Raw genomic sequence first — 72,089 nt, forward strand, 5'->3', positions numbered from 1 at the left:
CCAAGGAATTGACAAGTACCTGAAGTGGATTTTCTATCAACCTTGTCTCCGGCATATTCCAAATTGGAGTAGCCAACAAGATCAAAAGACGACCTCTTAGGACACCAAATGCCAAAATTTGGTGTATGGATTAGGTATCTCACTATCCTTTTCACAACCTTAAGATGACACTCTTTAGGAGCAGCTTGATATCGTGCACACATGCACACACTTAGCATAATATCGGGACGAGAGGCACATAGATATAACAATGAACCAATCATAGAGCGATAAACCTTTTGATCAACCGGTTCACCATCTTTGGTCAAATCAAGATGTCCACTAGTAGGCATGGGTGTAGTCATACCTTTGCATTCTTGCATATTGAACTTCTTGAATAAGTCCTTAGTGTACTTCGTTTGAGAGACAAAGGTACCTTCCTTAGTTTGCTTGATTTGCAAACCGAGAAAGAATTTGAGTTCACTCATCATAGACATCTCAAACTTCTCCGACATTAGCTTTCCAAACTTCTCACTAAAATGAGGGTTAGTTGAACCAAATATGATATCATCAACATAAATTTGGCACACAGATAGTTCTCCATTAACCCTTTTAGTAAAAAGAGTAGAATCAATTTTACCAATTTGAAAGCCTTTTTCAATAAGGAACTTGGTCAAGCATTTATACCATGCTCTAGGAGCTTGTTTAAGACCATAAAGGGCTTTGTGAAGTTTGTAAACATGATTAGGTTTCTTAGGATTGACGAAGCCGGGAGGTTGCTTAACATAAACTTCCTCCTCAATTTTGCCATTTAGAAAATCACTTTTAATGTCCATTTGGTACAAGGTGATATCATGGTGATTAGCATAAGCAAGTAAGATGTGAATGGACTCAAGTCTAGCAACGGGAGCATATGTCTCACCATAGTCCATACCTTCAACTTGTGTGTAGCCTTGGGCGACGAGACATGCTTTGTTGCGAACCACTTGTCCATCTTCACCTTGCTTGTTGCGAAACACCCATTTGGTACCAATGATGTTGTGGTTGTTGTCGGGCTTCTCGACCAATGTCCACACTTGATTTCTCTCAAAGTTGTGTAGCTCTTCATGCATAGCGTTTATCTAGTCTGGATCCTCCAATGCTTCTTCAACCTTCATAGGTTCAATGCTAGAGATGAATGAGTAATGTTCACAAAAGTTAGCTAAACGAGTTTTAGAGCGAGTGATTCTCCCGGTTTGGATATCATTGTAGATTTGCTCGACAGGATGATCCTTAGCAATTCTTGCTCGAACTCGTGAAAGCTTTGGCTTGGGTCGGGGTGGAACATCCTCTTCATCTTGTGCTTCTTCTTGGCCTTATTTATTGTTGACGTTGTCGTTCTCTTGTCGTGGTGGAGAAGGAGGTTGTTGATGTTCATCTTGGTGCGCTTCCTCGTTTTCTTCATCTTGGCGTGTCCCACTTGTGGATGCTTCCGTATCAACTCTTGGTTCACCTTGTCGTGAGGTAGAAGCTTCCACTTGGACGGATGAGGTACTATCCTTCACTTCCGTTGGACGAATCTTGCCAATGGACAAGTCTTGAATTGCTTCTGAAGGGTCTTTGTCTCCTACATCAATTGGCAATTGCTCTACTTGCGAGCCGTTAGATTCATCAAACTTCACATCTACCATCTTTTCAACCTTTCGGGTGAAATTGTTGTAGACACGGTAAGTGTGAGAGTTTGAGCCATAACCAAGTAGGAAACCTTCATGAGAGTTAGGAGCAAATTTAGAACGACGATGCTTTGCCATAAGACCAAAATGCCGCGAAGATTTGCCATAAGACCAAAATGCCTCGTTGCATCATCAAGATCATAGTCACTATCATCATCTTCATCATAGTATCCATGTTCAACATCATCTTGTGATTGATCAATTCCTAGAGAGGGTAATTCATTAGATAAATGATCATCACAATGGTTACCTTTATGAATTCTAATAGCTTCATATATGATATCGCTAATGATTCCAACATTTCCTTTAGCACTGATGAGATTGGTAAGCTCAAATAGACAATCACCAAAGCTAGGATCACTAGAGTTCATCTTACTCAAGGCAATAGACTTATGGAGAATTTTGTCTAAATTTTTCAAGGAATAATCTGGAAATCGTTCCTCAAGAAATCTCCATATGGTGTAGGCACACTTGAGAGTAGGCAAACATCTAATCAAGTTTCTAGGCAAGCCTCTAATGATGAGCTCAACAGTTCTAAGATTGCAAATCATGTTAATATCTTCATCTAGGGTATGGTGCAAAGGATCAACATGAGGTGCACAAGGGCTAGTAATGTACTTGTTCAAATGATATTCATTGAAAATCTCAAGCATTTCATTTTTCCACTCATAAAAATACTCTCCATCAAGAATAGGCACTCTATGTCTAAGACTCCCCAAAGTAGACACATCCATCTTCCTCCAATGGTGTTTAAACCAAGGCAATGGAGACCAAAGCTCTGATACCAATTGAAAGGATCGAGAAGAGGTGTCTAGAGGGGGGGTGATTAGACACTAAGTGCCAAAAGTTGCAGTTTTTAATATTCTTAAGTTTAAGTGGAGTTTAAGCACAAGTTTAACAAACAAAATACATATCAAGCAAGCATGCAATGAGTATATGAGCAGCGGAAAGTAAAGCATGCAACTTGCAAGAATGAAAAGAGAAAGGTTTGGAGTATTCAAACGCAATTGGAGACATGGATGTTTTTGTCGTGGTTCCGATTGGTGGTGCTATCAGACACCCCAGGCTTTACACTTTATGCTTCCGGCTCGTATGTTGTGTGGAATTGTGAGCGGATAACAATTTCACACAGGAAACAGCTATGACCATGATTACGCCAAGCTATTTAGGTGAGACTATAGAATACTCAAGCTTGCATGCCTGCAGGTCGACTCTAGAGGATCTTCACGAAGTAGGCGATCATCTTGCCCTCACAAACTCCTTGGTTCAACTTCACAATCTTGTTGGAGGCTCCCAAGTGACACCTAGCCAATCTAGGACACACCACTCTCCAAGAAGTAACAAATGGTGTGTTGATGATGAACTCCTTGCTCTTGTGCTTCAAATGATAGTCTCCCCAACACTCAACTCTCTTTCACAGGATTTGGATTTGGTGGAAAGAAGATTTGAGTGGAAAGCAACTTGGGAAGGCTAGAGATCAATATTCATATGGTTGGAATGGAATATCTTGACCTCAACACAAGTGTAGGTGGTTCTCTCTCAGAAAATGTGTATTGGAAGTGTAGGTATGTTCTGATGGCTCTCTCCACGAATGAAGAGTGGGTGGAGGGGTATATATAGCCTCCACACAAAATCTAACCATTACACACAATTTGCAAAACTCGGTGGGACCGAATGGTTAAACTCGGTCGGACCGATTCAGCAAACCTAATGACTGTTAGGATTTTCGGTGGGACTGAGATGCAACTCGGTAGGACCGATATGGTTAGGGTTCGGGCATAACGTAATCTTGGTGTGACCGATTACACAAACTCGGTGGGACCGATTTTGGTAATAAGCTAACCAGAGAGTTGGTCAGGCAAACTCGGTGTGACCGATTACACAAACTCGGTGGGACTGATTTTGGTAATAAGCTAACCAGAGGGTTTGCATTGTAATCTTGGTAGTACCGATTTCTCAAACTCGGTGAGACCGATTTTGGTAATGGACATTCACGGAGATATTACAATCCCATCTCGGTGAGACCGAGATCCCTATCGGTGAAACCGATTTGCTAGGGTTTGTGGCAGTGGCTATGACATCTGAAACTCGGTGGCGCTGGATAGATAGAATCGGTGAGGCCGAGTTTGACTTTTGGTTTAGGTCATATGTGGATGTGGGAAGGTAGTTGAGGGTTTTGGAGCATATCACTAAGCACTTTGAGCAAGCAAGCCATTAAGCAACACCTCATCCCCTCTTGATAGTATTGGCTTTTCCTATAGACTCAATGTGATCTTGGATCACTAAAATAGAAAATGTAGAGTCTTGATCTTGAATCTTGAGCCAATCCTTTGTCCTTAGCATCCTGAAGGGGTTCCACATCCTCTAGTCCATGCCACTCCATTGTTGAACTTATCTGAAACATACTAGGTAAAAGTGTTAGTCCAACAAGAGATATGTTGACATTAATTACCAAAACCACCCAGGGAGCACATGTGCTTTCAGCCTTGCTTCCCCTACTATCACTGGGAAAGGACACCGCAAGATTGAACCCAAAGCTAAGCACTTCTCCCATTGCAAGAAAGATCAATCTAGTAGGCCAAACCAAACTAATAATTCGAAGAGACTTGCAAAGATAACCAATCATACATAAAATAATTCAGAGAAGATTTAAATATTGTTCATAGATAGACTTGATCATAAACCCACAATTCATCGGTCTCAACAAACACACCGTAAAAAGAAGATTACATCGAATAGTTCTCCACAAGAGAGGGGGAGAACATTGTATTGAGATCCAAAAAGAGAGAAGAAGCCATCTAGATACTAACTATGGACCCGAAGGTCTGAGGTAAACTACTCACACTTCATCGGAGAGGCTATGGTGTTGATGTAGAAGCCCTCCGTGATCGATGCCCTCTCCGGTGGAGCTCCGGAACAGGCCCCAAGATGGGATCTCGTGGATACAGAAAGTTATAGCGGTGGAATTAGGGTTTTGGCTCCGTATCTGATCGTTTGGGGGTACATGGATATATATAGGAGGAAGGAGTACGTCGGTGGAGCAACAGGGGGCCCACGAGGGTGGAGGGCGCGCCTGGGGTAGGCAGGCGCGCCCCCTACCTCGTGGCCTCCTCTCTTCTTTCTTGACGTAGGGTCCAAGTCTCCAGGGTCTTGTTCATTCAGAAAATCACGTTCCTGAAGGTTTCATTCCGTTTGGACTCCGTTTGATATTCCTTTTCTTCGAAACCCTAAAACAGCCAAAAAACAGCAATTCTGGGCTGGGCTTCCGGTTAATAGGTTAGTCTCAAAAATAATCTAAAAGTGGATAATAAAGCCCAGTAATGTCCAAAACAGTAGATAATATAGCATGGAGCAATCAAAAATTATAGATACGTTGGAGACGTATCAGATTACTGTACCACTTTGGTGTGCAACGTACTCTGGTTGACCTACGAGGTTTGGTAGTAACTTGATCTGAAGTTTCATGATCATCATCATTAACTTCCTTACTTATTGGTGTAGGCATCATTGGAACCGATTTCTGTGATGAACTACTTTCCAATTCGAGAGAAGGCACAACTACCTCATCAAGTTCTTCTTTCCTCCCACTCACTTCTTTCGAGAGAAACTCCCTCTCTAGAAAGGATCCATTCTTAGCAACAAAGATCTTGCCCTCGGATTTGTGATAGAAGGTGTACCCAATAGTTTCTTTGGGCATCCTATGAAGACGTACTTCTTCGATTTGGGTTCGAGCTTATCAGGCTGAAGCTTTTTCACATAAGAATTGCAACTCCACTCTTTAAGAAACGATAGCTTAGGTTTCTTGCCAAACCTTTAGTTCATATGGTGTCGTCTCAACGGATTTAGACGATGCCCTATTTAATGAGAATGCTGCTGTCTCTAATGCATAACCCCAAAACGATAGTGGTAAATTGGTAAGAGACATCATAGATCGCACCATATCTAATAAAGTACGGTTATGACGTTCGGATACACCATCACGCTGTGGTGTTCCAGCTGGCGTGAGTTGCGAAACTATTACGCATTGTTTCAAATGAAGACCAAACTCGTAACTCAAATATACGCCTCCTTGATTAGATCGTAGAAACTTTATTTCCTTGCTACGATGATTCTCCACTTCACTCTAAAATTCTTTGAACTTTCAGACTTATGTTTCATTAAGTAGATATACTCATATCTGCTCAAATCATTTGTGAAGGTCAGAAAATAACGATACCCACCGCGAGCCTCAACACTCATCGGACCGCATACATCAGTATGTATTATTTCCGATAAGTCAGTGGCTCGCTCCATTGTTCCGGAGAACGGAATTTTAGTCATCTTGCCCATGAGGCATGGTTTGCAAGCATCAAGTGATTCATAATCAAGTGATTCCAAAACCCATCAACATGGAGTTTCTTTATGCGCTTTACACCAATATGACCTAAACGGCAGTGCCACAAATAAGTTGCACTATCATTATTAACTTTGCATATTTTGGCATCAATATTATGAATATGTGTATCACTACGATCGATATTCAATAAACCATTTATATTAAGTGTATGACCATAGAAGGTTTTATTCATGTAAACAGAACAACAATTATTCTTTGACTTAAGTGAATAACCATATTGCAATAAACATGATCCAATCATATTCATGCTCAACGCAAATACCAAATACCATTTTATTTTAGGTTCAACACTAATACCAAAGGTAAAAGGAGTGTGCGATGGTGATCTTATCAACCTTGGAATCATTTCCAACACACGTCGTCACCTTGCCCTTAACTAGTCTCTGTTCATTTTGCAACTCCTGTTTTGAGTTACTAATCATAACAACTTCACCGGTATCAAATACCTTGGGGTTACTATGAACACTAGTAAAGTACACATCAATAACATGTATATCAAACATACTTTTGTTCACTTTGCCATCCTTCTTATCTGCCAAGTATTTGGGGTAGTTCCGCTTCTAGTGACCATTCCCTTTGCAGTAGAAGCACTCAGTTTCAGGCTTAGGTCTAGCTTTGGGCTTCTTCACGGGAGTGGCAACTTGCTTGCCATTCTTCTTGAAGTTCCCTTTCTTACCCTTGCCCTTTTACTTAAAACTAGTGGTCTTGTCAACCATCAACACTTGATGCTTTTTCTTGATTTCTACCTTCGCCGATTTCAGCATCGCGAAGAGCTTGGGAATCGTTTCTGTTATCCCTCGCATATTATAGTTCATCACGAAGTTCTAGTAACTTGGTGATAGTGACTAGAGAACTCTGTCAACCACTATCTTATCTGGAAGATTAAATCCCACTTGATTCAAGTGATTGTAGTACTCAAACATTCTGAGCACATGCTCACTAGCTGAGCTATTCTCCTCCTTCTGATAGGCAAAGTACTTGTCAGAGGTCTCATACCTCTTAACACGGACATGAGTCTGAAATACCAATTTCAGCTCTTGGAACATATCATATGCTTCGTGGCGTTCAAAATGTTTTTGATGTCCCGGTTCTATGCCGTAAAGTATGGTGCACTAAAATATCAATTACTCATCGTATCGAGCTTGTCAAACGTTCATAATGTCTGCATCAGCTCCTGCAACAGGCCTGTCACCTAGCGGTGCATCAAGGACATAATTCTTTTGTGCAGCAATGAGGATAATCCTCAGATCACGGATCCAGTCCACATCATTGCTAGTATCATCTTTCAACTTAGTTTTCTCTAGGAACATATCAAAAATAAAACAAGGGAGCTATACGCGAGCTATATTGATCTACTACATAGATGTGCAAATACTATCATGACTAAGTTCATGATAAATTAAGTTCAATTAATCATATTACTCAAGAACTCCCACTTAGATAGACATACCTCTAGTCATCTAAATGATCACGTGATCCATATCAACTGAACCATGTCCGATCATCATGTGAGATGGAGTAGTTTTCAATGGTGAACATCTCTATGTTGATCATATCTAATATATGATTCACGTTCGACCTTTCGGTCTTAGTGTCCCGAGGCCATATCTGCATATGCTAGGCTCGTCAACTTTAACCCGAGTATTCTGCATGTGCAAAACTGGCTTGCACCCGTTGTATGTGAACATAGAGATTATCGCACCCGATCATCACGTGGTGTCTCGGCACGACGAACTGTTGCAACGGTGCATACTCAGGGAGAACACTTGTACCTTGAAATTTAGTGAGGGATCATCTTATAATGCTACTGCCGTACTAAGGAAAATAAGATGCATAAAAGATAAACATCACATGCAATCTAAATATGTGACATGATATGACCATCATCATCTTGTGCCTTTGATCTCCATATCCAAAGCACCGTCATGATCTCCATCGTCACCGGCTTGACACCTTGATCTCCATCGTAGCGTCGTTGTTGTCTCGCCAACTATTGCTTCTACTACTATCGCTACCGCATAGTGATAAAGTAAAGCAATTACATGTCGATTGCATTTCATACATTAAAGCGACAACCATAAGGCTCCTGCCAGTTGCCGATAACTTTTACAAAACATGATAATCTCATACAACAACTTATATCACATCATGTCTTGACCATATCACATCACAACATGCCATGCGAAAACAAGTTAGACGTCCTCTACTTTGTTGTTGCAAGTTTTATGTGGCTGCTACGGGCTTCTAGCAAGAACCGTTCTTACCTATGCATCAAAACCACAACGATTTTTCGTCAAGTGTACTATTTTAACCTTCAACAAGGACCGGCCGTAGTCAAATTTGATTCAACTAAAGTTAGAGAAATAGACACCCGCCAGCCACCTATGTGTAAAAACACATCGGTAGAACCGGTCTTGTCGGGTATATACCCCGCGGTGTAACCCGGCCGGACTTGGCGATTTACTGGCGACCCGCACTGACCAGACGGTTTACAAGCAACCTGCCTAAACATTATGACTCACTGGTAACCCGGCTGGCAGGACAGACAGATTACAAGGCCCAAGGCCCAGAAGGCTGGTTTATGTTAATGGTGGGCCAGTTTAAGAGGAAAGGCATGAGGAACATTTACCTTACAAGGAGTTAAGACCCGGACTTGTATGCGGTTTGTATTAGAAGATAGACTAGTCCTAAGCCTAATAGGACTCCACATGTAACCCGCCCCTCTAACTTATATAAGGAGGGGCAGGGCTCCCAAAGAGGGACAAGCAAGGAGAAATAATCTTAAGGATTAGACATAACTAGGAGAGCCGGTTTACGGTGACTCCCTGATGATGATAATGAGACCTAGCCACAAACAGTATGTAGGGTTGTTACCGGATGATGTTTCTCGGGGCCCAAAGCTGTCTAAATCTTTGTCTTGCGTGTTGCGTCTCTCGATTCCACTCAACCCCTCTCATGCTACCACATAGATGCGTTGGCCTCACGGCAAAGTCCTCACACTAGGACATCTGCCGTGACAATTCCATGACAGTTGACGCCCACCATGAGGCTTGCGTACGGTGGCAATGAGTTCTTGGAGTGATCTTTCTCAGGGATCAAGAAGTTCACAATTTTTTAGATGAAGAAGAACCGGTTGGGAAGTATCTACATCGTCTCCAAGACGAACAGTCAAAACGGCGCGTTCAATATCTGAAGATTAAAAGAAATCAGGGCTGACTGAGCGCAAGCGCCGTAAATCGCTGAGATTGAGGGGAAATTTTTTCCGCCGAAGCCAAACTACTGTGGCAGTCTGCCAAAGCTGTTAGCGGTTTCCATTGCAGGATTGGTGGCCGTGTCCGATTGCTACTGTGTATTTAGGCAATGATCCAATCGGCTAGGCTGTTGCTACTCAGAATAGAGAAGTCCCAAGCTACGAGTCCTGAAGGGTTAATGGTTGCTCCTATTATTTTAAGCGTGAAGGCCAAATCAATGCTAAGATATTCCCAATAGTACGCAATGAAGATTAATACTGTTGAGTACTATTGAATTACAGTTTTGCTAAAGCACATCTAGATGTGCCATAAGTATTGCACATCTAAGTCCTATGTCATTGATCTTACGTTGAGATTCGTGTGGATATTTTTTTCTCTTTATGCTTGATTCACTCACTTAGATGTGCAATAACTAGAGCACATCTAGATGTGCCCTAGACAAACCCATTGAATAAGTTTTCCAATTGACTAGTTGGTCAAGCGGTTTTGCTCAACGACCCGGACACGGATGGTCCACAGGCTTGGGCCTCTCATGCGACCGGTCTCGTTGACTGACTGCCCTCTGCTATCGCGGGATCACGCTTCCAAACCGCCAGCGCTACAGCGAGCCGCCGTTCCCGCGGCCCTGCTTCTGCTGTGAGCCACCGGCGTGACTCATGCTCATCCGCCCGGCTCACTTGCACCACCGCTGTCCCTCGTGCTGATGAATGCCTCCTGCTGCTCCAGTGTCACGGCGCCATCCGAGCGCCTCCGCCCTTGTTGCTGCTTTGAGCCGCCTTCGCTTGGGTGCCCCTGCAGCCAAACCTCGTCAGGGAGCTTGAGTCGCCGCTCTCGTCTGCCAAAGCTAGCATGGTCTGCAAAAAGTCCTCCGGTCTGCCGTGGCCGCCGCATTAAACGGCCGTTTCAGACCGGCCTGACCTCCGTACTGAGCTCCGCCTTTTCCACTGCAGCGCACCTGGATCGCCCTCTCGTCCGGCAAGATAGCGTGCCAGCCCCGAACCTCCTCTCACATCCGTGAGCCACCAGCGCCTGCTGCCTCCACGGCCGAGACCCGCCCGTGGCCTTTAAGTCGCTAGCTTGAGCCGTTGCGCTAACCCGTCATGGTTTTTCCTCGCCATTACTGGGTCTATCCTTGTCCTCGAGCCAGGTGCCTCACTTTGCGCTACCCTCGAGCTACAGCAACCGCGACCATATCCGGCCCTGCGCCGTCTCCCGCGTCGCACCACTCCAAGTTGTCATAACCCGCCGCCCGCGCTTACTGAGCCGCGACGATCCGTTTTGAGCCGGGTTCGCCTCTGCTGCAGACAAAGGAGACTGGAGTATATTTTTTTGAGCAAATTAGTCAGTTTAAAGGACGAGCTCAGATCAGTAATGGGGATTTTGAAGGAATGAAAGAAGAATTTTGTAAGCAGTCCTCCTTAATCAGTGAGGCAGAAATTGAAGTGTCAAGAGGAGATTGTACATCTTAATGCCTTGCAAGTCAAGATGGCAACGGGGCCCCGAAACCCGCGTCCCCGCGGGTTTTTACCCTATTAGGGGACGGGGATGGGCGTCTTTTCATCCCCGCGGGGCTGTTGTTGGGCACATTATACAACCCGACACGTTTCGTGGGTTTGCACCCGTTTCGGTAGTCCCCGAACGCGAAACTCGGCAAACCCGACAAAATACATTTTTTACCAACCAGTGCTCTTGCGCGGCCCAACCCAAAACTACCGAGCCCCCCACCCCCTAGTGTCGAAGGCCAAACAACCAGTATCGCCCGCTCCTTTCCCCCTCGCTCGAGCCCTCATATCTCTCTCCCACATAATACCTAACCCTAAACCTAGGACCCCAGGCGCCGCCTCGCTCGATCCCATCTCGCAAGATCCGCCGACCACGATCTGCGCCGGCGAGCCTCCTCCCTCCACGTCTTCTCCCCTGCCGCCGGTCTGATCTGGAGAAAGGGCGTCGCCACCGGTGACGAACTCAATGGTGGCCTCTTCACGTCCCAAGTGGGGTTGTTTTTGTTGAAATTTGCTTTAGTTATGCTGCTGAAATGTGCTTATTTTGCTGTTGAAATGTTATTCTTTGTCGCCACTATGTTTGTTTAAATATTTTGATTTTCTCGTGGGTTCCCCGAAACCCGATGTGTTTAGGGAACGGGCGGAAAACTAGCCCCGTGCACGGTGATTGGGATAGAGACGGGTTTGCGATTTTCTCGTGGGGATGGGTTTGGGAAGGAAAAACCCGATGGGTTTCGTCCCCGTTGCCATCTGGACTTGCAAGACAAATCTTGAGTAGTACGTGATGGTTTGTGATCACCAAAAGATGAGGTTGAAACATGGAGGATATATCTGCCGACTACAAGAGAGATGCGAGCATAAAATATGGGTTTGCCAAAGGAGACTCATTCACCTCATGTGAGGATTAAAAGAAAGGAGAAGAAGAGGGTCACCCCACGTGAAGCATCAGACTATATAATAGCAGTATTAGTCAATCAAGAAACAGTTGGTACGTGCAGACAAACGAGCATGGTACTACTTGCTATTTGCACAGCCAATGAAAAAAACCAGGTGCAATCCTTTCTATATATTTTATTAGTACATGTTAAATTGTTTGAGAAAAATTACTCTAGTCTGTGTTGTTTTTTTCGCAGGACCATTATTTGTTGCAAAGGCGTCGCAAGGGGCGTGCGCCAATATTATTTTTGCACTAATGCTTATCCGTGCCATGTTGCTGGACGGATATGCGAGCAAGTCACCGCCCCACTACATCCACACATGTGGCTAACTCGCCCGTCTGGGCATCTTACCGCGCGTATGATTAACTCACCCATCCGCGCCAGCTTACAACTCCGCGACCGACTCTCTCGTCCGCACTGGCTTATAATGCCACAGCCTACTCTCATGTCCGCACCAGCTTACAACGCCGCGATTGACTCAGCCATCCGCACCGGTTTACAACGCCGTGGCTGGTTCATCTGTCCGAGACACCTCTAATATTGTGGACGTCTTTACTGTCTGTCTACATCGACAAACCAGGGCCGCACCTATCTGCATGAACGGTTTATTAAGTATGAGCAAGTCACTGCTTGGGTAGCCCCGTTTTCTTTCAACAAATTGGAGGCAAATTATCATCAGCCGCCGTCTGCACTGGGTGGCTCAACGGGTAGGCGCACAAGTCACTGCCACTATAGTTTGGATAACTTCAAATAGCCAGTTGGAAGGAACCATTGGCCGAGTTGCTGACACGGCTCATATGGGATCATTTATAACCCACCACGGTCACCTCAACCTTCTGTGGATTCACATCGTGCTATCAACACCAATGATATACAACTTATTCCGGTTTCTATCACGGTCAAATATGGAGAATCTCAAGCCAACTCCTCGAGTCACCTTGAGACTCCGGGGCTACAATGATATGACTCAGCAAATGTTGTCATTTTTTCAGTGAATTCAAGAACCCCAGGACGTTGGAGGGAAAGATAACCCGGTCCCAGAGGCTACTACCATATTGACGAAAATTTAAAGGCCGTCAGAAAATTTCCGGTTCAAGGGAAATCTGTTTTCCCACAAGGCTCTAAGGCTCTCAATTCTGGTTTAGGAATTTTTGATTCAAAAAGAATTAATCTCTCGCAAATTCAAGATTAAAGGCCGTCAGACAATTTCCGGCTGAAAATGAAGATTCCGGTTTAAGATCCAGTACAAGGGAAAGATGTCTCCCATAAAGCTCTAATGCTCTCAATATCCTGTTCAAAATCCCGGTTCAAGAAGAATTTATCTTTTTGCAAAAAGTTAAAGGTTGCCGAAGAGGACCTGCTGCCATGATGCGCGGTTCAAACATGGGTATCCTGCCTTATTGGCTTATCATATTATTGATCACGTGGGGGCTTCTGTTTATAAAGCGGAGTCCTATTTACCCATTGATCTGGATTATAAAGCCATATATAAAAATCACTTGGGGGATTGGTCATATTCGAACCATAGCTACACCTCTTGATAGGCGTAAGGCCACCAGAGAAATCACTTGGGGGCTTGGTCGTGATTGAACCATAGCTACACCTCTTGATCGGTGTAAGGCCACCAGGGAAATTACTTAGGGGCCAAAGAGAGTGTTGCAAAAGCACAACTCAACCATAGGCACCCACTGAGCACAACCCAAAATATTGCTTGGGGGCTCTTTGCTTCTCAAAGAACAAAGAGTCTACACTTGTAATAGGCTATCAAGCTAGGCTTGGAAGCCAGTTGTATTCACATAAAACCCTGGGCTATCCTGCCTTTTTAAGTAAGCCACTCCATCCAGGTAAACCTGGTATGACCCGCCGAAAGTTTGACAAGTCAATGTCATAGACCCTGAACTTTTCAAAGTTAGAACGACGATTGGTTAATGATTGAGGTCCATCTTAAAAGGCTTTGTAAAATGGTTTCACTCAGTGGCCTGGCAGGATTTTTTTTCAAAACTATGACCTTTTTTATAGCTAATTCTGAAACTATAGTACCCATTGCCAAAATATCAAAAATATGACCCTGTCGGCCTTGTGGTGGCCGAAGTGGTAGTTTTCGGCCGGAACTAGGCCAAAAAGGACTTTTCGTCCAGCATTAGGCCGAAATGAACCTCAGTTGGGCCGAAGAGGTGTCGTCGGGGTGGGGTGGGCCGAAAATAGTAGCTTCGGCCAGGCCTAGACCAAAATGGGCTGTTTTCGGCCAGCTCGCAGCCGAAAACCTTTTCGGCCAGGCCTAGACCGAAAAGGTCTGGATAAGGCCGATCCCGTCGTCGCCTTCCTCCTCTTGCTGGCCTCTGTTCTTTCTCGTTCCTCTCGTTCTTCTCTGTAGAGCTCGCGTCTCCTCCCTGATCTCCTCCAATTTGCACTCATTTACACAACCAAGGCACATAATAGATAGATCATAGCATTCTCCACCGGCCTATGGTTTTTTTTCGTTATGGGTTAGTTTTTTGTGCGCTTGGGGGAGGAGCCATGGTGGGGTGGAGGAGGTCCGGTTGGGAAGGAGGTGGTGGTGAGGAGGAGCAGCAGCTGTGGAGGAGGAGGTGGTGAGGAGGAGTAGCAGCTTGTGGGGTGACCGGAGTTAAACCTCCGGCCGTCGAGTGGGCGGCGCTGCCGTTGTCCGGTGGCCGGTGCCGGTGACCGGAAGAGACGCACGCTTCGAAGGTATAACCATGGCGTCACAAATTTTCTCTAAATTGTATAGTTTATTATTTAGAGTTAATATGTGTGTGGTGGCATTTTAGCGCGTAGTTAGTGTAGCAGGTAATATTAGTGTTCGTTGTGATTAATGAGAAGATGACAATGTCTGACAGGTGAAAATGTCTGAATCAGTAAATTTGAATGTTTACTACAGCGCTGGTAACGTTCGATATAATGAGTTGGGAGTTGATCTTAGCGAGTTTAAAAATGGCGTCATGACACTAGCAGACCCGGACAGACTGGACATTAGACAATTGAAGTACTGGTTGACAACTAGTTTCGGGCTGGATCCTGAAGTATGTTCCGTCAGTATTCACGCATTGTGGACCAAATCTTGTAAAAATGTCAAGTTGGAGTTGATGCCAGTAGATAGGAGCCAACATTGGTTGTCCCTATTAAGACGCTGCCGAGACCGAAGAATCCACCCATATGGACTTGTGCAACCTATACCGAAGGAGGAGAATGCCGTACAACTCCACAGGGGGTATGAACCCGGCCAAGGGAGTGAAGTGGCTAACGAGATTGTTTTATCCGGGTCACAGCCACAAGATGTGGATGCTAGCCAACCCGACAAAGAGTCAGACTACGTGCCACACAATGTTTGTGGTCCTGATACTGGGCAGAGTAGCCAGTCGATAATATTAGCTGGTTCTGGTTTTGCTGATGGGGATGAGGAAGGGGATGAAATGCAGAGGGTGATGGAGGAAGAGGACGAGGATGGATTGGTGGAGGAACTGGATTCTGAAAATTCTGAGGATGAAGTGGAGGTACCGATTCCTTCTGCATGGGAGCAGGACATATCCACCGGCCTTACGGTGAACGATGGCCATGAGACTCCATGCCAGTATAATCTGAACCAAGTACAGATAGGGGCTATGTTTGATACAAAGAAAAAATTGAAGTATGCGGTGATAAAGTGGGCTATGTCTACGCAGAGGGTTTTCCGGACACACATATCAAGTCCAACAAACTATACCGTGAAATGTGTTGAAACAAGTTGTCCTGGGAAGGTGCACGGGCACGTGCCGAAGTATGACATCCACTGGGTTGTCACCATTGTCGTCCCACATAATTGTGTGAGGAAGAACCTGCTGGTGAAGCATCCGAACCTGACTTCAAGTCTCATTGCGCAACTCATGTATACTGAGTTAGTAGAGAAGAAAGATATGGAAGCAAAACACATCCAGACAGCAATGAAGGTCAGATGGAATTATGTCATTCCTTATGGGAAGGCTTGGAGGGCTAAGCAGAAGGCTATGGAGGAAAGGTTTGGGATGTTCTTCGACTCATATGATAATGTTGTCCGTCTCCTGGGCATACTGAAGGAGAGGAATCCCGGCACTTATGTGAACGTACAACACATGAGGTTGCTGAGTATACCAGATTTCAAGGTGTTGAAACGAGTGTTCTTCTCTTTTGCTATGTGCATCAAAGCTTTCCGGCATTGTCCTCCTGTTATATTTGTGGATGGTACATTCCTGACCGGTCAGTATAGAGGGAAAATCCTGACTGCTATTGGTGTGGACAGGAACAATCAAATCATCCCACTTGCCATGGCATTTGTGGAGGGTGAGAACTTTCTCAGCTGGGTATGGTTCTTCCGCCAAGTGAAAATTGCCATTGTGAAGGACCGACCAAACGTGTGTGTCATTCATGACATACATGCTGGTATATTGAAGGCCGTGAAGACACTTCGTAATCCAGCAGATGACGAACCAACACCTTGGAGGGACTTGCAGAGCCGGTGGTGCATGCGCCATCTTGGGGCTAATTTTTTCTCACAGTTCAAGAACAAGCGGTTGATGAACTTGTTCAAAAAATTATGCAAGCAGAGCCAGCAGCAGAAATACGAATTTATTTGGTCAAAACTAGATGAGTTTACTAAGAAGCAGGTCCGTGCAAGGAAGAAAATGGAAGAAGATCAGGTTAAATTAGCAGCACTCGTCGCGGAGCTAGAGGAGCCATTTGGTCTTTGTGACTTGCCAGCAATTGACCCTCCTAATACTAAGAGAAAGAAGGGAAGGGCAATAAAGAATTTTTCTGAGTGGATAGAGAAAGAGCCTCCAATGAATTGGTCTTTGCTGCATGACACACATGGAGCTAGGTATGGCCACATGACAACCAATCTTGCAGAGGTGTATAACTTTGTGCTGAGAGGGAATAGAGCATTGCCACTCACAGCTATTGTGGAGGCTGTATTCCATGGCACTTTGAGATATTTCAGAGAAAGGCACGAGTTAGCAAAGAAGCATATTGAAGATAATCAGAACACACCTTATTGTAGCCGTGTCATGGAATACATGGCAAAGAAGATAGAGAAAGCAAAGAAGCACAGTGTCAGACTCATAGGGAATCAAGAAAGGAGGTATGAGGTTCAGCTTCCTACCGATGGTTTTGGTTCTGGAAATGAGGTGAAGACACACGAGGTAAAAATTGGAACGGAATTTTATCCAACGTGTGAGTGTACATGCAACAAACCGAAGTTGCTGCACCTACCTTGCTCTCATGTGTTGGCTGCCTGTGGCCAGATTCAGTTGGATGCTATATCCTTCGTGTCCCCATACTATTTAAAAGAGGCAGTGCTCAACACTTGGATAGGCAAGATGACAGGGTTTAGAGTCGTCGGCAATTTCAACAAGGTAAACAACGGTGAGAGAGTATACATCCCGCATCCAGACCTTCGGCGAACAAGTAGGGGCAGACGAAAGGCCCGTCGCATCCGGAACGATATGGACCAGTCTGAAGCTGGCGGAGCAACCCGACAATGTTTGTTATGCGCGGCTTATGGGCATAGGATGAAATATTGTCCCGACCTGAACAGAGATGGTGCTTCCGCATCGACGAGTGCTTCCACATCGACGGCTGCAACAACAGGAGCAAGAGGCGGACGTGGTCGTGGCAGTCGAGGCCAAAGGGGCGGACGAGGAAGAAATAACTCACAAGCTATATAATGTGCCATAGTGGGTTTTAATATGTAATATGTCAGGACTATGTTTTAATTTGTAATATGTGAGGACTATGTTTTAATTTGTAATATGTCAGGACTATGTTCTAATATGTAATATGTCAGGACTATGTTTTAATTCGTAATATGTCAGGACTATGTTACAATTTGTAATATGTCATACTATGTTTTATTTGCACCTAAGATTTGTTGTTTGAATTGCAGATATGTCTTTGTATCCGTTGCTTAATGGTAACATCGATAGAAAGCACCGGGGCGCCCTTACGGAAGTGGGCAACAACTTAGACGTGTTGGTCACTCGTACCCCAAAGACTAACTGGCTGATACACGATTCATGGGTTGATAGGTATGTGTGCATATAATGGAGACCATATAATGACTTACTATGTTTGACATACTTTTCATAACCGCTAACAATCTCTTTATTTTGTAGGTTAAGTTGGGCTGGACTTCTACCCTTGGCACGGCTGGTTGAGGGTACATTGGATGAGTGGATTGATGGTCCGGACTTAGATGAGGCAGGTGAACCATTGCAGTTACACAAGAGGCAAGTGAGACGTTTCTCTTACGACAAGTCACTCCTTACCTGCTTAGTAGATAGATGGAGACTAGAAACACATACGTTTCACTTTCCTTGGGGAGAGATGGCGCCTACTTTACAGGATGTGTCTTACTTGTTGGGATTACCTCTGGCCGGTGCTGCCATAGGTCCCTTAGAGGCAGAATCTGGGTGGCAAGCAGCGATGCAGACCCGTTTTTTGGCTGCAGTCCCGACTGCTAGGGCTATAGACAACGATCCTCATGGACCTCTTTTTAGATGGTTGAGCCAGTTTCAGGTAACCATCACGGCCACTTAAACAAATGTTGTTTTTTAGTTGTCCGATGTTCATACAATTATTACGTTTCTATGTAGATTGTCTCGTTAGGACATCCCGACGTTCAGTTGTCGGAGGCTCAGATTGACCGGTCCCTAGAGGCATATATTCTTTGGCTGTTCGGCAAGACAACGTTTACGGAGAACCACGTGACCACTGTCGATGCACGACTCATCGGTATTGCACGAGAGATAGCTGAAGCACGTTGCCCTGCGGATATTCTACAGAGGATTTTTGGTTCTGCTGTGTTAGCGGCTACGTACAGAGGCCTGTGCAAAGCTTGCTTGTTGAAGTCTAGAAAATCTAGTCTTGTTGGATGTCCATTATTGTTGCAGCTTTGGTCATACGAGAGGTTCCCTATTGGACGACCCTATGTCTACATTGATAAACCTTTTGGTTTGGAGGACTTAGCTGGGACTTATGTGCCTGCTATCGGCGACTTACCTACTATGGGATCTGTTTGGACACGGCGAGAGGTACTTTTATATTAAATAACAATTAATTCAATTATTTCTTGCCATTCAATAGTATTACTAATGCTTATTTGTTGTCATGCACAGAGACAGTTTGCGCATACTCAGGTTAGGGGATGCTACCCGTCCTTCATGGCGCAGTTTGATAGTTTGCACGAGGATCAAGTTATTTGGGAGCCATACTCGCCTCAGGCTATATCATCGAGGTACCCAGTTGGGATTTCTGGATTGTGCACTAGAGATCGGCACTTTTGGATGACCAAGGCCAAGTTGGTGTTCGACGTGACGGTTGAGGAGATGTCTCTTCATAGGGTGATGAGACAGTTCGGTCTATATCAACAGCCTGAGATTCCAGTTATTCCACACTTGCCAGACCACGTGCACAAGTAAGTACTAATACTATTTTAGTTGGCAGCTCTGCATTCATAATATACCTAATCATGTATCGCGCATGTCAATCTCAGGGACAGTCGCCTAGGAGGAAACAAGTCCATGTCTTATTGGCTTGAGAGCATTACCCCTTACGTTGACGAATGGACTACCGCTGCGACAAATATCTGGGGTGAGGTTCGACCCTTTAACTGGGAAATATTCGGGTTGTATCTGCAGTGTTACCGGCATACAACGAGGATCTACTTGGTTCCATCAGCTACTCCTGATCAGATCGAAGCCCCTCTCACCAGCGATATGTACCCAACTGCCTCTGTTGTGGGAACCAGACACCACGCGGTAAATGCCTTGGTTCTCATATGTTAAGTCTTTTGTTAATCTGGACATATTCGCTTGGTTGTCTATTCGTGGTGTCTATCATACAACGAGCATATAATTGGTTCATTCTTTGTGTACAGGGTGACTTGACACTACAGGCGCGAGAGGAGGTTTCCGCTTTAATGCGGCGCTTTCAGAGGGGAGAAACTATCCCACCGTGAGAGGGCGTCTCATGGTTGAGGCGTCTTGATGACAAGCTACGCGGGATTTACGCAGCTGTTACGTGTAGACGGACTTCGGATGTTGCACTTCCTCCTCCAGCACATCGTCCGCCACGTCCCTCTGTACAACATTCAGAACCACGACCGTCTGTGCACCGTTCAGAACCACGACCCTCTGTGCACCGTGCAGAACCTCATCCTTCACAGCCAGGGAGATCTTCCTGGCATGAGCCACCTCCTTCACAGCCAGGGAGATCTTCCTGGCATGAGCCACCTCCTTCACAGCCAGGGAGCTCTTCCTGGCATGAGCCACCTCCTTCACAGCCAGGGAGCTCTTCCTGGCATGAGCCACCTCCTTCACAGCCAGCGAGCTCTTCCTGGCATGAGCCACCTCCTTCACAGCCAGCGAGCTCTTCCTGGCATGAGCCACCTCCTTCACAGCCAGGGAGCTCTTCCTGGCATCAGCAGATGAATCTAGGTAACACTACTCACTACATTCTTTTGAACAATGTAGTAATCGTTCTTGCATTCTCAGCAGTCACTGATGCTTACTGGTGGTGCTTCGTTCATGCATTTGTATCAATTTTACTTTACCGCAGGCGGCAACCATTCGCAACCGTTCATGCATTCAGAGCAGTCACCGATCCTTAGTGGTGGTGCTTCGTACTTTGAGGGCGACCGCGAGGATGATGACCAAGCTACAAACATTTATGGCTTCTCACAGACAGTGTTTCACACTCCACCACCACCACCGACGCAGGAGACACAGACCGTGACAGACGAGGTTAACTATGGTTGTGGTTATCGCGAGCCTCGTCCACCACCTCAGCGCTTATCGCCTTCCGGTCCTCGCCCGAGGAAGACCCAGACTCGTCGTCGTCCCCCGCAGTGATATGCTTATCTATCTATGTATGACTCATTATCTATGTTAGTTTCAGACTATTTGCACTTGCTTCTATGTGATCAGGAGACATATATTTTTTTATGTATGCGAGAGACATATTACTATTAATTCGCATTCTTATTTCAGTTACATTTCCAAATAGACTACAACTGATAATTAAGATACAAGTACATCTGAATTAAACGGTGCGGCTGAACTTGTGCAATACATCTTACATACTACAAAATGAAATTCAGATAGAACATAATGCCCTACAATAATACGATACAAACTAATAATGCAAATACATCTGAATAAAACGGTACAACTGGAATACATCTTACATACTACATGAAGTCATCATCGTCATCCTCTGTTGATGCAGCCCTCTTGCCCTTCGACGATGCGCTCCTCTTGCCCTTCGTCGATGCAGAACTCTTGCCCTTGGTCAATACAGAACTCTTGCCCTTCGCGGATGCAGAACTCTTTCCTTTGGACGATGCAGAACTCTTGCCCTTCGACGATGCAGAACCCGGCAGCGGCGGCATGAAGATATCATCATCGTCCTCGCTCTCCTCAGTCCATAAAAATGGATGCTTTTCTGCAGTCCTTCTGAAAGTTTCACACTTCGGCTCCACCACCTTCTTCCACCTTTCATGCAACCTAAGAAGTTCTTGACGTACCTCCTCATAGGTCCTTTCAGGCCACCCAGACCTACATAATTGGTGAGCCAACTCATTCATTATGGTGTCACTACCAGTGAGTTCGTCCCATGGAACTATCCTATTGTACATCCTGAAATCGGTAGCTAGACTCAGCAGAGTGCTGCTCATCTCAGGGTGAAAACTACGATCGAATGGATAATGGGACATCTCGACTACACTACACTGGAATGCTTATCCACCTCCGCCTGAAGCGGGTTTTATAGATACAGAGGAGAAAATGGCGGGAAAGAATAACTGCGGTATGGCGGGAAAGGGTTGGCGGGAAGGGATTGGCGGGAAAATAAGGCGGGAAGGGATTGGCGGGAAAATAAGGCGGGAACGGATTGGCGGGAAAATAAGGCGGGAAGGGATTGGCGGGGAGGGGTTGGCGAGAGACGGGTGGCGGAAACATATGGCGGGAAGGGGTGGGCGGGAAACGGGTGGCGACAAAATACATTTCAGCATGAGCCATGCAACTTCGGCCTAGGGTTGACCAAAAAGTGACTTTTCGGCCTAGACTAGACCAAAAAGTCTATTTCGGCCTAGAGTTGACCAAAAAGTACCTTTTCGGCCAGGGGATGGCCGAAAAGTACTACTTCGGCCAAAGAATGGCCGATGGGCTACTAGTTTTGGCTTTTTTGCATTACGTCCTATAGTTTCCAAAATTGCTACAAAAAATAACATAGTTTTGAAAAAAAACCGCCTGGCAGCCCATGAAAAGCCTTGATTTTGGGCCTGGCAGCCCATGAAAAGCCTCGCATGTTATTTTTATGCTTTTATTTGCCAAGTTTTTTCTCCTTTAATGAGGTTTATAATATCTTATGATAAACCGGCGTTTATTGACCCGGCTTGGCTTTCGACTACAAGTTGTCAGTACATGATCAGTTATAATCCGGCGTTTATTGACCCGGTCTGGTTTCGACTACAAGTCGCCAGTGTTATATATGGATAATCCGGTGTTTATTACAACCCGGTACGGTTTTACTATAAACCGACAAGACATGGGAGGAGTTATCAGTACTCAAGATTTGGGTTATCACCCTTACTACAAAAAGTTGCTAAACCAACGATGTGATTCAATGTCACAGATATGATATATTTCATATTTGATTATTCTTAAGAGCAGCCTTGGTTATAAACCCGGGTTATATGTCGGGCATTATGACCCGTCCGGTGGTAAACCGCTGGGGCACTTTAAACTTGTTGTATGCAGAAACAGGTTGAATAAAGCATGATTATAAATCATCGGCGTTTATTAACCCGGCTTGTCTTTCAACTACAAGTTGTCAGTACATGATCAAGTTATAATCCGGCGCTTATTAACCCGGTCTGGCTTTCGACTATAAGTCGCCGGTATATATTTGGATTGCGCCATTGGAATCATGCGCTCATAAATCATTGGATTATATTATTTAAATCTTCAAATAGCCAACATGGCTGGATTTTATTATGGTTATCAGAAACCAGTATTATGATTAAGGTTGTCAAAGTAGCTTTAGTGCAATGGCTATTATATTATCAATGGATATGATTTATTATACAATTGAAGGAATCCCAAGTCACTGCAGGATTATGACCCGACACTTGGGGGCTACATCATTCAAGTTGAGATTACATAAAATATGCAAGTCTCATGTCGCTGAAAGCATGCACCATGGCACTTGGGGGCTAATGCAAAGACATTTTACTTGCCTCATTGAAGACCTGACTCATCACATCGTAATGAGCCGACCCTTGGGGGCTACTAATTGCTCCTGTCAAAAATTCAAGGTACACAAATCTTAATCTGTTATATTGAAGGGTCCACTTCTCAATTGGTAAAGCACAAAGCTCTTAACCTTATGGACACGGGTTCAAGCCCCATGATGGGGCTTATATCATATGATTTTCTTTTTCCAAGAAGTATATATACACTCCCAGCTCACTATTATCTTACTGAGCCGGCCCTTGGGGGCTACACGTTGCTGCTCAAGTTTACATGATAATATTTACAAAGTCCCTGCTCATTATTGCATAATGACGTGGCCCTTGGGGGCTACACTGGTTGAAATTTTTATGAGCATAAGGCAACTAAAAGTCCCAGGTTGCTGCAAGCATGACAACCCGACACTTGGGAGCTACAGGTAATATGGATATACGGGAGAAAAATCTTCAAATTCTCAGTTTTGAATAAACCAGATTGACCCGGTGTCTGCAACAATCATAACCTGGCGTCATCCATAATCATGAACCGGCGTTGGCAACAATCATGAACCGGCGTTGGCAACAATCATGACCCAGAATTATCAGTTTTTATAACCCGCCAATTTTGGAAATCATAGCTTGGCAAGTTCTACATTTTCAAGCTGGCTGAATATCTGTTGAATATTTGAAGACCAATATTTTTTTCAAGTCAGAGCATTGAAGGCCTATCCAAATGGATTCTTTATTTACAATATTTATTCTACAAGAAAATTGATTATGAAGCTGGTCTATTGACCCGGATTATCTAGAAGAAGTAAATGACAAGGTTTAAGGATGTTCAGGTGCCGGTTTACAAGAATTCTTAATCCGGAGCACAACCTGTCAAATTTGTTCTTGTCTTTATTTTGCAGCGTAAGTTTACCATGTATAAATCCAAGCTAAACTTGGGGGCTAATGTCGGGCATATACCCCGCGGTGTAACCCGGCCGGAAGTATAACCCAGCCGGACTTGGCGATTCACTAGTGACCCGCACTGACCAGACGGTTTACAGGCAACCTGCCTGAGCATTATGACTCACTAGTAACCCTGCTGGTGGGACAGATGGATGATATGGCCCAAGGCCCAGAAGGTCGGTTTATGTTAATGGTGGGCCAGTTAAGAGGAAAGGCATGAGGAACATTTACCTTACAAGGAGTTAAGACCTGGACTTGTATCTGGTTTGTATTAGAAAGTAGACTAGTCCTAATCCTAATAGGACTCCACATGTAACCCGCCCCTCTAACTTATATAAGGAGGGGAAGGGCTCCCCAAAGAGGGACAAGCAAGGAGAAATAATCTTAAGGATTAGACATAACTAGGAGGGCCGGTTTACGGTGACTCCCTCATGATGATAATGAGACCTAGCCACAAACAGCATGTAGGGTTGCTACCGGATGATGTTTCCCGGGGCCCGAAGCTGTCAAGATCTTTGTCTTGCGTGTTCCGTCTCTCGATTCCGCTCAACCCCTCTCAAGCTACCACATAGATGCGCTGGCCTCATGACAAAGTCCTCACACTAGGACATCTGCCGTGACAATTCCACGACATGTCTCATGAACATGGTCATGTCATGTTGGTCCGGGTCACTTCATCCAACAATACCACCGAATAAAATAAGACGTTGGTGGTAAGCAGTATGACTATTATCGCCCAGAACTCTTTGTGTTTTACTCGTGCATATCATCTACGCATAGACCTAGCTCGGATGCCACTGTTGGGTAACGTAGCATGCAATTTCAAAAAAATTCCTACGAACACGCAAGATCTATCTAGGAGATGCATAGCAATGAGAGGGGGAGAGTGTGTCCACGTACCCTCATAGACCGAAAGCGGAAGCATCAGGTTAACGCGGTTGATGTAGTCGAACGTCTTCACGATCCAACCTATCTAGTATCAAATGTACGACACCTCCGAGTTCAGCACACGTTCAGCTCGATGACGTCCCTCAAATTCTTGATCCAGCAGAGGGTCGAGGGAGAGTTCCGTCAGCACGACGATGTGGTGATGGTGATGGTGATGTGATCCGCGCAGGGCTTCGCCTAAGCACTATGACGCTATGACCGAAGGAGTAAACTGTGGAGGGGGCACCGCACACGGCTAAGAGAAAAATTGATGTGCCTTTGGGGTGCCCCCCGCCCCCGTATATAAGGGAGCGCGCCATGTGGGGGTGGCCGACCACGAGGGGCGCGCCATGGGGGGAGTCCTACTAGGACTCCTAGTCATAGTAGTATTCGCCCCCCTTTTCCTTTCTTCACCGGAGGGAGAAGGAAGGAGTGGGAGTAGGAGAAGGAAAGGGGGTGGCTCCCCCTTCCCTAAACCAATTTGGCCTCCTCCCTTGTGGGGGGGGGGCGCACCAGCCCCTTGTGTGCTGGTTAGCCTCCCTCATATGGCCCATATGGCCCATATCTTCCACCGGGGGGGGGGGGTTCCGGTAACCCCTCCGGTACTCCGGTATGTACCCGATACACTCCCAAACCCTTCTGGTGTCCGAATACTACGTTCCAATATATCAATATTTACCTCCCGACCATTTCGGGACTCCTCATCATGTCCGTGATGTCATCCGGGAGGCCGAACAAAGTTCGATCACCAAAACACATAACTCATAATACAAATCGTCATCGAACTTTAAGCATGCGGACCCTACGGGTTCGAGAACTATTTAGACATGACTGAGACACATCTCCGATCAATAACCAATAGTGGAACCTAGATGCTCATATTGGTTGCCACATATTCTACGAAGATATTTATCGGTCAAACCGCAAAACAACATACGTTATTCCCTTTGTCATCGGTATGTTACTTGCCCGAGATTCGATCGTCGGTATCATCATACCTAGTTCAATCTCGTTACCGGCAAGTCTCTTTACTCGTTCTGTAAGCATAATTCCACAACCAACTCATTAGTCGCATTGCTTGCAAGGCTTATGGTGATGTGCATTACCGAGAGGGCCCGGAGATACCTCTCCGATACTCGGAGTGACAAATCCTAATCTTGATCTATGCCAACCCAACAAAGACCTTCGGAGACACCTGTAGAGCATCTTTTTAATCACCCAGTTATGTTGTGAAGTTTGATAGCACACAAGGAGTTTGTCCGGTATTCAGGAGTTGCATAATCTCATAGTCAGAGGAATATGTATAAGTCATGAAGAAAGCAATAGCAATAAAACTCAACGATCATTATGGTAAGCTTACGGATGGGTCTTGTCCATCACATCATTCTCCTAATGAAGTGATCCCATTCATCAAATGACAACACATGTCTATGGTTAGGAAACTTAACCATCTTTGATTAACGAGCTAGTGAAGTAGAGGCATACTAGGGACACTTTGTTTTGTCTATGTATTCACACATGTATCAAGTTTCCGGTTAATACAATTCTAGCATGAATAATAAACATTTATCATGATATAAGGAAATATAAATAACAACTTTATTATTGCCTCCAGGGCATATTTCCTTCAGTCTCCCACTTGCACTAGAGTCAATAATTTAGTTCAAATTGCCATGTGATTTAACACCAATAGTTCACATCACCGTGTGATTAACACCCATAGTTCACATCGCTTTGTGACCAACACCCAAAGGGTTTACAAGAGTCAGTAATCTAGTTCACATCGCCATGTGATTAACGCCCAAAGAGTACTAAGGTGTGATCATGTTTTCCTTGTAAGAGAGATTTAGTCAATGGGTCTGTCACATTCAAATCCAGATGTATTTTTTAAATTTCTATGTCTACAATGCTCTGCATGGAGCTGCTCTAGCTAATTGCTCCCACTTTCAATATGTATCCAGATTAAGACTCAGAGTCATCTCGATCGATGTAAAATCTTGCATCGACGTAACTCTTTACGATGAACTATTTATCACTTCCATAACTGAGAAATATTTCTTTAGTCCTCTAATGATAATTTCGATCGCTGTCCAGTGATCTATTCCTAGATCACTATTTTACTCCCTTGCCAAACTGATGGCAAGGTATATCATAGGTCTGGTACACAGCATGGCATACTTTATAGAACCTATGGCTGAGGCATAGGGAATGACTTCCATTCTCTCTCTGTCTTCCGAAGTGGTCGAGCTTTGAATCTTACTCAACTTTACACCTTGCAACATAGGCAAGAACCCTTTCTTTGACTGATCTATTTTGAACTTCTTCAAAATCTTGTCAACATATGTGCTTTGTGAAGGTCTTATTAAGCGTCTCGATCTATCCCTATAGATCTTGATGCCCAATATATAAGTAGCTTCACCAAGGTCATTTATTGAAAAATTCTTATTCAAGTATCCTTGTATGCTACCCAGAAATTCTATATCATTTCTGATGTCTACTACACAACCTTCTTCTTGTAGACGTTGTTGGGCCTCCAAGTGCAGAGGTTTGTAGGACAGTAGCAAATTTCCCTCAAGTGGATGACCTAAGGTTTATCAATCCGTAGGAGGCGTAGGATGAAGATGGTCTCTCTCAAGCAACCCTACAACCAAATAACAAAAAGTCTCTTATGTCCCCAACACACCCAATACAATGGTAAATTGTATAGGTGCACTAGTTCGGCGAAGAGATGGTGATACAAGTGCAATATAGATAGTAGATAATAGTTTTTGTAATCTGAAATAATAAAAACAGCAAGGTAGCAAGTGATAAACGTGAGCGTAAACAGTATTGCAATGTGTGGAAACAAGGCCTAGGGTTCATACTTTCGCTAGTGTAAGCTCCCTCAACAATACTAACATGATTGGATCACATAATTATCCCTCAACATGCAACGAAGAGTCACTCCAAAGTCACTAATAGTGGAGAACGAACGAAGAGATTATGGTAGGGTACGAAACCACCTCAAAGTTATTCTTTCAAATCAATCCATTGGGCCATTCCTATAATTGTCACTAACAGACCTAGAGTTCGTACTAGAATAACACCTTAAGGCACAAATCAACCAAAACCCTAATGTCACCTAGATACTCTAATGTCACCTCAAGTATCCGTGGGTATGATTATACGATATGCATCACACAATCTCAGATTCATCTATTCAACCAACACAAAGGACCTCAAAGAGTGCCCCAAAGTTCTACCGGAGAATCACGACGAAAACGTGTGCCAACCCCTATGCATAGGTTCCCAATGTCACGAAACCCGCAAGTTGGTCACCAAAACATACATCAAGTTGCACGTGGTATCCCATTGTCACCACAGATATCCACGGCAGGACATACATCAAGTGTTCTCAAGTCTTTAAAGACTCAATCCGATAAGATTACTTCAAGGGGAAAACTCAATTCATTACAAGAGAGAAGAGGGGGAGGAGAAACATAAGATCCAACTATAATAGCAAAGCTCGCGATACATCAAGATCGTGCCAAATCAAGAACACGAGAGAGAGAGAGAGATCAAACACATAGCTACTGGTACATACCCTCAGCCCCGAGGGAGAACTACTCCCTCCTTGTCATGGAGAGCGCCGGGATGATGAAGATTTCCACCGGTGAGGGTTCCCCCCTCCGGCAGGGTGCCGAAACAGGGTCCCGATTGACTTTTGGTGGCTACAGAGGCTTCTGGCGGCGGAACTCCCGATCTAATCTCCGTTAAGGAAGTTTTAGGTCACATAGGTATATATGGGTGCAGGAGGTACGTGAGGGGAGCCACGAGGGTCCGATGAGACAGGGGGGCGCGCCCTACGGGGGTGCCCCCCACCCTCGTGAGCACCTCGTTCCTTCCTTGATGTGGGGTCCAAGTCCATCAGGTGTGTTTCCTTCCAAAAATAACTTCTCCAGTTGATTTTGTTCCATTTCGACTCCATCTGATATTCCTTTTCTTCAAAACACTGAAATAGGCATAAAATAGCAAATCTGGGCTGGGCCTCCGGTTAATAGGCTAGTCCCAAAAAGAATATAAAAGTGGATAATAAAGCCCAATATTTCCCAAAACAGCAGATAATATAGCATGGAGCAATCAAAAATTATAGATACGTTGGAGACGTATCAAGCATCCCCAAGCTTAATTCCTGCTCGTCGTCGAGTAGGTAAATGATAAAAAAGATAATTTTTGATGTGGAATGCTAGTTGGCATAATTTCAATGTAATTCTTCTTAATTGTGGCATGAATATTCAGATCCATAAGATTCAAGACAAAAGTTTATTATTGACATAAAAACAATAATACTTCAAGCATACTAACTAAGCAATCATGTCTTCTCAAAATAACATGGCCAAAGAAAGCTAACCCTACAAAATCATATAGTCTGGCTATGCTCCATCTTCACCACACAAAATATTTAAATCATGCACAAACCCAATGACAAGCCAAGCAATTGTTTCATACTTTTGATGTTCTCCAACTTTTTCAATCTTCACGCAATACATGAGCATGAGCCATGGACATAGCACTATAGGTGGAATAGAATGGTGGTTGTGGAGAAGACAAAAAAGGGAGAAGATAGTCTCACATCAACTAGGCGTATCAACGGGCTATGGAGATGCCCATCAATAGATATCAATGTGAGTGAGTAGGGATTGCCATGCAATGGATGCACTAGAGCTATAAATGTATGAAAGCTCAACAAAAGAAACTAGTGGGTGTGCATCCAACTTGCTTGCTCATGAAGACCTAGGGCATTTTGAGGAAGCCCATCATTGGAATATACAAGCCAAGTTCTATAATAAAAGATTCCCACTAGTATATGAAAGTGACAACATATGAGACTCTTTATATCATGGTGCTACTTTGAAGCACAAGTGTGGAAAAAATGATAGTAGCATTGCCCCTTTTTATTTTATTACTTTCTTTTATTTGGCCTTTTTTTGGCCTCTTTTTTTTATTTGGCCTTTTTTGGGGCAATGCTCTATTGAATGATGATCATCACACTTCTATTTATTTACAACTCAATGATACAACTCGATACTAGAACAAAGTATGACTCTATATGGATGCCTCCGGCGGTGTACCAGGATATGCAATGAATCAAGAGTGGCATGTATGAAAGAATTATGAACGGTGGCTTTGCCACGAATACTATGTCAACTGCATGATCATGCTAAGCAATATGACAATGATGAATGTGTCATGAAGAACGGTACGGTGGAAAGTTGCATGGAAATATATCTCGGAATGGCTATGGAAATGCCATAATAGGTAGGTATGGTGGCTGTTTTGAGGAAGGTATATGGTGGGTTTATGGTACCGGCAAAAGTTGCGCGGTACTAGAGAGGCTAGCAAAGGTGGAAGGGTGAGAGTGCGTATAATCCATGGACTCAACATTAGTCATAAAGAACTCACATACTTATTGCAAAAATCTATTAGTTATCGAAACAAAGTACTACGCGCATGCTCCTAGGGGGATAGATTGGTAGGAAAAGACCATCGCTCTTCCCCGACCGCCACTCATAAGGAGGACAATCAATAAACACTCCATTCTCCGACTTCGTTACATAACGGTTCACCATACGTGCATGCTACGGGAATCACAAACTTCAACACAAGTATCTCTCAAATTCATAACCACTCAACTAGCATGACTCTAATATCACCATCTCCATATCTCAACACAATCATCAAGCATCAAACTTCTCTTAGTATTCAACACACTCATAAGAGAATTTTTATTATTCTTGAATACCTAGCATATTAGGATTTTAAGAAAATTACCATGCTATTTAAGACTCTCAAAATAATCAAAGTGAAGCATGAGAGTTCATCTATTTCTTCAAAATAAAACTACCACCATGCTCTAAAAGATATAAGTGAAGCACTAGAGCAAATGACAAACTACTCCGAAAGATATAAGTGAAGATCAATGAGTAGTCGAATAATTATGCAACTATGTGAAGACTCTCTAACATTTAATAATTTCAGATCTTGGTACTCTATTAAAACAACAAGAAAAGCAAAATAAAAAGACATCTAAGAATAGCAAACATCATGTGAAGAAGCAAAAACTTAGGATCAACCGATACTAACCAATAGTTCTTGAAGAAGAAGAGTGGGATGCCAACCTGGGCATCCCCAAGCTTAGATGCTTGAGACTTCTTGAAATATTATCTTGGGGTGCCTTGGGCATCCCCAAGCTTGAGTTTTTGTGTCTCCTTAATTCCTCTCATATCACGGTCTCCCTAAATCTCAAAAGCTTCATCCACACAAAACTCAACAAGGACTCGTGAGATAAGTTAGTACAAACCATTGCCAAAACCTTATCATACTCTACTGTAGCAAATCACTAAAATTATTATTAAACATTGAATACTAAATTCCTCTGCATATTTAATAGCCCTATCCTCAAATAGAATCATTAAAGAAACAAACATATGCAAACAATGCAAACATAACAGCAATCTGCCTAAACAGGATAGTCTGTAAAGAATGCTGCAACATCCATACTTCCCTAACTCCAAAAATTATTAAATAAAATTCCCACTGTAGTAAATTTATCAGAGCTTAATATGCAAAAGGTTTCAACATTTTATCACATACTGACTTTTCTAGGGAATTATTGCAACAGCGGTAAAATTTCTGTTTTCAAACAGCAACATGAAGACTTGTAACATAGGCACAGTAAACACTATCAATGCCACTTTTATTGAAATAAAAGATGCAAAACATTGTTCTAAATAACAGAAAGCAAATTCTAACAAAATAAATTGACGCTCCACGCAAAACACATATCATGTGGCGAATAAAAATATAGCTCCAAGTAAAGTTACCGATGAACAAAGACGAAAGAGGGGATGCGTTCCGGGGCATCCCCAAGCTTAGGCTCTTGGCTATCCTTGAATATTACCTTGGGGTGCCTTGGGCATCCCCAAGCTTAGGCTCTTGCTACTCCTTATTCCATAGTCCATCGAATCTGTCGGTGTACTAGAGTAGGGGTACCCTAGTATCCCGAACTTGTGCACGGGCAGTCGCAGCATCCCGTGGCAAGGCTTGCCGGGTGACCGCCAAGGTCCTCCGTGGTTCCTTTGGAGCCGTTCAAGAACAAAGTATCCAAGTCAAGACCCCGGCAAGAGGAGCTTGCCGGGAAGGCCAACCAAGGCACCTCAAGACCCCGGCAAGAGGAGCTTGCCGGGAAGGCCGCCCAAGGCATCTCAAGGAATTTGCCGCGGCGCGCCACGCGTCCCGGCAAGGCCCGGTGAGCGACAAGCTCCCGGACACGACAAGACAACGACCGCGGCAAGGCGCTTGCCGCGGCAAGCCACCACTCCGTGCCCGCGCTCCAGCACATCCACCAACGTGTCGCTTTGGGACCCTTCCCAGCGTACGTGGCGGGAGGCTGTGCAGCCAGCGGTGAGCGGTGGCAAGCGGCGCTGACAAGATTGCCGCCGTGGCGAGCGGTGGCGTCCCTGACGGTCCCTTTTACACTGTTTAGGTGACGCAGACAGGCATTTAAGGCCCTTGTCCCCTGCCGTCAGGGTTAGGTATGATACACTGTCGCAGGTGGCTGTACCAACCGCAGCACCTTTCCCTTTTTGCCCTTGTCTACGTTGCCACCTGTCGGTGACCCCATGAGCATATAAAAGGAGGCCCGTGCGCAACATAGGGAGGCGGGTTCGAACACTCACGCTCGGTCTCGTTAGCTGCTGGAGTGTACTGTAGCACTTCGCGCTCCCGAGCAAGAAATCAATACAAACCACAAAGCAGGAGTAGGGTTTTACGCATCCCTGCGGCCCGAACCTGGGTAAACTGCTCGCGTGCTTTGCCTCGATCCGCTCTTTGCACGACCTCCGCCCCCGCCGAACCGAAAGGGACTCGGTCCGCCGGTCCCGTAGGTGTTCGTGGATTAGTCCCCCGACATCTTTGGCGCGCCAGGTAGGGGGCGTCGAAGTTGTGTGAACCAGATCTGGCATGCACGCGAGCTAGATCTTCATCATCTTCATCGATATGCCGCCGAAGAAGAATGCTTCAGAGGCGGCTGCTCCGTCCGCCCCGCTACCACCGGAGCAAACGGCTGATGGGGCGGACGTCGGTGGAAGAACGGGCGTCGATGAGGGAGCTCACGGTGCTGCCAGGTCCAAGGACAAGGCTGCGCTGCCCATCGGCGGCGTAGCCGGCTCCCACAATGACCGGGCGCACTCCAAGGCCTCGGCGTCCGTACATGCACCGCGCCCATCTCATGAGGCGCGGGACCGGCAGCGTCACGGTGCTCATAGTACCATGCGTTTGCTGGACCAAGATCGAGTTGGTGGGTCTCGGAGTGCTCCAGACCAGCATGCACACCAACATGCTGGCACGAGCGAGGCGCGGTCGCCTGGACGAGATACTGCTCCTTCTAACATAGTTAGGAGTCCGAGCATATCCCGCTCCTCGCACCGTTCGCCACCACCACCCGCCACTGCAGCAGAAGCTTTGGCGCGAGCTCAACTGCTCCTTGACTACCCTCCAACAGTGGACAAGATCGACGACTGGAGGGACACCATCCAGAGTCTCATCGGCTTCGCCAACGGCGACACTCAGCGGCAGCCAAGCATGTCTCAGCCGCGGCAAGTTAGCCAGGCACGAGCCGGTGGTGACAAGACCGGTGGGGGTGCAACCTCTGTGCACTCTCCACCCGAAGGCCAAGATCGCTGACTCACCGGATCCACCTCGACAGCGACTCCACCGCGTCGTCAGATCCGCGAGCTCGCCGCGATCAGCGCCAAGTTCTTCACGAACGACAGCAAGAAGACGCTCGTACTCGCATCGAGCGCCGAAGAGAAGCGCGGCGTCAATCAGACCAGCGCGCTGGGCCCTCTGTTGACATGCATGCGCTAGGGGAACCAGGCGACTTGCCGTACGCGGTAGGTTGCCCTGCGTTCACTCGTGAGCTGCGGCAAGTCCAGTGGCCCAACATGAAGAATTTCAAACCAGACATACCAGAGAAGTACGACGGCAAGTCGCATCCGTCGGAGTTCCTCAGCATCTACACCATGGCGGTGCAGGCTGCCGGGGGACGGGACGACAAGATCCTCGCCAACTACTTCCCGCTGGTGCTCAAGCCCAACGTCAGGTCCTGGCTCATGCACTTGCCGGACAACTCCATATCCTCTTGGGCAGACCTATGCCATCAGTTTGTCGGGGCCTTTACAGGTGGCCACAAGCCTCATGGCCAAGAGAGCGACCTTCATCTACTCGCCCAGAAGGAAGGAGAACCTCTGCGCAAGTATATTCAGAGATTCAGCCGTGTACAGCACAACATCCCAGATGTCCACCCCGCCGCGGTCATCAGCGCGTTCCATCAGAACGTGCGTAACCGCAGGATGCGGGAGGAAATGGCGATGTGCAAGATCAGAGACGTCAGTGAGCTGTATGCCCTGGCCGACAAGTGTGCACGTGCTGAAGAAGGGAGGAAACTCCCCGGAGAGAATATAGGAGCAGGAGGATCTGACAGTGAGGATGCTGCCCCGGCAAAGAAAAACCGGCGGCGGAACAGGAAGAAGAAAGATGTGCTAGTCGTTGAGCAGTCCGGCAAAGAAGGTGGCGCCCAGAAATCCAAAGTTGGTAGCTCCAGCAAGGAGATTGCCGCATGCACCAACTGCCAGGCTGTGGCGGCCGCCGACAAGCAGGACGGCGCCGACAAGGAGTACTGCAAGATTCACCGCACCAAGGGCCATGACCTCCAGAGCTGCAAGAAGGTCGAGCAGCTTGTCCAGCAACAAAAGGCTGAGTACAAGCGACGCGACAAGGAGAGGGCCCAAGGAGGCGCTGGAGAATCTAGCAAGAAGCGCGCCGGCCGGGGAGGATGCCGCAGCAAGGCCAAGCAGAGGCAAGGAGACAGACCTCCCCGCGGCCGCGACAAGGATGACGACGAAGACATGGATGATGTTGAAACCAGCGAGCAGGAGTTCCAGAAAGCCACAGAGGTCTTGTGCGTTGACGGCGGTGCTTCTCTGCATACTTCGCACCGCCAACTCAAGCAGTGGGTGCGGGAATTCAATGCAGCAGAACCACCTGTCGAGTCACGCAAGCTTCTGAAATGGTCCAGCACGCCTATCATCTTTGATATTGAGGATCACCCTGACCGCACAACTGCAGTCGGGTGCTTGCCGATGTTGGTTTCACCAACTATCCGCAACCTTAAGGTCACTAAGATGTTAGTTGACGGCGGGGCTGGCTTGAACTTGATCTCCTCCGCTGTACTCCAGAAACTCCAGATCCCTGACAGCGAGCTCGAAGAGACCGGCACATTCCAAGGAAACAACCCGGGAAGGAGCAAGCTGAAGGGGAAGGTCACGTTGCCAGTAACATTTGGCAGCGAGCTGAACTTCAGAACTGAGAGGGTCACTTTTGACGTTGCCGATATTCCATTGCCTTACAATGTGATACTTGGCCGTCCAGCACTCGCCAAGTTCATGGCAGCCTCTCACTACGCATACAACATGCTCAAGATGCCAGGCCTGATAAGCGTCATCTCTGTCCCTGGCGACAAGAAGGATGCTCTTATCTGCGCCGACAAGATCTACCGGGAAGCTGCAGCCGCAACAGACCGCAAGCCACTTGCCGCTGAAGCTCCCGGGGGGAAGAAGAAGACCAAGTCCGGCAAGAGTTCTGATGCCTACTCCGGCAAGCGCACCTTTTCGGAGTGCTGCGCTGCCGTCGAGGATGCACCATCGAGCTCCACCGGCAAGTGTAAGAAGACAATGGCAGCTCCGCCAGAGACGAAGAAGGTGTCCGCCAAGGAGGACGGCACTGGTGGTACCTTCACCATCAGTGCCACTCTCGACCCTAAATAGGAAAGCGCGCTCATTGCTTTCCTGCGGGCGAATGTCGACGTGTTTGCGTGGCAACCGTCTGACATCCCCGGTGTTCCCAGGAAAGTAATTGAGCACCACCTTGCCGTTTGTCCTCATGCGTGGCCCGTCAAGTAGAAAGTTAGGAAGCAAGCAGTGGAGCGCCAACAGTTTATTGCAGAAGAGATCAAGAAGTTGGAAGAAGCAGGCCTTGTCAGAGGAGTGATCCATCCTACGTGGTTGGCCAATCCTGTAGTCGTGCGCAAAGCAAACGGGAAATGGAGACTTTGTATCGATTTTACCGATGTTAACAAAGCTTGTCCCAAAGACCCATTTCCTTTGCCGCGCATTGACCAGATTGTTGACTCCACAGCCAGATGTGATTTGCTTTCATTTCTTAACGCATACTCAGGATACCATCAGATCTTCATGGCAGAAGAGGATGGGGAGAAGACCGCATTTATTACTCCATGTGGCACGTACTATTTCGTACGGATGCCTTTTGGTTTAAAAAATGTTGGTTCAACATTTGCAAGAGTAGTCCATGTCGCTCTGGAGCCACAAATACACAGAAATGTGGAAGCCTACATGGATGACATAGTGGTCAAGAGCAAGGACAAGGCGACTCTGATTCAAGATTTAGACGAGACCTTTGCAAATCTACGCAAGATCAGCCTCAAGCTCAACCCAGAGAAGTGTGTGTTTGGAGTCCCCTCCGGCAAGCTTCTCGGGTTCTTCGTGTCTCAGTGGGGAATTGAAGCCAATCCCGACAAGATCAAGGCCATTGAGCAGATTGAAGCACCAAAGCACGTCAAGGATGTACAAAGACTTTCCGGTTGCGTGGCTGCTCTCAGCAGGTTTATCTCTAGGTCTGCTGAGCGTGCCCTGCCGTTTTTTAAATTATTGAAAAAGGCAGGTCCAATGAAATGGACTCCGGAAGCGGAGGCTGCGCTGCAAGACTTGAAGAGATACCTGTCCTCCCCTCCAATACTTGTCGCACCTAAGCCACAAGAGAAGTTGCTGCTGTACATAGCGGCAACCAATCAAGTGGTTAGTGCTGCGTTAGTAGCAGAGAGGGAGGCAGATGACGAGCCAGCAACCACGGCAGGCACATCCAGCGACAAGCAAGGGGCTTCCCCGGCAAGCTCTGGTCCCGACAAAGATGGATCTGCGCAGATGCACGAGGAGACACAGAAGAAAATGGTGAAGCGCCCAGTTTACTTTGTCAGTTCCCTTCTCCAGGGGGCTAGGTCAAGGTACTCTGGTGTGCAGAAATTGCTTTTCGGCCTTCTCATGGCCTCGAGAAAGCTGCGCCATTACTTCCAAGCACATGAGATCACAGTTGTCACTCGCTTTCCGCTGAAAAGGATACTACAGAATCCAGAAGCGACAGGCAGGATTGTTGAGTGGGCACTGGAACTGTCAAGCTTTGGCCTCAAGTTTGAGAGTACTTCAACTATCCAAAGCAGAGCATTGGCAGAATTTATAGCAGAATGGACGCCAACACCAGATGAAGAAATTCTAGAAACGAGCATCCCCGTCAAGGAAGCAAGCAAAGAGTGGCTGATGTACTTTGATGGTGCCTTTTCGCTGCAAGGCGCCGGCACTGGCGTGCTGCTTGTCGCACCCACCGGAGAGCACCTCAAGTACGTAGTCCAGATGCACTTTCCCAAGGAGCAAGCAACAAACAATACTGCAGAATATGAAGGCTTGCTTGCCGGTCTCAGGATCGCAGCAGACCTTGGGATCAAGAAGCTCATTGTCAGAGGTGACTCACAGCTTGTCGTCCGCCAAATAAACAAGAGCTATCAGAGTCCGTTGATGGAAGCCTACGTTGACGAAGTGAGAAAGCTAGAAGAGCACTTTGACGGCCTACAAATGGAGCATGTTCCAAGAGCTCAGAACGCCATTGCTGATGGCCTGTCAAAGTGCGCCGCACTTAAATTACCTGTGGAACCAGGGATCTTTGTGCTCAAGCTGACTCAACCGTCTGTAACGCCATCAACTGGACAGAGCAAGAAGAGGAAGTTGATTTCTGGTGACTACTTGCCGGCAGAGCTTCCCGAAGCCGCCGCCAAGAAGGTCCCTAAGATCAACGCCGAAGGCGCTGAAGAGCAGTCTGCTCCGGCAAGCCCTAAGGTTTGTTCCGTTGAAGCAGAAGCTCCCGATAAGTTTTGCTCTGGCAAGCTTGTCGGGGAACATCAAGCTCCGGCAGAGACGCAGCTTCTCGCCGTAGAAGCGGATGTTCCCGCAGCAGCTGAGACCAACACCAAGAGCGCTGAGGAGCAAGATGCTCCGGCAAGCCCTAGGGTTTGTTCCGTTGAAGCAGAAGCTCCCGACAAGTTTAGCTCCGGCAAGCTTGTCGGGGGTCGTCAAGCTCCGGCAGAGCCGCAGGTTCTTGCCGTAGAAGCGGATGTTCCCGCAGCAGCAAATTTGCCTTTAGTCCTTGTTGTCGAGCCACAAGCTCCAGCATGGGCACAGCAGATTGTCCGTTTCCTTCAGACAGGAGAACTTCCCGAAGAACAAGAAGAAGCGGAGAGAGTAGCCCGGCAGTCAAGTATGTACCAGTTTGTCGACAAGACACTGTACAGAAGAAGACTCAACGGTGTGAAATTGAAGTGTATTCATCGGGAAGACGGACAAAAGCTGTTGGCAGAGATACATGGAGGCATATGTGGTCACCACATTGGCGCAAGAGCACTTGTCGGCAAAGCGTTCCGGCAAGGTTTCTTTTGGCCGACAGCCCTCCAGGATGCAACTGCACAAGTAACCAAGTGTGAAGCGTGCCAGTTCCATTCCAAGCAGATACACCAACCAGCTCAAGCTCTCCAGACGATCCCTTTATCCTGGCCATTTTCGGTCTGGGGGCTCGACATCCTCGGCCCCTTTCCCCGAGCAGTCGGGGGCTTTGAGTACTTGTACGTTGCAATCGACAAGTTCACAAAGTTGTCGGAAGTGGAACCAGTGAGGAAGGTGACAGCACAGTCAGCAGTCAAGTTCTTCAGGTCGATTGTTTGCCGCTTCGGAATCCCTAACAGGATAATCACCGACAACAGTACACAATTCACGAGCCGCACCTTCATGCAATACGTCCAAGATCTTGGCGCCAAGGTCTGCTTCACTTCTGTTGCTGACCCGAGAAGCAATGGTCAAGCGGAGAGGGCAAATGCTGAAGTGCTGCGCGGGCTCAAGACCAGGACTTTTGACAGGATGCACAAGTGCGGAAGAAACTGGATCGAGGAGCTTCCGGTGGTTCTTTGGTCGATCAGAACGACTCCAAATCGAGCCACTGGACAGACACCTTTCGCTCTAGTCTATGGAGCAGAGGCAGTTATCCCCACAGAACTCGTATACAGGTCACCTCGAGTGCTCACTTATGATGAGCTCGAGCAAGAGCAGCTGCGACAAGATGACGCGCTGCTCCTTGAGGAAGGCCGTCTTCAGGCTGCTGTGCGAACTGCTCGCTACCAGCAAGCTTTGCGCCGATACCATAGCCGCAAAGTTAACGCCAGAAGTCTCGAGGAAGGCGACCTTGTTCTTCGGCATGTTCAGTCCGCCAAGAAATCTAACAAGTTGACGCCGAAGTGGGAAGGCCCTTACCGAGTGAAACGAGTCACTAGGCCTGGCGCTTTCCGCCTTGAGACCGAAGATGGCTTTCCGGTGAGCAACTCATAGAACATTGAGCATCTTCGTAAGTTTACCCATAAGGCGCGGTTGCCGGAACCTGTTCCGGCAACAACCTTTTATACAAGTCTTGCCGCTGTTGCATGTAATCCTTTGTACAAAGCCGGGCGCAGACCCTGTGCATAAGTAAAGCTCATGTGCTTCGCACATCTTGTCAATTTCATGCTTTCAATTTTTTGCATGTGTTATCTGACACTTTGTGCAGCACCTACTCCCCGGTAAGCAATAACGAGCCGTAAGGCTCCATATCTTTATTTTCTCTTCTTTCTTTTTTCTCAAGAAAAGGAAGGTTCCCTCGCCCACAAGTTTGCCGGGGGGGAAAGGAGAAGATAATGGTATGGACCAGGCGTCGTTCAAAAAAATTTCGCCTTGCCGGGAAGCAAACAACAGAAAAGCTAAGTTGCCAAAGTTTGAGCAATCAGATTTTTTAAATTTTAAGTTATCTCCCTTGAACGACTGCACCTTGTATGGAAAACCTGTGCGCGGAGGAACCAAATCGTAGCTAGTTGCGCCATTACTTTGTTTCGAGTCCGCTCAACAACTTAAGTGAGCTACAACTAGTTGCGACAAGGTTTCTTGTCGGTAGCGGCACCGCCAGCAGGCTGCTGACGTCCCGCACTCAGCGCTCGCGGCTCAGGTGCCTGCACCGGCAAGTTCCCTAAAAGCGTAGGGTAAAAAGACATACAAAGGGAGGAATCAAGTAAAGGGAATAACATTGCAATCACTACCCAGAATAAAGTTATATTACAAAGATAGCTTGTCGCAGCTCTAATAGATTGTTTTCATAACATGACAAACAGCGACAAGGAAAGAAGAAATGGGCGGCCTAATCTACGCGATCGCCCTCGATCCTCTTGATCCCGCTCACCTTGTCCACAATGGGTGTGACAAGGGCCTTGAGCGCCTCCAGATCGGCATCCGGCGGCAGGGTCTTGAGGACGTTGGTGAAGTTGAGGCCCGGATTGCGGAAGGCCACCTTCACCAACACTTTCTAAAGAGCTCCCGCGCAGATCTTGCGCGACTCGTCGGCCAGCTGCTTCGGGATCCTCTCCCGGAGTCGCTGGAGGGCCGTCGCCACGCCCTTGAAGAACAAGACGAGCTTGGCGCTGGGTTGGAGGTTCTCATCGAAGGGATACCCGAGATCCTCCATCCCTAGCTGCGCCAACTCCTTGTCAATATCTGTGGCGGCAACCACAAGACTCTCTGTCCAATGCTCCACAGTCTCCCTGAAGGCGTTTTGGGTGGCGGCAACACTCTCTAGCAGCGCCTTGTCGGCCTTGATCTCCTCCTTCAAGGCCGCCTCCTGCTTCTTGGCACCGTCCAGCGTCTTGGTCAAAGCAATCAACTTCGACTCAAGACCTGCATTGGAGTCCTTGGCGGCGCTGAGCTCTTTGCCCTTCTCGGCAAGATCGACCTCCAGCTGCGCCACCTTCATCTCCAACTCCTTCTTGGCGGCCTCGGCGGCGGCGGCAGCGTCCTCTGCTTGCTTGAGGGCTCCGCCAAGTCTTTCCTCACGCGCGGCAAGCTCCTCCTCGTGGGCGTCAAGATTGACCTTCCGCTGCGCCAGCTCGCCCTCCTCCGCGGCTAGCTTCACAGCGGCAAGTCGCTGCCACTCTTCGACTTCAGCCTTCTCGAGGAGGAAAGCTTTTTGCACTTCAGCGAGCTGCTCCCGCTCCTCCGCCAGGGACCGGAGGGCTTCCCAATGGAAACCCCCGAGATCTTCCGCGCGCTTCTCGATATCGGCTCCCGCCTTCGCGACTAGCGCCTCGCGGGATTCCAGCTTGGCTTGCCGCGCGCGGTAGAGCGACATCAACTTCCGCAGCAGCCGCTCTTCTTCGGGCTCGTTGCTGCTGCTGCTTGGCGCGTCAACCAGCGTCAGCCCGGCGGAGGCGAGCACTTCCCCGTCGAAGATCTCTCCCTCGACTGGCGCCCTGGAGCTCGACGCCCAGGGGAGGTTGATGAAGACACCTTCGCCGGCCTTCAGGTAGACGCCTGGCTAGGACTCTCCGCAGCCTGGCGCTGCGGCAGCGGTGGACGGGTCGGCGGTCGGTGTAGCGCCTGGCGCTCCTGCGGCCTCAGGGCCGTCAGTGCGATCGTCAGACCCCTCGCCAGCCGCTGCGGCGGCAGCCTTGGCGGCCTCTGCGCCGGCGGGATCGCTAGCACCGGCCGCTTCTTCGGCGGCAACCTCGGTATCCATCGGCTCTGTAGCTGATGGGTCTGACAGCTGGAAAGGGGAGAAGAGTCAAGCGAAAACCCAAGAAGATCAAGAGAAGAAAAACCCAAGGGAAGTTTTGAAGCAAGAGGAGTACCTGTGCCGGGGTCTGCAGTCGTGGTCTCCACCATTGGGGGGCCGCTGGCGCTCTCCCTTGCCGGAGACTTCTCCCTTACCGGGAAGGCCTCCCTTGCCGGAGAATTCTCCCTTGTCGGGGGATTCTCCCTTGGCTCCTGGTGGGGCTGCTCTGCTCCTACACAAGTCAGCAATCAAATATCAGCAAAGACAGAGTATCCATGCGCACCTCACAGCGGAAAGCAAATCAGATACTTACGCTGGGGGCTGCTCTGGAGAAAAGTTGCCGAGTCCGGCAAGGTTGTCTCGGGTGCACCCCCCGCTGTCGCCGTGGGTTCATCCTTGATGATAATCACCGGAGCCTTGGCCCTCTTCGCTGCTCTCTGGGCCAGAGTCCTAAAAAGGAACAAGTTCAGAGTAAAGCAAGTGAGACACAAGACAAAACAGCAAGGATTTAAGAACAGCAAGTACAGCAAGAGAAGCTTACTCTTCTTCTTCTTCCTTGTCGGAGCTGAACGCGGAGAAGTCGAAGTCCGGCGCGCGCCCGGCGCGAGGAGGCGGACGAGAAGCTTCCCTTGGCCGCTTGGCGGGAGCAGCGGCGGCGGTCTGAGACGACCCCGCTCCAGCTATCATCGCGGCATGAGAAGCGGCAGGAGCAGAAGCGGTGGTCCGGGAGGGCCCCGCTCTAGTTGACGTCGCAGCATGAGGCGCTCCCGTGGCAACGGTGTTTGCCGCGGTGGAGCGTGTCACGCGGCGCGGCGACTGTTGACCCGCTTGCCGCTCCGCTACGTCACCGGCCTTGCGGAGACGCCTTCTTGGCGGGGATGGAGGCCCTGCTTGCGGCGAGCTACCCGAAGACGAAGTAGAAGACAAGTTGATCTCCAGCGAGCCGCTCGTATCCTTGGCGGGCTCGCTCGACTCAACGTTCTGCCCGGCAAGGTCTTTCTCGCCGGCAAGCTCCTGTCGCTCGGCACGGCTTCCCGCCTCTGCTGCATCTGCCTCCTCCATGGTGAATCCAAACTCGCCCGCGGCCGCGGCTGCCGCCGCCTCCTCCAGCCTCGTGGCGATAAGTGCCATCTCCGCATCGGTGGTGTCGCGGGTGAGGCCGTCCTTCTCGTCGGCGCGGATCGCCACTTCTACCAAGTCATCAAAGAATTGCTGCACGACGTCGTCTGCAGGCTCCTGCCAAGTTGGCACAATTCCATGCGAGTCACACTCCGGCATCATTGCACGGATGCGGTCGAGCGAGAAATTGTTGCACAACGGAACGACGCCCCCCGGCAACCTAAAAACTTCGGGATGTGGGGGGTCATACTTGAAGAGCTCCTGCAGCATCGCATTGAGCTCCAGAACTGTGAAGTTGTAGTTGAGGCCCGGCCGCAGCCTCATGATGTCCGCCGCGTTCTTGAACTCCCAAGTGGGTCTCCCCCGTTCCTGCAGGGGGGCGATGCGGCGGCGAAGAAAGTCCGCGCCAACAGCGCCTACGGTGAGTCCGGCAAGCCTGAGGCGCAGGATCCTGGTGACGGCAATCTTCAGCCTGTCGTCTTCCGGGGCCACGTCACTCCAATCGCTGCCGCGTGCTACTGGGGTTTGGCGCCGGGTGGTGAATGGCTGCGGATTCTCCTCGTCAATCCAGCACCAATCTGCCCTCCACTCCTCCCACTTGCCACGGAATTCTCCCTCCAGATAGGTTTCTTTCTTGCCGGCCCTCGAGATCCAGGCGATTCCGCCGGATAGAGGCTCTCCTCTCTCTACTCTTGGTATGAAGAAGTGGCGAAAGAGGGCTATGTTGGGATGGACTCCGACAAAGTTTTCGCAGAGATGTGCGAAAACTGCCATGGTCAGAACGACATTGGGGGTGATGTCAAGGAGGTGGAATCCATAGGTATTCATGATGTCACAGAAGAATTCAGAGAAAGGCGGGCAGAGCCCGCAGTAGAAGAACAGAGCGAAGAAGGGGTATCCATTTGGGGCCTTCTTCCAAGCGGCGGCGCGGAGTACCTTTGTGCGCGGATGCGCTCGCGTCTCCGCCGACCAGAAGAGGTAGTAGTTCTCCCTCAGCTCCTTCGCGGCAAGCTTGGGGGGGGGGAACTGCGCGCTCCTTCCGCAGCGCCGCGAGCCGCTGCGCCTCGGTCGACTTCACCTTCCCCTTGTCGGCTTTTGGAGCCATGGCGGAAGTGGTGGAGGAGATTGATGGCGTTGGTGGCGCTGGTGGCGATGGGGGGCGGAGCGCTAATCTCTTTCGGCTTTGGGAAGACGTGGGAGCGGCGGAGATTTCTGAGATTGGAAGCAACAACGGGCGAATGTGCGAACTGCCCCCGTTTCCCCTGCTTATAAAGAGGGAGGGGGCGGACGTTCCGCATTTCCAAGTAAAATAACCACCCACGATCTCTCCCACGACGCCGCATTCAACGCGTGCTGTTCGGGGAGGGCGCGGTGGATACGGAGAAAGATACGGCGTAACCTAGGCCGCGCGTGCCCATGCCCTGTCTTGGGCCTGGCCCAACAGCGCTCGGCACCGTGTATGGCCCAGGCCCGGGGGCTCCTGTCGGTGTACTAGAGTAGGGGTACCCTAGTATCCCGAACTTGTGCACGGGCAGTCGCAGCATCCCGCGGCAAGGCTTGCCGGGTGACCGCCAAGGTCCTCCGTGGTTCCTTTGGAGCCGTTCAAGAACAAAGTATCCAAGTCAAGACCCCGGCAAGAGGAGCTTGCCGGGAAGGCCAACCAAGGCACCTCAAGACCCCGGCAAGAGGAGCTTGCCGGGAAGGCCGCCCAAGGCATCTCAAGGAATTTGCCGCGGCGCGCCACGCGTCCCGGCAAGGCCCGGTGAGCGACAAGCTCCCGGACACGACAAGACAACGACCGCGGCAAGGCGCTTGCCGTGGCAAGCCACCACTCCGTGCCCGTGCTCCAGCACATCCACCAACGTGTCGCTCTGGGACCCTTCCCAGCGTACGTGGCGAGAGGTTGTGCAGCCAGCGGTGAGCGGTGGCAAGCGGCGCTGACAAGATTGCCGCCGTGGCGAGCGGTGGCGTCCCTGACGGTCCCTTTTACACTGTTTAGGCAACGCAGACAGTCATTTAAGGCCCTTGTCCCCTGCCGTCAGGGTTAGGTATGATACACTGTCGCAGGTGGCTGTACCAACCGCAGCACCTTTCCCTTTTTGCCCTTGTCTACGTTGCCACCTGTCGGTGACCCCTTGAGCATATGAAAGGAGGCCCGTGCGCAACATAGGGAGGCGGGTTCGAACACTCACGCTCGGTCTCGTTAGCTGCTGGAGTGTACTGTAGCACTTCGCGCTCCCGAGCAAGAAATCAATACAAACCACAAAGCAGGAGTAGGGTTTTACGCATCCGTGCGGCCCGAACCTGGGTAAACTGCTCGCGTGCTTCGCCTCGATCCGCTCTTTGCACGACCTCCGCCCCCGCCGAACCGAAAGGGACTCGGTCCGCCGGTCCCATAGGTGTTCTTGGATTAGTCCCCCAATAGAATCCTTACCCAAAACTTGAAAACTTCACAACACAAAACTTAACAGAAAACTCGTAAGCTCCGTTAGTATAAGAAAATAAATCACCACTTCAAGGTACTGTAATGAACTCATTATTTATTTATATTGGTGTTAAACCTACTGTATTCCAACTTCTCTAGGGTTTATAAACTATTTTACTAGCCATAGATTGATCAAAATAAGTAAGCAACACATGAAAAACAAAATCTGTCAAAAACAGAACAGTCTGTAGTAATCTGGATCAAACGTATACTTCTGGAACTCATAAAATTCTAAAATAAATTGATGGACCTGAGTAATTTATCTATTGATCACCTGAAAAAGGAATTAACTAAATAGAACTTTCCAAATAAAAATGGCAGCAATTCTCGTGAGCACTAAAGTTTCTGTTTTTTACACCATGATCAACAAGACTTTCCCCAAGTCTTCCCAAAGGTTCTACTTGGCACAAACACTAATTAAAAGCATAAAACCACATCTAAACAGAGGCTAAATGAATTATTTATTACTAAACAGGAACAAAAAGCAAGGAACAAAAATAAAGTTGGGTTGCCTCCCAACAAGCGCTATCGTTTAATGCCCCTAGCTAGGCATGATGATTTCAATGATGCTCACAGAAAGGATGAGAATTGAAACATAAAGAGAGCATCATGAAGAATATGACTAGCACATTTAAGTCTAACATGCTTCCTATGAATAGGGATTTTGTGAGAAAACAACTTGTGGGAACAAGGATCAACTAGCATAGGAAGGTAAAGCAAGCATAACTTCAAAACTTTAAGCACATAGAGAGGAAACTTGATATTATTGCAATTCCTACAAGCATATATTCCTCCCTCATAATAATTTTCAGTAGCATCATGAATGAATTCAACAATATAACCAGCACCTAAAGCATTCTTTTCATGATCTACAAGCATAGAAAATTTACTACTCTCCACATAAGCAAGATTCTTCTCATTAATAGTAGTGGGAGCAAACTCAACAAAGTAACTATCGTGGGATTGAAAATTGAAATCAAGATGACAAGTTTCATTGTTATCATTATTATTTAAAGCATACGTGTCATCACAATAATCATCATAGATAGGAGGCATGATTTCATCATAATAAATTTGCTCATCAAAACTTGGGGGACAAAAAATATCATCTTCATCAAACATAGCTTCCCCAAGCTTGCGACTTTGCATATCATTAGCATCATGGATATTCAAGGAGTTCATACTAACAACATTGCAATCATGCTCATCCTTCAAATATTTAGTGCCAAACATTTTATAGATTTCTTCTTCTAGCACTTGAGCACAATTATCCTTTCCATCATACTCACGAAAGATATTAAAAAGGTGAAGCATATCAGACAAACTCAATTCCATTTTTTATAGTTTTCTTTTATAAACTAAACTAGTGATAAAATAAGAAAGTAAAAGACTCGATTGCAAGATCTAAAGATATACCTTCAAGCACTAACCTCCCCGGCAACAGCGCCAGAAAAGAGCTTGATGTCTACTACACAACCTTCTTCTTGTAGACGTTGTTGGGCCTCCAAGTGCAGAGGTTTGTAGGACAGTAGCAAATTTCCCTCAAGTGGATGACCTATGGTTTATCAATCCGTAGGAGGCGTAGGATGAAGATGGTCTCTCTCAAGCAACCCTGCAACAAAATAACAAAAAGTCTCTTGTGTCCCCAACACACCCAATACAATGGTAAATTGTATAGGTGCACTATTTCGGCGAAGAGATGGTGATACAAGTGCAATATGGATAGTAGATAATAGTTTTTGTAATCTTAAATAATAAAAACAGCAAGGTAGCAAGTGATAAACGTGAGCGTAAATGGTATTGCAATGTGTGGAAACAAGGCCTAGGGTTCATACTTTTGCTAGTGTAAGTTCCCTCAACAATACTAACATAATTGGATCACATAACTATCCCTCAACATGCAACGAAGAGTCACTCCAAAGTCACTAATAGTGGAGAACAAATGAAGAGATTATGGTAGGGTACGAAACCACCTCAAAGTTATTCTTTCCAATCAATCCATTGGGCTATTCCTATAATTGTCACAAACTGCCCTAGAGTTCATACTAGAATAACACCTTAAGACACAAATCAACCAAGACCCTAATGTCACCTAGATACTCCAATGTCACCTCAAGTATCAGTGGGTATGATTATACAATATGCATCACACAATCTCAGATTCATCTATTCAACCAACACAAAGGACCTCAAAGAGTGCCCCAAAGTTGTACCGGAAAATCACGACGAAAACGTGTGCCAACCCCTATGCATAGGTTCCCAATGTCACGAAACTCGCAAGTTGTTCACCAAAACATACATCAAGTGGCACGTGGTATCCCATTGTCACCATAGATATCCACGGCAAGACATACATCAAGTGTTCTCAAGTATTTAAAGACTCAATTCGATAAGATTACTTCAAGGGGAAAACTCAATTCATTACAAGAGAGAAGAGGGGGAGGAGAAACATAAGATCCAACTATAATAGCAAAGCTCGCGATACATCAAGATCGTGCCAAATCAAGAACACGAGAGAGAGAGAGAGATCAAACACATAGCTACTGGTACATACCCTCAGCCCCGAGGGAGAACTACCCCTCCTCGTCATGGAGAGCGCCGGGATGATGAAGATGGCCACCGGTGAGGGTTCCCCCCTCCGGCAGGGTGCCGGAACAGGGTCCCGATTCACTTTTGGTGGCTACGGAGGCTTCTAGCGGCGGAACTCCCGATCTAATCTGTGTTCTGGAAGTTTTAGGTCACGTAGGTATATATGGGTGTAGGAGGTACGTCAGGGGAGCCATGGGGGTCCCACGAGACAGGGGGCGCGCCCTAGGGGGGGCGCGCCCCCCACCCTCGTGAGCACCTCCTTCCTTCCTTGACGTGGGATCCAAGTCCATCAGGTGTGTTTCCTTCCAAAAATAACTTCTCCAGTTGATTTCGTTCCGTTTCTACTCCGTCTGATATTCCTTTTCTTCAAAACATTGAAATAGGCATAAAACAGCAAATCTGGGCTGGGCCTCCGGTTAATAGGTTAGTCCCGAAAATTATATAAAAGTGGATAATAAAGCCCAATATTTCCCAAAACAGTAGATAATATAGCATGGAGCAATCAAAAATTATAGATACATTGGAGACGTATCAATTTCCAATCAATAATATGTCATCCACATATAATATCAGAAATGCTACAGAGCTTGATGTCGCTTGAAGCTACATCGGTTTTTCCCCAAAGAGGAAGGGATGATGTAGCATAGCGGCGGTAGGTATTTCCCTCAGATATGAAACCAAGGTTATCGAACCAGTAGGAGAACCAAGCAACTCAACATAAACAACCCCTACACACAGATAACAAATCCTCGCAACCCGACGTGTTAAAGGGATTTTCAATCCCTTCTGGGGTATGGCGCCTCAAGTAGGAAAACGGACGTGAGATAAATTTATAGTAGATTGATAGATTGAACACCAAATAAAATAAATAGATATAAAATGCAGCGAGGTATTTTTGGATTAATAGATCTGAAAATAAATGCGAAGGAAAAGTAGATCGCAAAGGCAAATATATGAGAAAGAGACCCGGGGGCCGTAGGTTTCATTAGTGGCTTCTCTCGGGAAAATAGCAAACGGTGGGTGAACAAATTACTGTTGGGAAATTGATAGAACTTCAAATACTCATGACGATATCCAGGCAATGATCATTATATAGGCATCATGATGCGGAGCATCCCTCAACCATCACCATGGACGTCACACCACCACCGCAAGCACGAAGAGAACCTATAACGAGAGCTCGCACACTTGTCGTTGAAACCGAGGTTAACTCTTTCCTCTTCAAGTTTCTTTCGGATTCACACGAGAGTCGGATTCTACCTCAAATGGAAACTCTATGCACTCTTAGTTACCAAGAATAAGACCATGAAGAGACGAGGACAGAGACGCAAGCACCTGTGGAGGAGGACACGGAAGAAGGACGGACGAGACACGAAGCAAAGGAGGTGCTGGACTACCTCGGGTGCCCGGCCACCAGCAGCCCGGGTGCCCGGCCACCAGCAGCCCGGGTGCCCGGCCACCACCTACAGCCGGCTGGGCGAGGCCCCGGCCGCCCCGGGTGCCCGGCCTAGGAGGCCCCACGTGCCCGGCCCTTTCTAGCGCTGGCCTCAGCCGCCCCGGGTGCCCGGCCCCCTGCCTGGGCGCTGCCCCCGCCACCCCCGGGTGCCCGGGTCATCACTCCCGGGTGCCCGGCCTCCTCCTGGGCTCGGCCCCATCCTGCACCGAGTGCCCAGACCATCAACCCCCGGGTGCCCCGCCCCTACAGCCACTTGGCCGCAGCCTCCCTGACCAGACCGGGTGCCCGGTCCTCCGCACCCCGGGTGCCCAGACCCCTCCGCGTGCCTGTGTGCACTTTTGGGTTTTGGACCCTTGTATCCCCTTCTCCCTCACAATTCATCCCTAGACTGTATAAACACCTCCCCTAGCTCATTAGAAGGATATCAAAGTATTTGGTAGACAAAGAGAGAGTTTTGCTCATCTTCCTCCTCATGGAGATCATGACCTCCTAAGGGAGAAGATCCTCTTATGGATATCAAGACCCCATCTAGGGAAGGATCCCCATCATAGGATCTTCAAGACCTCTCTTCTCATAGGATTGGGATAAACTAGTTACCTTGTATCTTTCTTTTGTTGTCCTTAGATCATTGTGACCTCTTGTGTGTTCTTGGATCTAGCATATGTGTGATTGGATCCAGTCAATTTGAGTGTTTCCCCACTCTTGTGTTCTTCGTGTTCTTGGGGATTTCCCCTCCAATTTGTGAAAGATCTCCATCTAAGGTTCCACCCTACAATATCTTGGTATCATGAGTCATGGTTTCTCATGAAATTGGAGCCCCCATCTAGTTCTCTAGCCTAATTTTGTTGTTTCTTCTCCAATTTCGAAAACTCCCCACCAAAAATAGCCGCAATTTTTTTTGTGATTTGTTGGTTTGATGAGGTTTTGTTGGATTTAATCCATGGATTTGCTTGGTTTCAAGCGGATCTAGCCTTTCCCCCATCCATCTCCACCTTTCCCTCCATGAAACCCACCAATTTCTTCCATTTCCCACGAATTTCCGCCCAAATCCGTGACCCCCGGGCACCCGAACCCTCAAACCCCGGGCAGCCGGACCCCCCCCCCCCCCCCCCCCCCCCCCCCCCCCCCCCCCCCCCCCCCCCCCCCCCCCCCCCCCCCCCCCCCCCCCCCCCCCCCCGTGCATCCCCGCTGACCACCCCGGTTCCCTGCACCCCGAACCCCCGGGCACCCGTACCACCGGGCTGTTTGCCCCGGACCACCCCGGGTGCGCGCAGCCCCCGAATCAGCCTACCAACAAAAACCGTTTCGGCCATAACTTTTGCTCCCGGAGTCCGATTTGACGTTCCTTCGCTCGTTGAGTAGCTATTGATATCCCCCATCCATCTAGAAAGATTCCAACACCATTTGACTCCATCAAAATTTTGGCATTTTGGCATCTTTGCCTAGGCCATCCACCATATCATCCGCAAAACCACCATCGCTTTCCGCAACCTAACCCATTTTGATCCTTATAGCATTTATGGTTGCTTGAGGGGTGATGTAAGTCTCCTAAGGTGTTTCGGCTACTTAGGACGGTCGCTTCGTCATCAACCACCAGCACCACTTCCGCATTGCTAACTCCGAAACCACCAAAGCATTCCGCTACCATCATTTGACATTTTTCCTTTGACATTTTGAGTTTGTGGTTTTTCCGTTTCCTAGGGTGTTTCGGCTATCTTGGAACGATTCGACATCGTCAACACCGCCGCTCATCTTTGCGAAGGATTCGACATCAGCCACCTTCACCATTTTGATAACCTAACCGTAAGCAAGAACAGTAACCTCTATATCATCTTGGTATTGTGGTATCCCATCATTATACATTCTTGCCGTTACATTGTTAACCCCTTAGCCCATTTTGCATCACTTGCCTATCGAGACTAGCCATTTGAGTATTGCTGGCAACGTTACTTGTGCATATTAGTGATCCGTACCTTCCATTGCATACACACCATATCATATTGGTATCATCTTGGTATCATATCATCTCTTGTGTCACAAGATTGTTCCCGCATATACAAAATTGCTATCTTGGTTTGTGCATTTCGCATAGTAGCCATATAAAAAAAGGAATAAGCTTTTAAGCAAAAAAGAGAGCAAAGAAGCTTGTGAGCAAGAGCCATTGTATCATACCACATTGCACATAATATTGTCATATCCGATCATCTCGGATCATCTTGAGAAGAACACTGGGAACATCATACACATATCATACTTGGGATAGAAGGCTCATACATTTGCATCTTATAGGTTGTGCACAAGTGTCGTATCCGCCTATTGAGCAATCGTGCTAGCGTCTCTCTTGAGTTGTGCAACACGAGCGTTTTCCGTGGATTCCACATTTTGTGCTCATTCCTTGGTTGCACGACCCCATTTATCTATCCGTGTGTGTGTTTCCGTGTGCGACATATTGCTATTGGTCTACTTGTTTCACTTGCGAATTTGTGAATCTTTTCCAACATTATTGACTCTTGCCACTAGTACAGCGACGTCCTAAACAAACGGTTTAAAACCCCTTTCCGCAACGGCATTTGGAACGGTCGCCAAGTGAGTGTGGGCGATAGGGGGGTCCTTCCCACACGACCCAGAAATCGTTGGGGATAGACCCTCATGGGACCCAGGCTGGGGCCGTGTGCGATCGAGCGAGGCATGGAAACCCAATCATTTCTGTAGGTATGTACATCCCACACGGTGAATCCCAGAAATCATTTCCGTAGGTATGTACATCCCACACGGTGAATCCCAGAAATCATTTCTGTAGGTATGTACATCCCACACGTTGAATCCCAGAAATCATTTCCGTAGGTATGTTCATCCCACACGGTGAATCCCAGAAATCATTTCCGTAGGTATGTACATCCCACACGGTGAGTCCCAGAAAATCATTTCTGTAGGTATGTACATCCCACACGGTGAGCCCCAGAAAATCATTTCCGTAGGTATGTACATCTCACACAGTTCTTTGTGTGGAAACGTGTGTGCAAGGTGGCGTAACGCAAACAGTTCACTGCCGGAAGCCGTGTGTGATTGTTAGTTGATCGAACACGCCTACTTTCTAGAAACCGTGCGGGTTGTTAGTTCATCGCCCACGGTGTTGTCTGAGTAACCGTTTGCAATAGAAAACCCCAATAAGCAGGGTAATTTGCCTATTATTGATAATCCATGTACTAATCAAACTGATATTTCTTATAAAACACGCCAGATATTTCATATTCGTATAAAATCAACTAGGATTTCATAATTGAATTACATCAGATAGCTTTGGCACTCAGTTACACCATTACAGAATAGCACCAAGTTTCACATGCAGCATCAAAAACCTATGGAAAGTAGCATCATACACGGTAAATAGACAGATGAATCTCATCTAGGAAACTGCATAAGCGGAAGGCAAATATTGAGCCTTTAGTGATGTTGAATGTCCTTGCAACTTTAGGCTAGTTGCTATGGATAAGTGCCCGCCCAACATTCGTCCTCTTCAGCAAGACTTCAATATTGTACCGTGGGTGTTGAATGAATACCTTCCTCGCCTCTTGACCATGCAGGTGGTTTGAGAGGTAATCATCCGTGAACTGCTTTGAAAAGTACTGAAAACAAAGCTATGCATAAATCGCGGTTGTAAATTTTGAAATGGCGTAAGGGGTAAAAACAAGGTAAAAGAGTTGGTACCATCCTATAGTTGACTGATGTCTTCTTCATTGTGCAAACAAAGATCTTGTTGTTATTCGTTGCAAGTTTCTTCATCCTAACAATCTTTCTGAGTTTCTTGACTTGACTGATATTCATGGACATCTCATTTCCCCATATGCAAAATGGGTCGAACAGTGGGTCTAAGCCTCTGACAGCAGGACCTACATGTGCAAGACCAAATTGTAAGAAACCTAAATATTAGAATGATTCCCACAACTGCACAATAATGTGCTATTAGCGAAAGGACCCTGCTTGAACAAAGCTCGATGGTAAACCGCAATGTCTCCCATTGTTTCCCTACAACACACATAAGGAAGATCTTGATCAGGTTAACTGAGAGTTGCCATACTATCAGTAGAATATGTATTGAGTACAGCCAAATTCGATTGGTGTCACATGCATAACAATACAAAATTGTACCCACAACAAATGAAAATCAAATTGCAGAACTGAACCAAACAATTAAATGGACAGCAGACCAAATGAACCAAAATAGTTAACTGAGCATGCCATTGTAGAATAGAAACATGTACTAGAAGATAAGACAGTTAACAAAACAAAGAATGCTTGAGAACAGTACTAAGAAATGTAGCAATTTATGGACCAAAGTGTTAACTAAACACTACATTTCAGAGGACCAAACTGTTAACTTAACATCAGATTGCATACTAACATTACAGAGGACAAACCACTAGAAGGCACTAGCGGTGGCCTCGAGAAAACATCAGGAACTGTATTTTAAAGTAGACAACCACGCGGCGGTTCCGACGATGGCCTCGAAGACGAGGTGCTCCTCCAAGATATGGCGGTCGACACACATGTCAGCCATAGCGACTTTGTTCACGTGTGCGGCCGCATGCTACTCAGCTCCATGTTATACTGCGTGTAAAATGGCTGTGGGCGGCGCTTAATTGGTGGAGGGGGCGGTTATTTCGGTGGAAGGTGTCGCTCCGTTAGTCGGGGCATGTGGGATGGGAAAGGAGGAGGATGGTGTGGGTGAGGTGTGGATTACCTGACCATATCGATGAGGCCACACAGCAAGAAGAAGGGTCGGTGGCGAGGAGGCGGCGCAGCAAGAAGAAGGGTCGCCGGCGAGGAGGCGGCGCTGCAAGAAGAAGGGTCGCCGGCGAGGAGGCGGCGCTGCAAGATGAAGGGTAGCCGGTGAGGAGGCGGCGCTGCAAGAAGAAGGGTCGCCGGCGAGGAGGCTGAGCTGCCAGTAAGCAAGAGTGAAGGTTTGAACTTGGAAAGAAAGGAGGAACAGTGGAAATATGGATTTTGGTAGGAGGGAGGGGCGGGGAGATAGATATTTCCGCGGTGGCAAAAAAAATTCGCTCGGTGCCGGGAGAAGCTGGCGCGCAAGTGTGGTTCAAGCGGGGGTGGTGGACTGTAGACGACGAAGCTTCCTGCGTAAGCCAGACAAGATGGTGCGCCAAGATATTTTATATCGCATCCCACACGATTATTTCTAGTAAACTGTTTGTGCTATACCTAATTTTTTATTATGTTTTGAAAGAGAAAATGGTGTTACGGAGGGAAAGGATGGTGTTTGAATTGCTAGAACATTTATGTACAGTGAACATGCAACTAGTACATGAGTGTCGTGTTTAAATTTGGAATTATTCCGGGTTCGTTCGGCATTTTTATGCATTAATTGAGTTTCTGGACATTTAATGTGCATAATTCAAATTTGAACTACAAGCACATGCTCCAATACAACAAAGTTTGCTAAAAAAATCACATGTGTGTCTTTGGGTGAATTTATAGGTCCCATGCAAGAAATGGGAATAAAATTCAAACATCTGGGTGTTGTGGCTCAGCCGGAATGATTGAGAAACTTGGTTTTTTAATTCATGTAAATCCAAACACGGCTGAAAATCATGAAACTAGGCATTGTGTCATGACATGGCACCAACATGCTGCAGTAATTTTTTTGGCCGAATTGGGACAAGCTTTGGTGTAAGCTTCTCCCAGACCGGAGCTTCCCTCAAGAAGGCTCCTTGTTCCGAGAGGGAACGTGTCACCTCCATGTGCGAAACGACATACGTACACTGCCTTCTCCTACCTTAATTTTTTTACACGGGCAGATTAGACTAAATAGAAGTATCATGCTAAATTTTGGAATTATTCTGTGTTCGTTTGGCCTTTTTTATACATTAATTGAGTTTCTAGACATTTAATGTGCATAATTCAAATTTGAACTACAAGCACATGCTCCAGTGCACCATAGTTGTTTGAAAATTCACATGTGTGTCCTTGGGTGAATTTCTAGGTTCCATGCAAGAGATGGGAGTGAAATTCAAACATCTGGGCGTCATGGCTCGGCCGGAAAAATTGAGAAACTTGGTTTTTTAATTATCGCAATTTCAAAACACACCTAAAAGTCATGAAACTTGGCATGGTGTAGTAATTTCAAAACGCACCTAAAAAACATGACATGGCACCAACATGCTGCAGTAATTTTTTTGGCCGAATTGGGCAAGCTTTGGTGTAAGCTTCTTGCAAACCAGAGCTTCCCCCAAGAAGGCTCGTGGTTCCGAGAGGGAACGTGTCACCCTCGTGTGCGAAACGACATACGTACACTGCCTTCTCCCACCTTAATTTTTTTGCACATCCAGATTAGACCAAATAGAAGTACCGTGCTAAATTTTGGAATTATTCCGGGCCCGTTTCGCCTCTTTTATACATTAATTGAGTTTCTGGGCATTTAATGTGCATAATTCAAATTTGAACTACAAGCACAGGCTCCAGTGCACCAAAGTTGTTTGAAGAATCACATGTGTGTCCTTGGGAGAATTTGTAGGTCCCGTGCAAGAGATTGGAGTGAAATTCAAACATCTGGGCGTCGTGGCTGATACGTCTCCAACGTATCTATAATTTTTGATTGCTCCATGCTATATTATCTATTGTTTTGAATGTTTATGGGCTTTATTATACACTTCTATATCATTTTTGGGACTAACCTATTACCCCAGAACCCGGTGCCAGTTTCAGTTTTTACCATGTTTTAGGGTTTTGAAGAAAAGGAAAATCAAACGGAGTCCAATTGACCTGAGACTTCACGGAAGTCATTTTTGGAAGGAAAGAAGCCTAGAAGACTTGGAGTGCACGTCGGGGGATCTGCGAGGAGGTCACGAGGCAGGGGGGCGCGCCCACCCCCCTGGGCGCGCCCTCCACCCTCGTGAGCCCCACGTGGCCCCACTGACGTACTTCTTCCGCCTATATATCTCCATATACCCTAAAAACATCCGGGAGCATAATAGATCGGGAGTTCCGCCGCCAGAAGCCTCCGTAGCCACCGAAAGCCAATCTAGACCCGTTTTGGCACCCTGTCGGAGGGGGCAATCCTTCTGCGGTGGCCATCTTCATCATCCCGGTGCTCTCCATGATGAGGAGGGATTAGTTCTCCCTCAGGGCTGAGGGTATGTACCAGTAGCTATGTGTTTGATCTCTCTCTCTCTCTCGTGTTCTTGAGATGTTACGATCTTGATGTCTCGCGAGCTTTGCTATTATATTTCGATCCTATGATGTTTCTTCCCCCTCTACTCTCTTGTAATGAATTGAGTTTCCCCTTTGAAGTTATCTTATCGAATTGAGTCTTTAAAGATTTGAGAACACTTGATGTATGTCTTGCCGTGGATATCTGTGGTGACAATGGGATATCACGTGATTCACTTGATGTATGTTTTGGTGATCAACTTGCGGGTTCCGCCCATGAACCTATGCATAGGGGTTGGCACACGTTTTCGTCGTGATTCTACGGTAGGAACTTTGGGGTACTCTTTGAGATTATATGTGTTGGTTGAATAGATGAATCTGAGATTGTGTGATGCATATCGTATAATCATACCCACGGATACTTGAGGTGACATTGGAGTATCTAGGTGACATTAGGGTTTTGGTTGATTTGTGTCTTAAGGTGTTATTCTAGTACGAACTCTAGGGCTGTTTGTGACACTTATAGGAATAGCCCAATGGATTGATTGGAAAGAATAACTTTGAGGTGGTTTCGTACCCTACCATAATCTCTTCGTTCGTTCTCCGCTATTAGTGACTTTGGAGTGACACTACAGGAATCAGCTATTTTGCCGTCTGCCACGGCGGACGGCAAAGGCATGAACGGCGGACAGCAAAGGCCTTTGCCGTCAGCCGCGGACGGCAAAAGGCTCCGGCAAAGTAGGCTATGGTAAACAGCTACTTTGTCGTCTGCTTCCCGGCGGCTGACGGCAAAGGCCCTTTGCCGTCTGCGGCGAACGGCAAAGAGAGCGGACGGCAATAATTGCGCTGTCAGTCCATTAAGTGGCTAACTGCAGGCCTTTGCCGTCCGCAACTGACGGCAAAATTTCTAGTGTCTTTGCCGTCCGTCGTATGATGTCATCTACACGTCACTAGATGGCAGGTTCTTTGCCGTCTGCCACTGATGGCAAAGTGCAGGTTCTTTGCCGTCTGCCACTGATGGCAAAGTCTTTGCCGTCTGCCACTGTAGGCAAACTGACCAAATGGGTCAGCTCCCAGGAAGCACAGCTGGATGCCACGTGTCTTCTTTGCCGTCCGCGCCAGACGGCAGAGAGCCCGTTGCCGTCGGTGGCAGACGGCAAAGAGCCTGCATATTGGCTCTTTTATCTGTTTTTTATTAAATCCAACAATTTTCATCACAAATATATATGACCTATATAGATATATTTCAAAAGGCCATTACAGAGCAAACATATAATATATCCAACACATAACTTCATCATCCAACCATATATATTACATGCATAGTTCCATCATACATAACAAGTTCAACATAGAGGCATCCAACCATATATATTACAATAGTTTCATCCAACGATACATGCATAGTTCAACGATACAAAAGAAATAGAGAAAGGGATAAGGAGCACTCCATCTATGCAAGCTTTCGTCAAGTGAATGAAATCTGCAAAATGAAAAATAAGAAAGTTAGAACAAGAAGAGTAGAACAAGAAGAAGACTAGAACAAGAAGAGTAGAACAAGAAGAAGACTAGAATAAGAAGAGTATGTCATTTATGAGCTAACTTACGTGAAATGGATCATATATGAGCTAACTAAGTTGAAATGGGTCGTTTATGAGCTAGCTAAGGTGAAATGGATCATTTATGAGCTAACTTAGTTGAAATGGGTCGTTTATGAGCCAACTAAGGTCAAATGGATCGTTTTTGAGGTAACTAAGGTGAAATGGATCGTTTTTAGCTAACTTAGGTGAAATGGATCATTTATGAGCTAACTTAGTTGAAATGGATCGTTTTTGAGCTAACTTAGGTGAAATGGATCATTTATGAGCTAATTTAGTTGAAATGGATCTTTTTGAGCTAACTTAGGTGAAATGGATCATTCAAGAGCTAATTTAGGTGAAATGGATCGTTTTTTAGCTAACTTGGTGAAATGGATCGTTTATGAGCTAAATTAGTTGAAATGGATCGTTTATGAGATAACCTAGGTAAGATGGGTCATTTTGGAGTTAACCTAGGTGAAATGGGTCATTTTAAAGCTAACGTAGGTAAAATGGATCATTTAGGAGCTAATCTAGGTAAAATGGGTCATTTTTTAGCTAACTTGGATGAACTGGATCATTTATAAGCTAACCTAGGTAAAATGGGTCATTTTAGAGCTAACTTAGGTAAAATGGATCGTCTATGAGCTAACTAAGCTAATTATGCAATTTTTGACATAAGTAAGCTAAGTACAGATCGTTTTAGAGCTAACTTAGGTAAAATGGATGGTTTTGGAGGTCAGTAAGCTTATTAAGTCATTTTGGAGGAGAAGAAGCTAAGTCTAGGTCATTATGGTAAGCATTGGAGGAAATAAAGCTAAGTCTAGGTCTTTATGCATGTGTTAAGCAAAACACTAGATAAACTTAGCAAGATCCAGGAGGTGTAGGAGCGGGGTGGCTCGTGTCGGTAGCTGGAGAAGGATCGTGCGATGCTTGTCTGGAGTTACGCTGCACCAAAGATCATTTCCAATGTCTTGTTAGCATGATGACACTCAAATGTTAAGACTAGCAAGTAATGTCCATTCAAATAAAACTCACCGTGGTCCCAGGAGCAATCACTGGCATCGGCGGAGCGGTCTGACCTGTCTTCTCGCACACAGACTGCACATTTGGTTTTGACGACTCAGTCATACTAGTTAGTAATGAGACAAACACTACATGAATGTTTTGGCTAATCTGCAGAAGAAACTTAACACAAGGAGCTCGTACATGGCCCTTGCCTGCATGTCATTCCGTGCCCTCTCCTCCTCCATCATCTTTGTCGTCCTCTCCTCCAACTCCTGCTGCCTCTCCACCGCCTCCGCCAGAGGTTTCTCCGCTCTATCTCTCTCACTCTGTATAGCAGCCTGCAACACCACTCACATGACCATTTGTAATCATTGATGGAAGCGCACACAATGTAATGGAGAAAGATAACTGAGTACGTATCACTAACCTTGATGGCGAGTTGCACTGGCCGTTCACGAGGCCTTATCTCAGGAGTGGAGCTCGACCGCCTTGATCTCCGAGAGAGTGCTAGGACAACGGATAAGTCCATCTCCAATGGCTATGGAGCCATGGGACCTCCCGCCACCAGATATCATCACCAGCTCTGGATCAATGGGACCCTGGCTCGGGTTAAAGTCCTCCCCTTTCCTCGCCTTCCCCTCATCTCTATATCTCACGAGCTTGTTATGGGAGGAGATGTTGGTGAAGTTGTTTGCATCATCGAGGTCAGACTGAGAGAAAGCCTTGACTTTCTTGAAAGAGGCAGTGTGGGCCATGGCATACAGGTCGTACACCTCTGGCACCTTATCCGCCTTATTGTAGCGTGCCTGAAAGAGAGAAACAATGAAAATTAGTAATTAAAGGGCTCAAGCTAGCATGATGAATGAATTGCATGAATCATGAAGCAAACCACATACCCAGTTGCGCCCGAACTGATATAAGTTGGAGCTGCCTTGATGGTGTGGCACACCTTCCATTTGGGCACGTTTGTCCTTGGCCTCGTTGTGGAGGGCTAGCCATTGTTTTGAGCACCACTCATCGACCAACACCTCCCAACAATCCATCCGATCCGCACACCATCTCGGAGGCGCCTAAGTTAGCAAATAGAAACTTGAGCGCTATGGCTAAGAATTACTAAATGAAGGAACTTAAGTAGAGAAGGCCTTAAGAATTACCTTCATGTACTGCTCCTTACTCAGGAACTTATCGCGGCACGCCGGCTTGGTCTTCTTGATACCACGCAAGGCGTAGTAGTCTCGAACAGCCTGCACCCAAGCCTTGTGCCGTAAGTTCTGGAGTAGGCGCTTGCAGACGTTCTCGATAACATGTGCCGCGTCCTCCTCGTATCCCTCCTCACACCTGTAGAATGTCTGCAATCAAATGAGACAATATTGATTAGTACAATTAATAACTAGCTAGTTGAAGATTTTTAAATGTGTAAAGGAGAAATTACCCAGAATTTTCTGATCACCATGTCTGCCCTCGTGTCGCACACGACACCGTCGATAATCTCATCCGGCAGGGCCGGGGCAGCCACGTAGTGCTCCCAGCTCAATCCAAGCTCTGGAAGCCGACCCTCACCAGGCAACGTGACAAACCCCGGGAAGTTTTGCCGGCAAAGAACTCCAAGGACGGAGTTGGGCCGGCGGACACTATGATGGTGGTCCCAACCCCTACAGCATGACAAGGCCAACGCATTAGTTATTTGAAGAAACGTGAATGCAGAAGGTACAAAAATATTAAATGCACTTACGTACCTCTCCCCATCAGGGAAAATCAACCACCTCTGCTCGCGGGTCACCGGCTCGGACGGGAGCCGTGTAGCACCACGCTGGTAGACGTTGCCCCCCTCCTCCCCCTCCTCATCAGTCGGCTCCCCGCCATCATCAGCATGGCCACTCGGCTCCCCGCCATGCTCAGGATGACCCGACCAGGTACCCCATCCAGACGTGTGCTCCTCCGGGGTCTCATGGGCCCAAGTCTCGTGGGCCGAAGGCCCGTCGACCCGAGGCTCGTGGGCCGAAGACTCGTGGGCCGGAGGCTCGTGGACCGGAGTCCGTGCAGCCTCCTCCTGAGACGAGTCCACCCTAGCAGTCACATGCTCGGGTGAAACAGCTGGGGGTGGCGGTGAGGAAGGCGCCCTAGCAGTCACCGTACGTCCTCTCCCGCGACCACGTGCTCCAGCTCCTCTCTTCTTCCTACCTCGTCCCCTGCTGGGCACCGCGATCGACGAAGAAGGGCCCGGCGGTGTCGCCATACTGTCCAGCAACGCTCGGCGGAGAGGTGCGTGTGGAATGGAAGACCTCGCACCACGCGCCGACGAAGAAGGGGCCTCGGCGCGCTCCCGACCAGCGCCCACCATCTTTCAACACCTTCCATGACAAAGAATAAACGAAATTAGTACAACATAAAAAAAGTACCGACATGAATAATAATATGTATATGACTTAAGTGTATCATCATCAAGTACAACATAAAAAAATTGAATACCTGACACTACTAATAATCTCGATCAGTATCAACAATAAATGCATAATCATCATCATCACTATAATCAATGATGGGCTCATAGGGTTCATTGGCATCAACATGTGCAAGGCCACCTTGACGTAATCGGTCAAGCATTGACAGGTCATCCGCAGCAGTAACCTCTTCTTGTTCCGGCTCTTCTTGTTCCTCCTCTGGGGTGATGTCGGATTCATTGTCGCTGTCTACTTCAATGTTTTGGGGTGAAGTATAGCGGTTCTTGAAACGCTTTTTGGAAAGATGTGTCTCTTGGAAGAATTCTCCTTCATATGTGTCTGGGTTAATGTGAGGTTCATAATCCTCTTCCTTTGGGGGAGAAAGTCTAGCACGTGGCGGCACTTCATAAACGACATCCCAACCTTTCAGATTTGGATTAGTTTGGCAGGCCCATGGTAGATAGAATACTTGGGTCGCCTGTTGAGCCATAATATAGACATCAGGAACATCTAAATGAGTGCTTTGGTTGATTTCAACTAGCCCTATATGTTCATGAGTCCTTCTAGTCTCCTTCGGCTGAAACCAATAACATTTGAAGACTACGACATTCGGTGGGTTTTCACCATAGAACATAAATTCATAAATTGCTTCAACTCTCCCATAATACTCGGTACCTCCTTCGCCGATAGCAGATACACAACAATTTGTAGACTTTCGGTCGGCCATAGATAGCTCTTTGCCATAGGTATGAAAGCGATACCCGTTGATGTCGTACTTGTCAAATGAACGGACCTTATAGTCAAAACCATTAGCGACTTGTCTCAATTCGGCGTCCATAGACTCTGAATTAGCCTACAAGTTTAATATGAAATGATTGTTGCATTATGCACAAATTAGCGTATGAAATGAAATTGTCTAATAGAAATTACCGTTTGTTTGAACCAAGAGATGAAACTGGGATAGCCACCTCCTTGCTTTGCGAGAAGCTCATACTCTTCGACGGAATCCTTTTGGATCTCCGCTCCATACGAGAATATGGCGACGTATCGACTGTATGACATATCCAGGAATAAGAGTAGTTCAAAGGAAATAGAAGTTGCGAAACAATGTACCGAGAACTTACTCGATGTACGGCCGCACTTCTATCAGGTTGTTGAAGATATACAACGAAATGGTCCGCCATTCTTCATTATCCAAAGATACTGGATGTGAAACACTAGCTGGTGCGAGATTCCCTTTGAATAGGCTGAGGTTGGATCCACCCTTTTTAGGATCGTCAGCATTGTACCGAGGCTTCGGATTATGCAAATGACGATTTTTGGCTTCGTAGTGCGCTGTTACGAAGTTTGCCGCCTCCTCTGTGATGAATGCCTCAGCCATCGATGCTTCAATTCTACGTTTATTTTTACATTTTTCTCGAAGCGTCTTCTGCATCCTCTCAGTTGGGTAGCACCAACGATTTTGCACGGGCCCCCCCAATCTTGCCTCGGTCGGGAGATGCAAAATCAAATGCCGCATTGGATTAAAGAAGCCCGGTGGAAAGATCTTCTCTAAATTGCAGATCAACTCCGGCGCCAACTCTTCCATTTCTTCTAGCACGCCAGGCGATAGTTCTTTCGCACAAAGAACACGGAAGAAATAGCTGAGTTCTGCCAGTACTAGCCATTCATCCTCAGGGATGAAGCCACGCAACATCACCGGCATTACCGGCTCAATCCATAGCTGAGTTCTGCCAATCATGACTCTTGAGACCAAATATCTTCAGTTTATCAAGATTCGCTCCACTCTTTAGATTCGCTGCATACCCATCGGGGAACATCAACTGCTGTTGCACCCACAAGAGAATTTCCCTCATAGCTGGCCTTCCAAGATTGAACCATGCCTTTGGCTTCGTCCAGTTCTGCTTTCCTTTCGGTTCTTTCATGTTTTGTAACGGCCTATCACATAGCGCCTCCAGATTGACTCTAGCCTTAGTATTATCCTTTGACTTCCCATCTATGCCGAACAATGTACTAAAAAGTGCCTCGGCGATATTCTTCTCAGTGTGCATCATGTCGATGTTGTGTGGGCAAAGGAGGTCTTTGAAGTAAGGCAGATCCCACAAGCATGTTTTGTGAGTCCACGTGTGCTTAGTATTATACCCCTTGAAGTACCCTGGACGTTGTGGATCTGGCTCGAGAGCGTTTAACTGATCCAGGGTCTGTTGGCCTGTCAATGCAGGTGGTGTAGAGTTTTTGACAACTCTACCCCTGATGAAGTTCTTATTGTCTTTCCTGAACTTATGGCGAGGATCCAGGAACTGTCTATGCATGTCGAAGCAAGAAAACTTGCGACCGGCCTGAAGCCAACGAAACTCAAGAGCTCCCTTGCATGTGGGTCATGGGAACCTTCCATGCACACACCAGCCAACGAATAGCGCATACGCCGGAAAGTCATGCGTCGAGTACATGTACCAGACACGCATTATGAAGTTCCGTTTGCTAAAGGCGTCGTATGTCTTGAACCCATTATCCCAGGCTTCTTGCAATTCGTCCTTAAGCGGCTGCATGTACACATTCATATTTTTGCCCGGATAGTTGGGTCCTGGAATTATCAACGTCAGGAAAATGTTCTTTCTTTGCATAATCTGTCCGGGGGGGGAGATTGAGTGGAAAGACAAATACGGGCCAACAACTGTATTGGGCTGCCGTCATACCAAACACACTGAACCCATCCGTGCTGATGCCGACTCGAGGATGCCTCGGATATGCCGCTTTGTCAGCATGTAATTCATCAAACTTTTTCCACGCAACACCATCCGATGTGTGTACCATCATCAGATTCCCATCTGCATCTAGTTCAGTTCTTTTGCCTATTTTGTGCCATGTCATCTGTCTGGCCGTCTCTTCGACCATGAAAAGACGTTGAAGTCTTGGTAGGATTGGCATATACCGAAGAACACTAACGGGGATTTTGGTCTGTGTCTTCTCACCCATACCGTTGTCTACCACAATATACCTGGAAGACTTGCAAATGGGACAATAGTTCAAGTCCGCATAGTCAAGCCTAAATAAGGCACATCCTTTCTCACAGGCATGTATCTTCTCATAGGGCACCTTCAGTGCACGAAGGATTTTGTCCGACTAGTACAGGTTTGCAGGCATTACATGGCCTTTGGGTAGAAAGCGTCCAAATATTGTCATAATTGCATCATAGCATTCTCTGCCCAAGTTGAACTGAGCCTTCAGAGCCATTACTTGTGAGATGGCATCCAACTGACAAAGCTCAGTGTGCTCATGGAGCGGACGTTTCGAAGACTCCAACATTTCATTGAAGGCCTTTGCAGATTCCTCCATCTCCTCGTCCGAATCCAGAGCATCATCATAGCCTTGCACCATGTTTTCCATCCCGGTACCATGCTCGTCGGTGCGACGACGATCCACCTCAGCTCGGTCACGTTGGGCAGACTCACCATGAAATGTCCACACCGTATAATCGGGCGTAAAACCACTCTTCTGCAGGTGTTTGCCCATTTCAGCCTCTGTCTTCTTTTCCCAATTGCCGCACCGGAAACAGGGGCACCAGGTTTTCTTTTGGCCATTTGCAAATGCGGCTTGCACAAACCCCTTAGTTTTTGTGAACCATTCAGCGCTCCATTTGTTCTGACCAGTGTGACCGGTATACATCCACGCACGGTCACTCATCTTGACTTTCAGAGCTACTGGGCACACAACAATTATATATGTAATTCACCATGTATATATTCATCAGTTGATCTACTTTGTCAATTTTATTACGTCCATGCAACCTACACTCTAATAGGTAATGATAGGTCCTAATCCCACCCGTCTATGTGTAGATTGGGTTCATTTTCCCATGCTATGCTCAGGATCCGACGCAAAATTTCGGCAGCACCTCCCCGCTGTTCTCCTGATACACGTATCTGCAATAAACAGAGAGGATGTGTACCCGGAGAACAACAGGGGAGGCACTGACGAAATATATGCGTCGGATCCGGAGCAAAGCATATGGGAAAACGAACCCAATCTACACATACTCGGGCTGTCCATGGATAGCGTTGGACAATTCAAAAGAATCAAGGTTATAAATATGCAAATGCATGCATATTTATAACTATGACGCTTTCGAACGGGAGACACATATTGGTTACGCATACTGATGATTCAAGACACATATATAGCTAGCTATCAAGTTTCATCGGAATAGATCAAATAATTAATGGAGGAGGAGGACTTGTCATTTGTGCTCACCCACGAACGAAGGGACAGAGCTCGTCAAACGCACGGCGAGGTCGTCGAACACCAAACCTCGCAGCGATGAAACAACTGCACATTTAAAACTACACGATCAACACAATTATATATGATGTTTTTCATAACAAAATCGAAAAATATATGACCTAACTAATAATTCACAAATATATGACCCCGTCGGCCTCTGGAAGGCCAAAGAACACCTTTTCGGGAGGTGTCGGTGGTCGGGGTGTCCTGTCGGTGTCGGGGTGCCATGTCGGGGTCGGGGTGCTGTTTCGGGGTCGGGGTGTCGGGGTGTCGTGTCGATGTCGGGGTAGTGCCGTGTCGGTGTCAGGGTGTTGTTTCGGGGTCGGGGTGTGGTGTCGGGGTCAGGGTGTCGGGTCAGGCTCGGGGTCGGGGGTCGGGGTCGGGGTCGGGGTGTCGGGGTCGGGGTCTCGGGGTCGGGGTGTCGTGTCGGGGTGCCGGGTCGGGGTCTTTTTTCCTTTTCTGCTTCTTCCTCTTCTTCCTCTTCTTCCTTTTTTTTCCTTCTTCTTCTTCTTCTTCTTCTTCCTCGTTTCCTTTTTCCTCTTCTTCTTCTCCTCCTCTCCTGTTTTTTTCTTCTTCTTCTTCTTCCTCTTCTTCTTTTTTGTTCTCCTCCTCCTCTTCTTCTTCTTCCTTTCCTTTTTCCTCTTCTTCTTCTCCTCCTCTCCTATTTTTTTCTTCTTCTTCTTCTTCCTCTTCTTTTTTCTTCTCCCCCTCCTCTTCTTCTTCTTCCTTTCCTTTTTCCTCTTCTTCTTCTCCTTCTCTCCTGTTTTTTTCTTCTTCTTCTTCCTCTTCTTCTTTTTTCTTCTCCTCCTCCTCTTCTTCTTCTTCCTTTCCTTTTTCCTCTTCTTCTTCTCCTCCTCTCCCGTTTTTTCTTCTTCTTCTTCCTCTTCTTCTTTTTTCTTCTCCTCCTCCTCTTCTTCTTCTTCTTCCTTTCCTTTTTCCTCTTCTTCTTCTCCTCCTCTCCTTTTTTTTTTCTTCTTCTTCTTTTTCTTTCCTAAAACTGAACTAAACCTAAAACTAAACCTAAATCTAATCTAAACATAAACCTAGAACTAAAAAAACAGAAGAAAAAAAAGGAAAAAACTAAATCTAAACCTAAAACTAAACTAAAACTAAACTTAAACCTAAAACTAAACCTAAAACTAAAACTAAAACTAAATCTAAACTAAACATAAACCTAAAACTAAAAAAACAGAAGAAAAAAAGGAGAGGTAGAGCTCACCTGGGCCGGTGGAGGAGGTGGCCGGTGGAAGAGGGGGCGGGGCGGCCTGGGGCGGTGGCGCCGGTCCCAAGGCCGGGGGCCGGGTCGCCGGGGGCCTGGGTGCGGCGGCGCCGAGACGGGGTGGGGGGCCGGGGCGACGGGGCGGTGGGGCGACGGAGCGGGGGGACGGTGGGGCGGCAGGGCGGTGGTGCGACCGGGCGGCGGCGAGTGGTGGGGGCGGCGGCGCGCGTGTGTGGGAGGGAAACAAAGAGAGGGGGGGTGGGGCGCGCCGGCCGTTAGCTAGATAGGTTTAATCTTTGCCGTCCGCTAATGTGCGCTTTGTCGTCCGCTAGCGGACAGCAAAGAGGGGGCCGTTAAGTTTTTTTAACCAGCTCCTAAGTGGGCCCCCCTCCCTCTTTGCCGTCCGCTAGCGGACGGCAAAGAACAGGCTGATGGCAAAGGCTTTCTTTGCCATCAGCCTGTTCTTTGCCGTCTGCTTTCAGGTAGCTGAGGGCAAAGAGCTTCTTTGCCATTCGCTAGCTGACGGCAAAGAGCTGGCAGATGGCAAAGTAGCTGATTCCAGTAGTGTGACTCTTTGTTGCATGTTGAGGAAATGTTATATGATCCAATTATGTTATTATTGTTGAGGGAACTTGCACTAGCGAAAGTATGAACCTTAGGCCTTATTTCCACGCATTGCAATACCGTTTACGCTCACTTTTATCATTAGTTACCTTGCTGTTTTTATATTTTTAGATTACAAGTACCTTTATCTATCATCCATATTACACTTGTATCACCATCTCTTCTCCGAACTAGTGCACCTATACAATTTACCATTGTATTGGGTGTGTTGGGGACACAAGAGACTCTTTGTTATTCGGTTGCAGGGTTGCTTGAGAGAGACCATCTTCATCCTACGCCTCCTACCGATTGATAAACCTTAGGTCATCCACTTGAGGGAAATTTGCTACTGTCCTACAAACCTCTGCACTTGGAGGCCCAACAACGTCTACAAGAAGAAGGTTGTGTAGTAGACATCAAGCTCTTTTCTGGCGCCGTTTCCGGGGAGGTTAGCGCTTGAAGGTATATCTTTAGATCTTGCAATCGAGTCTTTTAGTTTCTTGTTTTAGCACTAGTTTAGTTTATAAAAGAAAACTACACAAAAAAATGGAATTGAGTTAGTCTCATACGCTTCACCTTTTTAATATTTTTCGTAAGTATGATCGAAAGGAAAATTGTGCTGAAGTGCTAGAAGAAGAAATCTATAAAATGTTTGGCACTAGTACGAATTCTTTGAATATCCATGATACTAATGATGATTGCACTAGTTATGATGAAAATGTCTCCTATAAACATGTCAATTTTTGTGGAGTGCATTGGGTTTGTAAGTACACACCAAATATAGAAGATAGATATTGCAAGAAGCATAAGTACTTAGAAACTAAATTGTTGCAAGAATAGCTAGATGATTGTGCTGAAAATTTAAATTTTCTTGGCCATACTAGTGAGCTTTGTAATGAACGTGGTCATTTAATTATCCGATGCAAATTGTTTCATGATCTAATCGTGTCCAAAATTTGTGATGACTTGATTTCCCTTGCACATTATAATGAACTTAGTTTGCTTATGGGCTACGAAGAAATTAAATGTATAACTAAGGATATTCCAGAATTTGCCCTTGATAAAGTTCTTCATTTTGATCTAGAGAAAATTTATATGTATTGTGCGGTAAATAGCATTGAATATCCTTATCTTGCCAACTACATAAAAACAAATAGAAGATGAAGAGAATACTAATGAAAGGGAAGAGACTTCCCAATATCATCCTATTATTTCTTATGATGAATCAGGTAACGAGGAGGAGCCTCCTATTCAACCAATCTCATTAATAAGGAGCTCCAAAAAGAGGATTGAACCCACACATGATGTGGTGAAGAAGAAGAAAAGAAAAAGGAAGAGAGGTAAAAAGATATCTCTCTCAAATAATGCTGCTCCTATTACTATTGTGCCTCATGAAAATATAATTGTGGAAGATAATGATACTTCTTATGATCTTGAAAATCTTTTTGGCACTTGCTTGGAAGAATGTGATAATTGCTATAGTATTGGTGCTATCTATACTATTAATTATGAGAGTGATTATGCTTATGATATGAAAAGGCCCAAGCTTGGGAATGCTATGTTCGATGAAGATGATGTTTTTGAGAATATATTTCCTGCAATTAATGTCTGTCCCAAGCTTGGGGATGCTATGCTTAATGATGATATTTTTAGTATCCCATGTTTTGATATGCAAATTTATAATGATAATAACATGCCTCCTACTTATGATAATTATTGTGATGATACATATGCTATAAAAAGTAGTGAGGATTATATTTATGAAACTTTTCATGATTATGGTTACCCTTTTTCTGAATATTACTCTTTTAATGTGGAAACAATTTATAGTATTCAAGTATCTTATGATACTCCCACTATTCCGATTAAGAAGAAATTTGCTTATGTGGAGAGTAATAAAATTTCTATGCTTGTAGATCATGAAAAGAACGCTTTAGGTGCTAGTTATATTGTTGAATTCATTCATAATTCTACTGAAAATTATTATGAGGGAGGAATATATGCTTGTAGGAATTGCAATAATATCAAGTTTCCTCTCTATGTGCTTAAAGTTTTGAAGTTATGCTTGTTTTACCTTCCTATGCAAGTTGATTCTTGTTCCCACAAGTTGTTTGCTCACAAAATCCCGATGCATAGGAAGTGGGTTAGACTTAAATGTTCTACTCATATTCTTCATGATGCTCTCTTTATGTTACAATTCTTATCTTTTATGTGAGCATCATTGAAAGCATCATGCCTAGCTAGGGGCGTTAAACGATAGCGCTTGTTGGGAGGCAACCCAATTTTATTTTTGTTCCTTTCTTTTTGTTCCTGTTTAGTAATAAATAATTCATCTAGTATCTGTTTGGATGTGGTTTTATGCTTTTAATTAGTGTTTGTGCCATGTAGAACCCTTGGGAAGACTCGGGGAAAGTCTTGTTGATCATGCTGTAAAAAACAGAAACTTTAGCGCTCACGAGAATTGCTGCCATGTTTATTTGGAGAGTGCAATTTAGTTAATTATTTTTTCAGATGATTAATGGATAAATTCCTCAGGTCCAGCAATTTATTTGAGAATTTTATGAGTTCCAGAAGTATACGTTTGATCCAGATTACCACAGACTGTTCTATTTTTGTCAGATTCTGTTTTTTGTGTGTTGTTTGCTTATTTTGATGAATCTATGGCTAGTAAAATAGTTTATAAACCATAGGGAAGTTGGAATACAGTAGGTTTAACACCAATATAAATTAAGAATGAGTTCATTACAGTAACTTGAAGTGGTGATTTATTTTCTTATACAAACGGAGCTTATGAGTTTTCTTTTATGTTTTGTGTTGTGAAGTTTTCAAGTTTTGGGTAAAGATTCGATGGACTATGGAATAAGGAGTGGAAAGAGACTAAGCTTGGGGATTCCCAATGCACCCCAAGGTAATATTCAAGGACAACCAAGAGCCTAAGCTTGGGGATGCCCCGGAAGGCATCCCCTCTTTCGTCTTCGGTCATCGGTAACTTTACTTGGAGCTATATTTTTATTCGCCACATGATATGTGTTTTGCTTCGAGCTGCAATTTATTTTGTTAGGATTTGCTTTATGTTATTTAGAACAATGTTTTGCATCTTTTATTTCAACAAAAGTGGCATTGATAGCCTTTACTATGCCTATGTTACAAGTATACATGTTGCTGTTTGAAAACAGAATGTTTACCGCTGTTGCAATAATTCCCTAGAAAAGTCAAAATGTGATAAAATTTTAAACCTTTTGCATATTAAGCTCTGATAAATTTATTACAGTGGGAATTTTCTTTCATAATTTTTGGAGCTAGGGAAGTATGGATGTTGCAGCATTCTTTACAGACTATCCTGTTTAGGAAGATTGCTGTTATGTTTGCATTGTTCGCATATGTTTGCTTCTTTAATGATTCTATTTGAGGATAGGACTATTAAATATGCAGAGACATTTAGTATGAAATGTTGAATATTTTTTTAGTGATTTTCTACAGTAGAGTATGATAAGGTTTTGGCAATGATTTATACTAACTTATCTCACGAGTCCTTGTTGAGTTTTGTGTGGATGAAGCTTTTGAGATTTAGGGAGACCGTGATATGAGAGGAATTAAGGAGACACAAAAGCTCAAGCTTGGGGATGCCTAAGGCATCACAAGATAATATTTCAAGAAGTCTCAAGCGTCTAAGCTTGGGGATGCCCCGGTTGGCATCCCACGTTTCTTCTTCAACAACTATTGGTTAGTATCGGTTGATCCTAAGTTTTTGCTTCTTCACATGATGTTTGCTATTCTTAGAATGTCATTTTCTTTTGCTTTGCTTGCTGTTTGAATAAAATACCAAGATCTGAAATTATTAAATGAGAGTGAGTCTTCACATAGTTGCATAATTATTCGACTACTCATTGATCTTCACTTAAATCTTTCGGAGTAGTTTCTCATTTGCTCTAGAGCTTCAATTATATCTTTTAGAGCATGGTGGTAGTTTTATTTTGAAGAAATAGATGAACTCTCATGCTTCACTTAGATTATTTTGAGAGTCTTAAATAGCATGGTAATTTGCTTAAAATCCTAATATGCTAGGTATTCAAGAATAATAAAATTCTCTTATGAGTGTGTTGAATACTATGTGAAGTTTGATACTTGATAATTGTTTTGAGATATGGAGATGGTGATATTAGAGTCATGCTAGTTGAGTGGTTATGAATTTGAGAAATACTTGTGTTAAAGTTTGTGATTCCCGTAGCATGCATGTATGGTGAACCGTTATGTGATGAAGTCGGAGCATGATTTATTTATTGATTGTCTTCCTTATGAGTGGCGGTCGGGGACGAGCGATGGTCTTTTCCTACCAATCTATCCCCCTAGGAGCATGCGCGTAATACTTTGCTTTGGTAACTTGTAGATTTTTGCAATAAGTATATGAGTTCTTTATGACTAATGTTGAGTCCATGGATTATACGCACTCTC

Source organism: Triticum urartu, chromosome 2 (genome assembly GCF_003073215.2).
Source record: "Triticum urartu cultivar G1812 chromosome 2, Tu2.1, whole genome shotgun sequence".
Lineage (NCBI taxonomy): Eukaryota > Viridiplantae > Streptophyta > Magnoliopsida > Poales > Poaceae > Triticum > Triticum urartu.